Source organism: Arachis stenosperma, chromosome 5 (genome assembly GCF_014773155.1).
Source record: "Arachis stenosperma cultivar V10309 chromosome 5, arast.V10309.gnm1.PFL2, whole genome shotgun sequence".
NCBI classification, from domain to species: Eukaryota; Viridiplantae; Streptophyta; class Magnoliopsida; order Fabales; family Fabaceae; genus Arachis; species Arachis stenosperma.
The window spans coordinates 129402919-129465144 of NC_080381.1; the positions used below are offsets into that span (position 1 = coordinate 129402919).

The 62226-nt window shown below is 34.6% G+C and overlaps 2 protein-coding genes, 2 non-coding genes and 1 pseudogene across 6 annotated transcripts; 2 read left to right on the plus strand and 3 right to left on the minus strand.

Annotated features, from left to right (window-relative positions):
* The first annotated feature begins 5770 nt into the window (after positions 1-5770).
* On the plus strand, positions 5771-9767 carry LOC130979740 (phosphoribosylglycinamide formyltransferase, chloroplastic-like). Of its 2 annotated transcripts, none has more exons than XM_057903265.1 (7): positions 5771-6123; positions 6427-7051; positions 7373-7484; positions 8472-8648; positions 8746-8872; positions 9027-9145; positions 9479-9767. In XM_057903265.1, exons 2-6 carry the CDS (start codon positions 6703-6705, stop codon positions 9138-9140), a joined length of 879 nt encoding a protein of 292 aa, XP_057759248.1. In that variant the 5' UTR covers positions 5771-6123; positions 6427-6702; the 3' UTR covers positions 9141-9145; positions 9479-9767. The 2 variants fall into 2 exon arrangements, with proteins under 2 accessions (XP_057759248.1, XP_057759249.1); XM_057903266.1 differs by having other exon boundaries at positions 6552-7051.
* A 16023-nt stretch (positions 9768-25790) lies between these two features.
* Positions 25791-51284, minus strand: LOC130979530 (uncharacterized; annotated as a pseudogene).
* LOC130984293 (small nucleolar RNA R71) lies at positions 36246-36353 on the minus strand. The gene has a single exon (XR_009088236.1). It is a non-coding gene; the product is annotated as a small nucleolar RNA R71 (small nucleolar RNA).
* Positions 44673-44780, minus strand: LOC130984379 (small nucleolar RNA R71). The gene has a single exon (XR_009088318.1). It is a non-coding gene; the product is annotated as a small nucleolar RNA R71 (small nucleolar RNA).
* Positions 51285-59645: 8361 nt separating the features above from the next.
* LOC130982718 (uncharacterized) lies at positions 59646-60589 on the plus strand. Of its 2 annotated transcripts, none has more exons than XM_057906787.1 (3): positions 59646-59838; positions 59962-60014; positions 60309-60589. In XM_057906787.1, the coding sequence occupies exons 1-3, from the start codon at positions 59763-59765 to the stop codon at positions 60465-60467; spliced, it is 288 nt and encodes a 95-aa protein (XP_057762770.1). In that variant the 5' UTR covers positions 59646-59762; the 3' UTR covers positions 60468-60589. The 2 variants fall into 2 exon arrangements, with proteins under 2 accessions (XP_057762770.1, XP_057762771.1); XM_057906788.1 differs by having other exon boundaries at positions 60315-60589.
* Positions 60590-62226: the final 1637 nt, after the last annotated feature.

Below are 62226 nucleotides of genomic sequence, written 5' to 3' on the forward strand. Positions count from 1 at the left end.
AGTCCATCGCCGTCTCGTTTCTGCCGCCGCCAGAACCACCGCCAAACTTTCTGCAGTTTGGTTCAGTCATTATTCCTTCATTACGGTAAGAGTTTACATTTCAGAACCTTTTCAAAATCTGTTCTGCTCCTAGTTTGTGCCACTATTCTGATTATTGTTGGTGTCTCCATTGCCTTAATCACATGGAGTGAGGCTAATGTTGCTAGGACGGGTGTCTAGGTCTGATTTCTGTTCTTCTGCCGCTGAGAGCCAACACCAGAGCTATTCTTAATGATTCTGGTTGGATATCTTTTTCGATTCTAGGCCATTTACATGCTTTACTATCTTTGTCATGCTTGTTCTGATTCGATTTTTTGATACATGTCCTTTGTCTTGCGTTTCTTGAAACTGTTTCAGTCACTGTAATTGCAATTTATATTAACACGACTGTTGTAAGAGGCGTCGGGGCTGTTGCTGTTCCCGTGGGGGTTATTGTTATCACTGTCGCCATGAATTGAAAGAAAAGGAAATTATCACGATTAGTTACATGGACTCAACTAACTGAGGTAGGGGTTTTTCTTAAAATCTAATTTATATTACAGAGTTGTGATAACTAGATATTAATGTGAGAGAACATATGTTTGTGATTATGATTGTCTTCTAAATGTGGTTGTCTGCGGGACTGAATGGCTGATTGCTTGATTGCTTGAGTAGTTTGTGATTGTTGAAAAGAAATTAGTTTGAAAGGTTATTTAGTTGATTATTATGAAAAATGGCTTTTCTTGGTTTTAAAGCTATTCTCGATAATGTAAAGGAATTGGCTTTGGAAATGATTTGGAATATGAAACTGGATTAACTTTGGAAATGGTTTAATTTTGAGTTAGTGACTTTATAAATGATTTAGTATTTGAGCTGGTTTGATTTTAAAAAGAGGTTTATTATGGGCACTGATTCGCCTTGAAAATAATTTGATATTGGAACAGCTGAATCTTGGAAAATGATTGAGGTTGGAAAGGTTGAGAAATGTTGGATGGGACCCGAAGAGGGTGGCAAAGTCCGAGTTTTAGAGGAGGTGTTGCCGAATTTTATAAAATTGGAAGTTTATTTGAAGTAATTAACTAAAAGATTTGTTTTTAAACATTATATGTTTTAGAATAATCTATTTATCAAAGAAAATGATGTTTGGAATTGAGATTGTTAATGAAAGGAATGAAAAGAGGATTGATGAGGATTTTCTTTGAAATATGGTTTTTAAATGAATTTGGAAATGAGGTTTGGATTGATGAATGATTATGATGCTGAGAATGTTGAGATATGTGGCTTATGAATTTGAAATATCTGAGATACGAGGTTCCCTGGATTAAGTACCGTGGCTTACCACCACGTGTACCAGGTTGAAAACTCGATACTTTGTTGACCCTACGACGTAAGTGTGACCGGACACTATATAAATTCCCGGGAATGTTACCCCTATTGAGCAATATTGATTATTTGAGAAAAAAAGCTATGCATAGACTCTTGGGGATGTACATCGGGGGACAGTCTAAGGACAATTCAGACTTGTCGGGTTGGCTGGATAACCGACAGATGAGCCTCATCAGCCATAGGACAGGTATGCATCATATGCATTTGTATGCTTTGCTTGGGTTTGAACTTGTTTTGGTTTGCCTAATTGCTAAACTGTTCCTAACTGCTACTTGAACTATTTGGTGTAACTGCTTCCTAATTGTGTTTTACTTGTCTGTCTTGTCTGTGTTTGTTCTGGCATGTTACATTTGAGAATGGACTTTGGTGCTGAATTAATGATTGTGTGGTTTGATTGCGTGATTGGTTTCTTGGTTTCTGATTGAGATTTGCTTGTGTAAAAAGAAAGACCTTGGATTTCTAAAAATCTTGAACATTGTTTCTTTGAAAAGGTTTTGAACGATTAGCTATTGGATTTTAAAAGGATTTATAAGGCAATGATAATCACTGAATTTGAAAGCAGTTTTTTTATTGAAATATCTTCTTATGACAACTTTGAAACTCCGTGGTGAGACCGTGTGGTTAGGTTCTCACCCCCTACAGCTTTACCTTTTCAGGAAACGGATGAAGAAGCATTAAGAAGAGTTATACTGCGTTTGGTTTATATGCTGTTGCATTAATTAGATTATTTTCTTTTCTCGTCTTTGTTATTACAAGTTTGTAAGAGGGATAGGAATTGTATGTTTTATATGTATAATATATTGAATTATTATGTAAAGAGTCTTATATATGAATGTATGCCTGTTTTGTATTTTTCTTAAGATAAAGTATTTATTTCTGATTTTCAAAGAAATCAGCGATATAGTGTCGAATCACAGGCTCCTATTTTATTATTTAGTATGTAAAGTAGTCGTAATACTTCTTGCTATCAGAGTAGCGCAGACTTTTGATAGTGAGGGTGTTACACAGTTTCATTCGAATTAATTGATGTTGTTATTTTTTAGTTCGGGCCAGGGTATAACATTTGGTTCATTTTTGTGTCTGATTTTTTATTGTCTCCCATTTTGTAGAGCTATACGAAGGTCGTCATTTATAGATTCCAGTTTATCTCGATCGTCACTTTTGGAGTAGAATGAGAAGCACACAAAAGTGCAAGAGCATGCATGCTTTTTTTAACAAGTTTATCACACGCAATAGTTCCTTGATTCAATTTTTGAAGCAATATGATAATTGCCTAGGAAGCAGAGAGCAAAGAGAGAGAGAGAGTTTGATGTTGTAGATTTTCATACTGTGTGCAACAAAATCACCAATAAATGCTCAATTTCAGCACGTGTATACTCACGAAAAATTTAGAAAAGTTCAAGCACAATTCAAAAGAAAGATAAATTGCCTCACAAGATCAGCGCATTCCACTCTAAGTTTTACAGCATATGAAGTTGTAGAACAGGTTTCTAACTCAATATTAAACAAATTTGTTGTTACATACGACGCAATATCATGCGAGGTAAAGTGTCAGTGCTTGTTGTTTGGGTCAAGGGGGTATAATGTACCGTCATTCTCTGAGTGCGTTAAGCTTTGAGCAAGTAGATAAAGTGGCACCGAAATATATATTGGAACGCTGGAGTAAGAATGTAAAGAGGAAGCACACACATATCAAGAGCAGTCAAGGCGAGCCTCTATTGGAATCAAGAAGCAAAAGATTTGACGATTTAGTGTTTTGCTCGCACAATATTTGTGAATTTGCATTAGAATTTGAAGAGCTGACTGAAATTCTACACCAGACTTTCGATAATATCATGGCAGAGATGCAAGAATATCAAGCGAAAAGTAAGGATAAATGTTTATTATCTCACAAGACGCTATGTTGAATGATGTTAACGATCTTCGAAGTCTCCTAATGTTAGAACAAGAGGATGTCCTTTGATTTTTTTTTTTTGTAGATCATATTACATTCTTGTAATTTTGATACTTGTCTAAATTTAGTTGTATCATATTAATATAGCTCTAGAAAATTTAAAAATAATTCATCAATTCATTTGTAGAAGTTAAGAACATCTTTTTACTGGATTATCTTGCAAGTCTTCAAACTTCACACCTTTGATCATTTTTGTGATCCCTAATCATGAGAAGGTTTAAGAAAAAAATATGTAATATTCTTAAATCAGGTAATGGTTTAATTTGAGTCTTACCTAAAATTGTCAGGAAAATATCTAAGGTTTTTGTTTGGTAGGATATCCAATTGAATCATTTTTTAACTTAAAAAAACTTGAGTATAATGTTTTCAGGGTGGAATATCCAATCCAAATCTTACCTGAAAAGGTTAATTGAATATCTAAAGTTATTGGTCGGTACCATATCCAATCAAATCAATTATAATCCTTAAAAAATTTGAAAAAATAATATATAAAAGTTCATAGATTGTGATGCTGTATGATTTATGTTACAACCATAATCTGAAAAGACTCTATGTAAATAATATTTTTGTATATTTATTCTAATAATAAAACTTTTAAGTTACTTGTAGATTGAATATAAAATGTTTAAACTGAACTAGTATATATCACTTATATACTATAATTTCTTTCTAAGCTCTTTTCTATTGTATTTATGATTGTTTTATTATTAAGACAAATTACACGAATCATACTCACTAATCGAATATTATCTTTTATGTATTACAATATAACATCTTATAATTGAATAAATTTTTTATGTAGTATTTTTGTATGAATAAGTTCAATGTTTATTCTAAATTCTTTACTAAATTTTATTTATCATTCTCAATCATGTATGTGTATATATACTAACCAAATAAAAAATAAATAATAATTTGAATTTTTAAAATTTTATCTCTTGTCTTACCATATTAAAAACTTTTAACGGTAATTATCTGGCCTAGACCGACTAAATAGAAATCATAGTTGTATAAATTGGATCGATATGTTTAGACGGATTGAAAAATCGGTCATTCAATCACTAAACTGGGCTAAATGGTTCACATTACCGGACTTGGATAGAATAGGTGAGAAGTCGTTTGAACAGTGCAAGTTTCATAAAAACGGTGACTCGACCAATTTTAAAAAATTGGATTGGATTTAAATTTTTATTTTTTTAAAACTAGTCTAATAAGACACCGTTTTGGTTTACAAAAGAGTAAAATGTTATTTTAGTTCCTAACGTTTACACTAAGTTTTAATTTCGACCCTAATTTTAAAATGTTATATTTTTATCTCAAACATTTATTTTTTTTATTTTAATCCTTTAGTTAAAATTAAATTTTTTTCTAAAAATACCTTTTTTACTTTATTATTATTATCTTTTTTTCCTTAATTATTCTATCACTTTTAATCTTAGATAAGTACAATCATGGATATGATTCTTACAATGACTAATTTTATCACTAACTAAAAAAAAGAATATTTTTAGAAAAAAAATTTAATTTTGACCAAAAGAATAAAATAGGACGAAATAAAATATCTAGGATAAAAATTGAACATTTCATACGTTAAAAATAAAATTAGTATTTAATCTAAACGTTAGAAACTAAAATAATACTTCACCTATTAAAAAAACGTGATAATTAAATTTTCAAAAAATTTGAGTTCGAACTATAATACTAATTAAGTCTTTTATGATAACAAATGGTAGGTATATTATATTCTTTCATCAATAGATAATATGAAACGAAATAAAATTGTCTATAAATTTCATTATACATAATAATATATTCCATTACAATCACGTAAATATAAAAACAATGCTAATGAAATATTCATTATCTTTTAAGTTTTCATATAATCTTTACCAACTATTTTCTATTTATAAAAAATCCTAATGAAATAAGTAGAATTTTGTTCAAAAAATTATTTATATAATAATTTTTCATAAACAAATAAATCGTTGTATTTACAACATATAAATATCATCGTTAAATTTTATATTATGAATTGACAAAAAAACATAATATATTTACCATTTATCATAGTAAAAGATCTAATTATCTTTTTGTTCGAAAAAAAATTTTAAGACAATATTTGTTTTTAAAAATAAAATAAAATAAAATATTGTGAATAAGACATAAAAAAATAAAAATAAAAAACTTAATATTTTTATATTTTATTTAATAATAAAATAAAATAATTATAAAATTTTAATTTAATTTATTTTTTATTTAAAAAATTTAAAAAATATATAATATAATTATTAAAAAAATAAAAAATAAATTGTGTTTTTCGTTAGTAATAGTAATAGTATATCTGTATTTTTTTTATCAAAATATATAAAATATGTTAATTCAGCAACAGTAACACAGCTTTACTCAAACGCTCGCCCTCACCTCTCTACCTTACTCACCGCACGGTAACTGCCGAACACAACGGCAGCCAACAACGGAGGTCGTCACTCGTCACTCGTCACTCGTCACTCTCCTCCCCAGCTCCTCTGTTTTGTCCCCGCGCCGTCAGTGTTTGGTGCCTCTGCTTCCTCCGCTCCTGTGCTCGCCTCTGACTCCTCTGTCTGTGTTGTCCCGGCCGCCTTGGCTTCGCAGTGCCTCGCCTGTCTCTGCTTTCCCGTCGTCATTGTGTTGGCTCCTCTTCGAAGCTCTGCTCTCTCTCGCAGGCGGCTTGCTCTGCAACGGTGCAACACTGCAACGACCCCAAGTTCTTTCTGCTTCTGCTGTAGGTGAGATTTTTTTTAGTTATTAATTTTTTATACTGATTTTTTTTTGCTGTTTTAATGTATTGATGCTAATTGTATTTGTATGTACAACTGATTGATTTAATTTGTAATAGGCTAGATGAATTGTATTTGTAATTTTGTATGTAATATTGATGCTAATAGATTGTGAATCAAGAGATTGGAAATGGAAGAATTTTTTATTGATATTTGATAGTTTTATACTTTTATTAGATAATAGGTGCTGTTCTTGTGGTTTTTTTATTTACTTTTTATTTTTTTATACGTTTTTCTTCCCTCTGTGTTAAGGCTTCGGAGGCTTTTGGTGAAAAGCCTGAAAAGGTTTTCCGGTTTAGGGTTTTGTGCTGTTGGAATAAGATAGGTGTTGTAGGAGAAAACCCAATTAAAACAAAATTGCCATACATGTAATGCAGTCTTGTGCGATGTGTGTCATCTGATCATCTCCTCAAACGCTAAACGCCACCGTTTTTGCCTTCCCACCTGACTCCAACAAAAGCTCCTCCTCACACAAAGAATTGAACATTTTCCTATTTTTTCCTTTCCTTTTTGGAAGATACAATTCCCATGGAAGCTCAAAAAATCCTCTCTAGGTTTTGCCCCAAAACCCCGTCACTCCTGCTACCCTCTCATAAAAAGCTTCATACTTTACCTTATGTTGGGCCCAAGAACCTTGGGATTCTGAGATTGGGGTGCAGTTACACTGAGGGAAAGAAGAAGAGGGTCTTTTGTGTGAGGAGGACGGTAGAAGAAGAAGAAGCAAAGGAGGTGAAAGTTGGGGCCACTGTGCCGGTGAGGAGGAAGAAGCTGGCAGTTTTCGTGTCTGGTGGAGGGTCCAACTTCAAGTCCATTCATGAGGCTTCGTTGAAGGGTTCACTCCATGGTGATGTTCTTGTTTTGGTCACAAATAAACCTGGTATGCCTTAAATCCTTGACTTTTTCCATTGCTTCTTTTATTTTAACTTTTATGTTTCTGGTATTCTCCAATGATAGTTGATTAAATGAGATTACTTGGATAAGGGTTTGAATGTTTCAACTTATTTTGGTAAAAGTAAATTACTTTTTGTTAACTAAATAAAATTCTTTTTCACATATTTATATGAACTTTTAAAAGAATTAGAGTTTAGTACTTTATTTTATATATTACAGATGAATGAGCTGAACTCAATATTTCTGTTAGATGCCTTTTGTGTCTTGGTGTACTGAAAGTTTCTTTCGTTCATTTGTTTTATTCCAGATTGTGGAGGTGCTGAGTATGCAAGAAATAATGGTATCCCAGTTGTTGTGTTCCCTAAAGTAAAGGATGGATCCGATGGGCTATCTCCAAGTGAGCTTGTTGACACACTAAGGTGTGGTGCAGTGCAGTGCTTCTTTATTTCATTTGCTGCAATTGCTTTTTTGGTTTACTCTTCAGTGTGTTAATCTGTCTCTTTATTACAATTTATGAAATACTTTCACATTCTTTACATGCAAGATCAACCATGTTGTAAAAAAATGTCTTTTTCTATAAAAATAGAGATAAATATACCAGACTTTCTCAGAAACAACAAAATTTAACTCAAATAGCCACTTTGGACCTCTTGGAGGGAGCCACCAAATCTTCCAAGTGAATATGCACTTGCAGAAAATATGATTACTGCTTTGATTGCTTTCCACCTTCTCAATCTGAAATTCTTCAGTGCAAAATAATAGCTTTATCAACAGAGATAAGAACATCTTTTTAGCTAATTTTTCATCCTCATATTTGCATGTGTATATCTCAATCATCATTTGCATCTTTTGTGGATATCACCATATGAAGAAACTCGAATTGTGATTTATGGGGAAATTTCTACATGTGTCCAAGAACATATATAATAAATTATAAATGTCCTTAACTTATTATTTTGTTATCTTTTATGATTGTTGTGTATCTGTGGTATTGGCTTGTAACCTTGTATCTACAAGTAAAAATCTAGTAGACTGGTTGGTTTTCATGAACACAAGGAAGTCTGTCACAGGATGTGGAACACTGTCTTCCTAATCAGTATATCGGAAGTGCCTAAGTAACCTAAGTAACAAAGCGCATGGTATACTTCCTGAAATTCTTTACCAATATGAAACCTATTAAACAATATTGAGTGTAAATTCTTTTTCCTCTGTTTTTTTGTTCGTTTCTTGTACTGTAAGTTGTGTCGGAAGGTGGATGTGTTACTTTTAGATTGAAGGACATCTGCATTATTAGTATAGAAGAGATGCCAAAGAAGCTGCAACTTTGCAAAAGCAATAATTTTGATATTCCACGTAGATGTGGTTATACTATTGAGTATTAATGTAGTACTTTTTCTCTTTACCAGGAGTTTCCAACTTGATTTTATTCTTTTAGCTGGATTCCTCAAACTTATACCAGTTGAATTGATTCGGGCTTATGAAAAGTCCATATTAAATATTCATCCATCACTTCTTCCAGCTTTTGGAGGCAAAGGATACTATGGTATGAAGGTGCACAAAGCAGTAATTGCTTCGGGCGCAAGGTATACTTCTCGCCAAACTTCTCATCCTGTTTCACTTGAATTGTCACACTTCGTATGGGAGACATGTATTTGTGCTTCATTTTTCTGGGTTGGTTAGATATTCAGGTCCTACAATTCATTTCGTTGACGAACATTATGACACGGGGTGTATCCTTGCTCAATGTGCCATCCCTGTACTGGCTAATGACACTGCAGAGGAGTTGGCTTCCAGGGTTCTCAAGGAGGTAATAGCATTTTATATATCTTTAAACAAGCTCAATCCTAAACGAAAGTTCAGCAAATTTATTTGCCACAAGAAGCATGCATGAACCTTTACAGTGATGTAAATCAAAAGCCTAGCGATTCATTGTTGTCTTATGTTTTCATTTCTGAACTTAGGAACACCGGTTATACGTGGAGGTGGTCGAAGCTTTGTGCGAAGAGCGTATAGTTTGGAGGGAAGACGGTGTCCCTCTCATCCGAAGCAAAGATAACCCCAATGAGTTCTGCTAATTATGGTGTAAATTTAATTTGCCTTTCAATTCCTTTTCAATTACACTTTTGTTTCATAACATCAGAGATAAATTACATTGATCTCCCATGAGGTTAAGTGATATTACATATGACATTTCTTAATATCGTAGCTATCAAGGGTGTTTGTGTATTGAGAGCCATATGATCTAAATCCTAAGGAGACTAGTTTATACTTTTGCCAATAGTGAGGTGCTGTGTGTAATATCACTTAATCTCAATTCTCAAAGGTGGTTGATATCATTTACTTTAATATTAAGAGTAAGGATTGAATAACATAAGTGTAACCTTAAGTAACTAGACTTTTGTTTCTTCTGCAGGGGATTTCGCTATCTATGGAACTTCAGAAATACATAAATAATTAGCTAATCAAAGAATTAATAAATGAGCAATTAGGGGGGCGATCCTTCAAGGGGTCCACAAACCCTTGAAGAATAATCTAATAATCTAATTAGGAACTCACAAACATCTCTTTTGAATTGTATATATAAACTTGTTATAATTTTTCTTTCCCAATGGATGATGAGGGCTGATGACTTCATATTTCATAATTTTGGACCCCTTTTACCCCATACTAGAAACTTGGCATCTCATATTCCCATCTTAGTAGCAATTTGCCTTCAATTATTGTTATCTCTCTCTCTCTCTCTCTCTCTCCAAAATAATAGTTATAAATTTTTAAATTTTAAATAAATAAAATTTTTATTCACTAAATCAATGAGTATTCAATAAATTTTTTATTATTTTAAAATAAATTCATATTAAGATGGCATTTTAATTAAAGAATATAAAATATAACAATTAAATTAAACTTATATTATTTGACAGATGACAGAGAACCAAACATCGATTTAGAATTTCTCAATAGAAAATAAGTATTTTGTTGCAAGTATAGTCCAAACCAATACTTATTCTCAAAGTTTATTTTTAAGATTGTCACAATCAAAACAACTATAAAGTGGGAGTTTTAAATCTCGGGTCGTCTTCCTCGGACTAGCAATTAGATGCCACACTTTTGGCTGTGAAATAAGCGAGTTTTCAATCATGGAACATAAAATTAAAAGAAGTAAAGAATAAATGTGAGAAATGAGACCAAAACTCCAAAACTAAGAAATTAAAAGTCAATCAATGCCAATTAAAAGGAAATAAGACCAAAACTCCAAAACTAGTGAAAATGTGAGAAACGCATAAAAGAACCTTGACTTCGGAATGAGAATTAAGGAATCCTATCATTGTTATAACCACAACTATGGCAATTATGATGAGTTAATCTCATTTTGTCAACCCCTAACATCAAGGAGTAAGTCAAGCAAGCATAATTGACCCTAATCCACAAGTCCTAGTTAACTTACTAATTAACTTAGTAAAAAGCTACCGTTAGTGAAAACAACAGTCAACTAACAACCCAATAATTATCACTAAATGTCGGATATTATGACTCTAGTATCCTAAGAACTAATTTTCTAAGGCAAGGTGTGAACATCTACTCAAAATTTCCAAGTGACATTTTCACAAACACTTGGTGGGTAAAATAACAAAACATAGCAAATTGCAAAAGATAATGAAAACTATAACCAAACTATGAACAAAATCCACAATAGAAACTCAATCAAGCATATATAAATCATAAAATATCAAATTCATCAACCAAAAACTCAAGAAACCAAAATTGGATATATTAACAAAGTAACTTGAATTAGAAGAAAATATAGTAAGAGTAGTGTAATTAAAGAGAAAATTAAAGATTACTTACAAAAAGATGAACAAAATCCAAGATCAAAACTGAAATTATAAAATTCTACTAGTAAACCCTAAGAGAGAATTGAAAAAACTCTACTCTACACTACTCTTACTCCTAATAATGTTGTAATCTATATTCTAATATGGTCTAATGTCTCCTCTTTGATATGAAATGATCCCCCTTTGTATAGCACTCCAATCAGCTTCAGCACTTTCGAAATTGGGCCAAGAGGTCCCAAAATAGTGAGTCATGTGCTTCATTAATCGAGTCACACGCCCAAACGTGTGCATACGCACACTTGAGTGTGTGCTTCTCATTTGTTTTCTTCATGTGTTCTCCCCTTTTACTTGCAAGTATACTAAATGCTATATATTTCTATCGATACTTTAGTTTCCTATTGAATTGGCGAACACAAACAACCAAATTTTCAAGCAAGACAATGGACATATAGGGATAAACAAAGAAATATTTCAATGCAATCATAATCCAAAGAATTGATTTGAATTTCAAAATGAAATGAAGCAACTTGCAAGAAAACATAAAATCAGAGGTGGAGACATAGAATTGAATAATCAAACCCCTCACTGGATGTGTATACACTCTAAATGCTCAGTGTTTAGGGTTTAATCACTCAAATCTCCTCTAATCATGCTTTAAAGGATTTGCTCTTTATCTAACAATCAACACGTATGTAATTTTTGAATGCAAATATCATGAGGTTTTCTTAAGGTTGTAATGAGATTAGGGTTAAGGTGAGATAAATATGATTAGGTGGACTAAGAAATTGAATCTTTGATTAGTTCAAGTATCTCATCCAACCTATATCAATCCAATCGCAAAAAAATGCAACCTAACTTCCCATGTCTCTCTTTTTACACACATTCATACATGTTTTTTCATCCAAATCCACATATGCATTCCTTATTTATTTTTTTTCTTTTCTCTAGGGTGACCTTTTGTCCTCTTTTTGTTATTATTATTATTATTATATAATTTTTTTTATGACAAATGCATATAGTTAACGGATACATGAATGTGCACCAAATTTTTTAATGAATAATCCAAAATAAACTTTTATTTCATTTATCAATATTTTTCAAAGATTTTTTCCATACTTACATGACACACACTTCAATCTAAGCTAATTAAAAATGCAGATCAAGGTAATTCATAATTTTTTTGCTTTAAAGTAGGTGATGTGGTAACATTAAAATTCAAGGCCCATGTCTTGTTTAAAGTGCTTTTGGTATAAAACATATAGTAATGCTCCACAAGTAGACACATAAAATAATAAACACAATTCATACAATTCGTTGGTATAATATATATGATCAATACAAACTAAAATAAAATACAGGAAGTGTCATGTCAACAACTATGAGGATGTTACATATGGCTGTATTGAATTATTTGAATTTCTCAATTTTCTGTATATGTAAATTACCCTTTGTATTTAGTTTGTTTATTTCTAAGTATTATGCTCTTAATATTAAGAGTTCCTTTACTTATGATCCAATCACTAATCTGAAGAGTATTAAAAGGAAAAGAAAGATGCTCAGGAATATCATTTATGAAATTGAACTAGGAGCAAATGAAATTTTACAACACATAGCAAAGATAATAATCACTGATAAAAGTAATAGACAATGATTACGATAAATAGAAAATAAAAGTTCAATAGTGAGCAAGGGAAACAAATGTTTCGCAATAAGCTAATCTATTAATTATATATTTCATTTTTTCTTTTATCATTGAAACATATATATATTTGCAAGATTGTGTCAAAATCATGCTGCTTATATGCATCTAGCTAGTAATTAACAAATATGCACAGCATCAACATCAAACTTGGTAAGCAAAAGACATATGTTTATAAAGGATAAATTATCATCTGATGTGCATAATTGCATGATAAATTTAATTGTGCAATTAATAATTTCTCACATCATTTTTATCAATCTTCTGAGAATGATTAGTGGTGCAAAAGACATATGTTTTAATGCAAATAGATAACTATAGATGAAAGTAAGTAAACTGCAGCATTAGATAGTATTCCATAATTGCAATTTGCTTAGATTTTGTCTTGTTACATACCAACTTTTTGATAGTTTGTCTCACAAAAATTATTTCATAAATCTCTTACACACACAAACACAAATACACTATTTGGGCATAATCAAAAGCCAAATAAAACTCAAAAATAGTAATCAATTAAGCTACCAAGCTTGGCCTTCATCCTTTTTCACACTGCACAATAATCCAGATATTCTTATCTGCATAGATTAAAGTATATCCTCTCTCTCTTTCTAAACTTTCAAGTAGCCTGTATTATTCTATTATCCATCTATTTTATGAGCCTCAGGCTCTTGTATATATATATATATAGCATGCTGCCATGTCCAGCTTGTGTGGCACTTGAATTTTGTGGTTTTGATATGGTTTGCTTTGTTTTTTTCTATTATCACCACTCCTTTTGGCCATTCAATACTTTTCTGATAGAATGCATAATCAAGATATATTTTTGTAACACACTAACCATAATTTTTGTATTATTTGCAAATTGAAGAATATTTTCTCTTAAATATACATTAAGGCTTGATATTTTGCAGGCCACCCTGGGTTTCAGGGAGGAGGTCTTTCTCTTTATTAATTTTATTCAATGATGACTCCAAGAAATAAACACAACTGATCCAAATATTAAGACTCAGGACGGAGGTTTAGAAATTGGAACAAAATTAAATCAAAATGTTGTTCAAACCAAAATTTAGAAAACACAGGGATAAAATTGGAGCAAAATTAATCGATCAACAATCAAACAAATTAAATTGGGACAAGGGAGAAGAATAAACTAGAGAGAGGGGAGAGGGAGCGATCAAGCAGGACGAATGGATGGAAAGGATACCGACAACGACATGGACGTGCACGGTAGGGTGAGAAGATTTGGACGATCCCTTCCACTTTCCTTTCGTACGTGGGAGCTACACGGCGGAGGGAGCCGATCAGTGACAGGGAAGGAGGATGACATAGACGTAGCGACTGGTGGAATTGATGGAGGAGAAAGTCACAGTGGCAAGGTATCTCAGAGCTGGTGATTGGCGCCTTTGTTCCCCTAGAATTCATGTGAAAACTTGAAAAATTGTGATAGATTCTTTTTTCCACCAAATTTCAATAAACTGATCAAATTGTGATTTGCGGTTGTTTGGACACCAAACCGTCGCAATTCTCATCAGTTATAAACGAAACATGAAAACACTACCAAAACCGCCATTATTCTATCAATTCGTAGCGGTTTAAGAAATCGTCGACAATTTTCCGCTGCAATTTACTGTTTATCTTGTAGTGCTTATTGACATAAAACATAAAATTTTGCACATATTACACAAAAATTTTTGCACATCACACAAGCTTATTGATATATTATATAAATTTTTACACATAACATATAAATATTTGCATACAATATAGAAATTTTCGCACATAGCACAAATTTTTACTGCGAATATATTTTGTTGATTAGATGAGTCAATATTTTGAACACGTGATTTTTTAAAAATTTCTATATTGTACACCAAAATTTATGTATTATGTATCAAAATTTCTATACTATGCATTAAAATTTCTGTGATGTGCATCGAAATTTCTATACTACGGGTATTTTGTTGATTGGGTGTCAATGTTCTTGGTATGTAGTCTTTCAAAAATTTGTGCCGTATATTAAAATTTCTGTATTGTGCATTAAAATTTATGTGTTATACACCAAAATTTCTATACTCTAGCTTTCTGAACATATAATAAGAGTAGAAGATGAAGACGACGAGCGGATGATGATGATGATGATGATTATGTTAATGATGAGGACGATGATGATAAAGGAAGATGAGGAGGAGACAACAGTTGCGGTATTATGATGACGACAGTAACGGTAATGACAATGATAATGATATTGAAGAAAGAAATACGTAAAAAAAAAAAAATACAATGATGAAGATAATTAAAGCGGAGATTAATGAAGAGGAGAAAGAAGAGAAGGTAGAAGAAGAAGCAATAATAAGAAGAAGCATTCGTGAATTTACGAAAGAGAAAAAACGCACATAACTTAATTAAAAATATGATAAAAATCACGCTTGGATGCCTAACTTTATTGTTTAGTTAATATAATTGATGTTACATTTATTTTTGCTTTTCAAATCATATTATTAGTAGAGATAAATTTGTGAAAAAAATAATATACTACCTAGATATTTGCCGGAATTATATAGTGACAAGACTAGTATTTTAAAATCTCGAGAAGTGCAAATATAACAAACAATACGAAACAGAAAAACTACACTAGTAATACCTTCAATTTGCAATTAGTTTTATGCTGAATGTGCCGACCAAACTTGGTAAAATTGGCAAGAAACAAACTCATATACTATAAGAATTAATGTGATTTCTGTTAAAAGTTTTTCGGTGAATCTTTTTTTTCATTAAAAAAATAAATTAAGTCAACCAGGGACGAAACTTGAAATTTTTTTTAAGGTCCAAAAGTTTTAACATAAAAAAATATTTAATAGTATCATATATATAAAAGAATAGAATTGTTACATATCTAAGTATTTTTTTTCTAAGTTTATCTAAGTAGATTCGATACCAACAAAAATCTCCCTCCTCCTCCTCCTCCTTCTTCTCCTCCTCCTCCTTTTTCTCCTCCTCTTTTTATTGATTTTGATTTTTTTTGGTGCCATCATTAAATGATTTCAGTTCATTTTTTAGTTTATTTTGATTCATTTATAAATTAATTTCGATTCATTTGTGTGTTAATTTTGGTTCACTTGTGAATAAAAAAATTTGATCAATACTTATCAACAGCATCAAGTGAACTGACAATTAACACACAAATAAACCGAAATAAATTAAAAAATGAACCGAAATTATTTAATGATGGCAGCAAAAAAAATCAAAACTAATAAAGACGTTTACAAAATATTAGTGTTATTGGTGATGACGATAAAGAAGAAGAAGAAGAAACGACAGTAGTGTAGTAGTAGTCTACGTGTGCTTCGTTGAAAGAAAAGAAAAAAAGAGGAGGAGAAGAAGAAGGGAAGAAGAAGAACCTGAAAAAAAAAAAGAAACAGAAAAAAAAAAAGAAAAAAAAAGAATAATAAATTTGAAAAGCTGTTATAAGAACTTAGATAGAGCTGGATAAATATTTTATTTAAATATAAAATTTTATTTATAAAAAATTATAAATATCATAATTTTTTAATATTTTGTCAGTACCATATGATATGACTACATATAATAAATGAGTTATTTTAAAGATAAATATTATAAAATATCTTAAAATAATATTCTTCAAATTTTAACTTAAAATTTTTAATAAATAAATTAGGACAAAATTTTTTAATATTTTTTAATATAAATAACTAAATTATCTGCGAAAAAGTATATTTTCATATTGTTTTTTTGAAAAACTAATAAAACATCAAATAACATTAAAAAATAAGTCAATTATTATAATAATTATGATGATAATGATCCTTTCGAGTTAGCCTAATAACTCATCATGTTGAATTTAAAAAATAAGAATTGATTGAATAGATGAAGGGTCGAAGAGATACACTTAAATTGTTATATAAGATTTTGATTAGATGAGCTTGTTAGGATAAATAATTAAATTAGCCATCGAAAGATTATTTATCTTTTAAATTAGTTTTTAATTAAATTTGTTATCTAAATATTTTAAATTAGTTATTTTAATTCTTTCAATACTTTTATTGTTGATGGTATTAAAGTTTGTTGATGTGACATATTAAGTAGTATCTAATATAATAAATTTATAAAATTAGATCAAATCAAAATCTAATTAAAAAAAATTTAAGGCATTGAAATATTTCAATTTAAAAAAAAATGAATGAACTTTTAAGAACAAAGTTTATCATTTACCTGAACTTATTATGTAATCTGCAGTACCATTACTAAATATTTTACAAAACATTTGGGACCATAGTCTCCCATTATCCAAAAAAAACTTCATCACTTAAGTCAACTATTCATACAATTCAAATATAAGGCAATGATGGAAAGTTATGTCTACACACAAGTTTAACAAAATAAATAAATAAATAATATATTAAAAAAAAAGAAAAAAAAAAACATGGAGAGAAAAGCGCATGCATGCGCTGAAGCTGAAACATGAACACTAAAATGGGACAAAAAAGTAATGTCACATCTCCAATGTAAGTCCACCGCCCAAGACTGACCATTATTGTGTTACTTCTCTTGTTTCCTCTCTGTGATTCTTGTTTGGTCCAATATATTAATCATCAATCATAACTTCTCTACGTTTTAGTGCTTTTCTTATTCATTCATTCATTCAATTATTGTACCGTCAATTTAACAATCAAACATATCCATATATATCATGCGTTTCCATTATATTATATTCTCAAATGAGATTACTTTATTACGATTTCTTTTTTCTTACATAGTTACGAATATACATAGTTCTGCACTAACATTTTTGTTTAAATTATATATAAAAATTGTATGAAAAAATGTTTTTTTTTAGGGAAGATTATTAAAAAATATATAAAAATAACCTATTTATATATATAAATCTCATCTTAATGGCTTCGGTAAAGAGGTAGTTTTTTTTTTTAAATGTAATTGACATAATTAAGATAGTAAAAAAGGGGTGATATTGGAAGTTAAACAAGCTAAGTAGATTACATAGAGACGGATTCAGATAGGGATAACGAGGAGTAGCAATAGTCTTTTAAAAAATAATTATCTAAATTAGTCTTTAAAAATTAAAAAAAATATTTTAATTTTAAAAAAATTTAATATATAGATTAATTTTCATCATTTTTTTAACGTAACGCACTAACAAAAAATATTAAATTGGCAAATAAACTCCCACACGTAGCAATTAACCTAGCTAATCCAAGAATTTTCGTCACTTAATTCAATACAAAATCCGGTCCAATTTTTTCAACAATAATTGTGCCGATATTAAGCACATTTCTGGTAGTGTGAACAGTGGGGTTATGTTAAAAATTGAGAAACAAAAAATAGCATAAAAAAAATTGTAATTTGTTAAAATAAAGTGTAGCAGGATATATTGTCTACTAGTGCCCCTCTCTTAAGAAGGGTTCCCAAATTCTTGTGTGTGCACGTGCGTACGTGCTTGCATGTGTGTGTATATTACAAGAAAAACGTTGAGCATTATCGGATTTATCGATAAAAAAATGAAATTAAATCACCGATAATAAGATTATTGTCGAATTAAATTCCATAGTATAAACTTCGCCGATAAATATTTACTGTCGAATTATTCATACGCCAATAACTTGTGGTGGATTTAGCAGCAAAATTTTATGATTCAGTGACATGCATCATTTGTCTTTCTTATTGAAGAAGCAAGAAAAATATTGTAGTCACATGAGAGAGGGGCTTAACCAGCATTATTTGGGAATAAACATTTACCTATTAGTCATTTAGACCTCAAAAAAGCGAATTAATATGACTAATGTCTATCCTACCTCATTATCTCTAAGTCGCAACCACAATTATGAATGCACATACATAGGTATTGGTCTAATTAAATTCATCAAGTTCTTCCATATATTCTTGAATTTCGTGTAATATGAAGTGATCGATAATTCACCTTATTTATAATTAAATTGTTCTTCTTCTAATTCGACAGTTCTAAACAAGTCTTTCTCGTAAAATTTATGCTTCAAATCCTTCCATAATTTGTAGGCATTATTGCACCAAAGAACACTTTGCAAAATCTCTAGACTCAATGAGCCATGTAGTCACAAGAAAACAAATATATTGCATCGATCCCAAAATGTGACATCATTCTTCTTTAGTTTAAAGTGTGTGTCATCTATGAATCTAAGTTTGTTCCTTGATTATAGGGAGATCCACACTGACTTAGACCTATAAAGATCATTCCGTGTTGTCAACAATGTTTCTATGAGAGAAATTCTAAGTATTTAATCAAGATGAAGAAAAAAATAACACGGCTTAAGCTGTATTCCGAGAATAAGATAAGACAAGCCAGTGAGAATAAGACAAAAATGACAGAGACACAAAAATTAGTGTTCTTAAATTTTGATTGGTGATAAAATAAAACAAATTATGAAAAATCAATTTATTCTCATTTTTATTCAAAAATTTGGGAAAAATGTAATAATAAAAAATTAACAAGAATAATAAAAAGAAAAATAAAACATAAGTAATGTCTTTTATTAGTGTCTCTATGTCTTTTCAATTAAAATTGATACAAAATATGCTAATTCAGTATCTCTAAACATAATATTTCTATTCAAATTTTACCTGTCAAATATAATTTTGTATCTTTATATCTCTATCTCAATATCTCATACTTATAAACAAATGTAACTAAGTTACAACCAAATTGATTTAGTCATTGATTGGCCTAATAAAAGCTACTCACACAAAATCCATGTGAATGACACATTTCTCATGAAAGAGCTTACATGTTTTATTGTCAGAGGTAAATAAAACAAAAATTTGTAGAATTTTGTAAAAAAATATAACACAAATTTATAAAGGTGAACACAGAAATTTGTAAAGTTGAACACATAATAATTACATACATAAAATAAAAAGTACATAAACTTTTAATAGTCACACACAGTATTTTTGCTACACAAAGACGGGAAAAAGAGGAAAAAATATAGAATTTTTGTGTTATTGCCTATATATTTCTCTTTTTTCTTTCAAAAGTTTTTGTGTTATTATTTTATTTATTTTTTTATTTTGTTTTCTTGTTTTTTTTTAGAGGAAAAAACAAAAAAGAGAAATAGAAAAAAATGATGACATAAAAGAAGAGGAAGAAAAAAAAAAGAGGAGAAGAATGAAAAAAAAAAAACAACGCAAATAAAAAAAGAAAAGACGTAGAAAAAAGATCTGAATCGATATGTGTGCATAAAATAAAATTTGGTGAAATAAACGTAGAAGAACGATACATAATAAAAAAAAGAAGAAAAAGAATGTGGGCGTAAAATAGAATTTGATTGAAATTAATTATAAAAAACCTTTGATTGTCTAATATTTATATATATTAAATTCAAAAAATGTTAAGAGATTAATATTTTTTTATTAATATTAATTAATATTTTGGATTAAAATCTTATTTTTATATTATTAATATTTAAGATTTAAAATTTAAAATTTAAAATTGATAAAAAATAATAAATTTTATTAGTCCTATAGTATTATTGGTTAAATTCACTTCAAATATAATTATTAATGATTTTAATTCGATAAGTATCGTCGGACACTTTTCAAAGTAAAAATCTTTGAAATATATTATGGGAAATATTTTAAGTGCTCCAAAGAGCATCGGTGTACCAGTTGTTTTAACCGTTGATTTTAATTAATATATATTATATATATTTTTTATAATTCAGATTAACGTTTAAAATAACTGGTGTATCGATATTTCCGGTGTACTTAAAATGCTTCCTATATTATGAAGTCTTGACTTTTATAAAAATAAAACATAGTTAATAACTTAAAAAAAAAAAGTATAGGAAATCAATGGTCTAAGCATACAATGTGTACAATAGAGATTTAGTAAGTGTTAGAGATATGACCATTAGTGTTACATTGTTCTGTCACATTACGCTTTTGAGATGAGTGGATTCATAACTTGGTATTAAAATTCTAGATCCAAAAGGTCAAGGGTTTGATCCTTGATGAACTCCAAAATTAACTTAAGTTTTTGGGATGAGTGATTTTATAACATGAGATGTTTATTATTCCTGGTATCCGGATGATTATTCTGGATAGTATGAGTGATGTTTATTTTATTCATAGACAAAGATTTAGCCCATTGTACGCTTAGACCATTGATTCCCTAGTACTACCCCTTAAAAAAATATTTATAGATTATATTATTTCTTTAGCCCTACATTTCGTTCCGCCACCGCCACCGCAACCGCAATAATCATGTTTCTTTTCCAAGCCAATGCCTACCACTTACATGATCTTTGCTAAGTTATTGGAAGATCTTTGACGATTCAGTTATGGAAAGCGCCAGATTCATGCCCTCGCCGGAAAAAAATTAGTGGGCTTGCCATCAATCAACAAAAGAAGGTCAACATCTAACTAATTAATTGCCTTAATTTCATAGTCAGCACCCCTAACCATTGGAACCAGAGCTTATCCATACATAATATTTTGGTGAATTATATGGTAAAGATGTAAGTTTACAGATTTTTCCTTTAATAGGATGAGAGAGAGATTGATAAAGATAGGACCCATATTTTAAATAATAATAAAATAATAAAAAATATTTATAAAAGGAATTTAAATTCTCTCTATACCACTTTAATCTTTACACTAGAGTGCACCTAATATTTTTGGTAACTATCCATACATCAATTGTCAATTGAAATTTCTCTGATCTTTGTCTTAGTTTTTTTTTTTTTAAGGTTCTAAATATTCCAACAATGAATGCTACTTATGCAAGAAAGTTGTGTTACGCAAGTACAAGAGTAGAAATTTTGTTGTTTTTATAGGGAGTGGATAGTTGATAATGGTTTGACGATATTAAATAATTTAACATATATGAATTATTAATTTTATATAAAAGATAATTGTATTGAAACTTTCGCCAAATACAAAAGTTGTAGATTGCATTTTTTTAAGGAAATATTAAGTTTTATTTTAATATATCTTGTCTATAAGATAATGTTTGTTTTGAGGTATTAAAACTGAGATTCAGTATTATATTTAATAATGCTTTACATCCATATAAAAAACTTAACCAAATCATTTAAGCATTTTTTTGTTAACGCGTCTCTTCTTTCCCCCCAAGTTACGTGAAATACACGCGCGCCCCCTCTTCCTCCTATATTAACGTAACAGAATTACATAAACCTCTTCTTCAACATTAACGATTTGGATCTGTAATCTCTGCTGCTCATCGTTTTTCTCCTTTTTTCTTCTCTTCTGCTCGTTGTTCTCCTTTGTTGCTCGTTCTTCTTCTTCTTCCTATTTTTCTTCATTTTCTTCTTCGATTTGTGGATTTATCTTCTTCGTTTTCAGATTTTAATATTCTATCAAAACAATGAATGATTCAACTTCAAATCAGTTGAATGAGAGCGATTTGGATTATTCTTCTGAAACGAATCAAGCGGACGAGGTTTGGATTATTTTTTTAATCGAATTGAATGGAATACAATTGCTAAATTGAATTGAATATACGCAGGTGTTCTGAATTGAATTGAATTGGATTGAATTGATAATATCTAAATTGTAGACATAGGTGTTTTGAATTTGAATTTATATAATGGATAATATTCCATTCAGTTAGCACTATACAGTTGATTCACCTTAATAACGTCTTGGGTTCATTCTGCAGAAAGCTGTTTGAATTTGATTTTATATAATGGATAATATTCCGTTCATTTAGTACTATACAATTGTTTCACCATAATGCGTGTTCAGTTCATTATGCAGAAAGCTATTTTGAATTTGATTTTATATAATGGATAATTTCACCCTAATAACATGTTCGGTTCATTCTGCAGACCAGGTGTGTTGTGGATGAACAATTTGTCCCAAAATGGTTTTATTGGTAAAAGAAAACAAAATAAAATAATAAAAACCCGAGAAATGTAGTTTTATTGGTAACACAACAATAAGGCGTTAAGCAGTAAATACAGTGAAAGCTTAATATAAACTAATTACAACAGAAATAAAATTACAAAGTAGAGACATAAAACAAACATATGCATGTTAAAGTCGCTAAAAATAAAATCCTCAAACTTATGCAGTTGTTGCTAATATTAATAAAATGCAAATATTGTACAATTTCTTCTGAATTTTATTAGCTCAGCAACACATCTCGCAGGTCCAGTAATAGCAGACAGGAAAGAAGCTGCATCAATCATAACAGTTGCATAAGAAATTAACTATTTTTTATTTTTTATTTTTTTATTTTTTACAATTTCATTACAACATAGACTTTATTCGAATGAAAGGCGATAAATATATTTAATGTGTACATATGTTTACGTTATAGCGCGGCTTCTCCTTCTTTGTCACCATTGTCTTATTCATTTTTGTTGTAAGGACAAAAAAACTTGGTCAATAATTCACTCAATACATTGACAAGCACAAGCATGCACAATTTAATCAAGTGAATCAAAACGAGTAACTCCACTGAATCAAACAACATTCATGTGCTAAATAAAACGTGATAAATATTTAATCATCAATAAAAACATTTCTGCATGCACAATGACTCAACTGAACACACTAAACAATCAAGTGAATCAAAATGAGCAACTCCACTAAACCGAACAACATTCATGTGTTGAATAAAACGTGATAAATATTCAATCATCAAAAAAAATATTTCTGCATCCAAAAGAACTCAATTGAACACACTAACAATCAAGTGAATCAAAATGACCAACTCCACTGTATCGAACTCCATTCATGTTTTGAATAAAATGTGATAAACATTCAATCAGCAAAAAAATATTTCTGCATCCAAAAGAACTCTACTGAATACACTAACAATCAAGTGAATCAAAATGACCAACACCAATGAACCGATCAATATATCACAGAAAGAAAATAACAACACATTTTCTATTTGTATGCCCTAGTTACGCAATAAAAATGGATTCAAAATAAGCCGATCTACTAAACGAAGCAACTCAATCCACTAAACCTTAAATCGAACTAGGAGAAACGCGAGTCTTGAGAGAAATTAAATGAATATAATAACGACAGTTTTTCTCATACCTTGCGGAGTCTCTGTTCTTGTTTTTGTTTGTTTTTTCTTCTTCCTTTCGAAAGCTTGACGCAATTCTGGAGTAAGAGCAATTTTTGCAGAGAAGACGATGGAGGTTTGAGAGATTTTGAGAGAGATTTAAACTTCTCCAGTGGGAGTTTAGAGGTTGAAGAAGGAACGTTGTTTTATAATGAATGGAGCGAATGAATGTTAAATGTTTCGGGGATTTGGGCGCGTGAATACACGCTCATTTTATGGGATTGGATTTTTTTCGTGTTACACCAGTTTGGATGGACTTGGATGAAAAATTATATAAATTTATAACCCAAATGTATATATATTAGCCTAAGATTTTTTTAGAAACAGAAAATAAAATTTAACTAATAATTTTTTCCCTTATTCCAAATTTAGAATTTCAAGTTTACCTTTTGTGTCTAATTAAGTAATGAGGGACTCTATAGTTCTTTTCATCTGCTTCTCTTCTCCAATGCAAGGCCACCATTGAAGAGAACTTGCTATCACTCTGTCCTATTGCCACCGCAAGGACCACCACCTCCTTGTCATCGTTATTGCCACTGTGACCAAGGTTAATCGTGGTCGCATCTTCATTTGTCTTCTAGCTACTGTGTTTGCATTTGTTGATAAGTTGTTTTTTCAATTCACTTTCTCCTCTTCCATTTTGCTTTTCTTCTCTTCTCTTTTCGGCTCGCTTTTGTTGTCGTTAATGGAATATCTTATCTTCGGGTTTATGGGTGCTTTTTTTCTCATACTCTATATTTGTATGAAGCTTGTATTCTCTGGATTTTTTTGTTTTTGTTGCTGAATTTTTTGTACATGAAGTTGTATGGATTTGTATTTACAGAATTTGTCTTCTCTATTGGCGTTTTTGTTGTCGTTAATTCTTACTATCAGTGTGGTTAATTTCTTGCATGAAGATTGTCTTCTTTGTATTCAATTTCTTATGATTAATTCTATATACCAGTGTGTTATTCATTATAAATTTGTTATAACTTTAATTTGTTATCAATTTGTTACAACCAAGTAAGATGTAGTGAGGAACACTAGTCATGGACAGGGAGAGAGACATGGAGAGAGAGAGAGAGAATGATAGAGGCCAACGGTGACAGAAAGCAAGAGAGATTGGGAGAGAGCAATGGAGAACTCGAGAGACAGGATGAGAGTACCGTATTTGCATAAACGAATAAATAGTGGAAAGACTTCCTCGTCAGAGACAAACTTGACGCCGAGAAGGGGAGTGATGCCAGCGAAATGGGGATATCCGACTTTGGAGCTCTGGAATTGACAAATGAGAAAGGAAATGGGGATGGCAACAGGGTTAGGGTTTTCTTTGTGTTTTTTCATTTCAAATAGTTAGGATAATTTAGTTATTTTATTTATTTAAGTCTCTGTTTTTGTTTTGAACTACATAAAATATTGAGACATAACCTATGAAGCACGAACACTTTACTGAGTTGCCGTGTCTGCGTGTTAGATACATTTCAGATACGACACTCACTGACACTCGTCTAACACGCGTGTCTGCTGTGTCCAAACCGTGTTTCAATAAAAATAAAAAATTCTTTTCCGCACACACTTAGACACACCTAAATACCATCACGTGTCAGCGTGTCCGGTCTTATTCTTAATATATATTTTTAAAATAAATTTAGATATAGTATATATTATTATTTATTAAAACAAAAAATATTTTAAATACTTGATATAATTAAAATAAGACATTAAAAATAATTTAAAAAATTAATTTATATTTTAATATCAATAAAATATTAAAATATCATTACGATTTATCTAAAAAATACTTTATATTTTATATATATGCTTGTCCCCATGTCATGTAAGATTTTAAAATTCGCGTGTCGGCGTGTCCCGTATCGTGTCGTGTCCCGTGTCCGTGTCAGTGTCCGTGCATCATAGGACATAACTCAATTTTGTATATTATACACCAAACACAATACAATGACTTAATTAAGTCTTAATCTCTCCAATTTCTATTTTTTAGTCTAAATCTCTCTTTTAAATATAGCCTAATTGACTAGTTCTTTTTTTTGTGACTGAAATAAATTAAACAAAGAAAAACAAAACAAACAAAACAAGGAACTGCTTAAATAGAGGGGCAGTCCTGTTTAAGACTATTCTTAAACTCTTCCCAAGGTGAAAGAAGCTCCACATGCGAAAGTTGTAACTTCATCGCCATCTTTGCCATAGTATCTGCCACCGTGTTTGCATCTCTCATAATCAAACGAAAGTCAACACGCCAATTCCAGTGCATGATATCTCTTATTTTGAGCACCAATGGATCAATAAACCCAAAACCATCTTGAGTAGCAAGATTAAATGCTTCCACACAATCCGTCTCACAAATAACATCTCGTTGACCCACATCCCAAGCTAAGAGATATCCTCTCCAAATAGCAAACAATTCTCCTTGAAGAATACTATTACTCTCAATCATTCCCAAACACCCCCTTTGCCAACTCCCATTACAATCTCTAATAACACAAGCAAAACCAACACTATCACCCGAACCAAAATAACTAGCATCACAATTAATCTTAAAAGTACCAATGGATGGGGGATTCCAAAAACCATTTAGAGTAGAGGGAAGGGACATACGTTGTAATTCAAAAATATTCCTAAGCTCCTTTTCTAAAGTTAATGCCAGACAAATCACTTTTTCTGGAGGCCAAGTTTCATGGGGATTAAATATGTCATTATTCCTTGCTCGCCATATCCACCAAAGTCCCGAAAAGAACTTGAACGGATGCTCTCTGCTATGATACAAGAACCAGTTCTTCAAATCCAAAGGATGACAAAAAATATCCAACCTATGCCAGACAAGCTGAGCTTTTGGACAATCCCGAATACAATGTAAAACCGATTCCTGGCTAGAAAGACATCTTGGACACCTATCCGATGATGACATCCCTCTTTTAAAGCGAAAACTTGCAGTAGGAAGAGCCTCCTTAAGACACAACCAAGCCAAAAACTTATGCTTTTCCGGAACAAGCTGACGCCAAAGCCAAAGCCAATTCTCCCGCTCCTCCCAACCAAACAGTTGCTTACACAACCACAAGTAACCATTGCGTGAGTTATAGACTTTGGCAGCAGACCCACTCCAATACCAACCCACTTCCGGACCTGCTTGTTCATCTGGATTGTAAGAGAGAATATTACCTTTCAGATTTTGAGATAAAGGAGAATAAAGAGTATCCAAATGCCACCTACCAACCGACCAAATATCTTGTTTTCGGAGATTCGAATTAGAAATGTGAACATAATCCATCTCATTAGATAATCGTCCTTCTCTCCTCCAGCTAGAAAACCAAAAATTCTGGTTCAAATCTCCAATACACCAAACAAACCCATCCTTCAACACTTCCCAAGCCTTGCAAAGACACCTCCAAATGGGAGAGTCCTTGTTCTTAGGATAACTAAAACAGTCATATAGAGATGATCGGTACTTGGCATCCAACAATTGGACCCATAGCTTGTTTGGCTGCTGGAAAAAAGTCCAAACTAGCTTCCCAAGAAGAGCAATATTTACACAATAAGGATCTCTAATCCCCAAACCTCCATAATTTTTTTGGAGTAACTAGTACCTTCCAACTAACAAGATTCAATCCTCTTCCATCAACTTGTCCTTTCCAAAGAAAATTTCTCATCATAGACTCCAATTTACTAATGATTCCTTTGGAAAAAATAGAGACCTGCATCTGGTACGTGGGAATAGCGGCGGCAACAGAATTAACCAAGCAGAGTCTACCAGCCCGATTGAGTAAACTCCCTTTCCAGCTTGCTAGCCTACTCCGAACCTTATCCAGGACACCATTGAAAGCTGAACGAGTCACCCTAGAATGGCTAAGGGTAACTCCAAGATACTTGCCCAAGTCCTAGACAAATCTGATAGAAGATACCCCAGTGAAAATTTCTTTCCTTGTTGCAGAGACATTCTTAGAGCAAAGCACTTTAGACTTCTCCACATTAATCTTCATCCCAGATGCTTTGCAAAAAGTCTCTAAAACCAACATCACATTTTGCACTTGTCTCTTTGTAGTTTTACAGAATAGAAGCAAGTCATCCGCAAACATTAAGTGGGATATTCTTGGTCCCCCTCTAGAAATAGCAACCGGCTCTCACAAGCCCAAATCAACCTGATAACTAATAAAGCATGCCAATCGCTCCATACACAACACAAAAAGATAGGGTGACATAGGGTCTCCTTGTCTAAGACCTCGACTAGGAGTAAAGCCATTTAGACGACTCCCATTCTAAAGAATAGATAAAGAAGAAGCAGTGACACAATTCATAATCAAATTAAGTGTAGGAATAGGAAAACCAAAACTCTTAAGGGTATGAGCTAAAAACCTCCAGTCAACTCTGTCATAAGCCTTCTCCAGATCAATCTTAAAGGCCAGTGTGCCTTTTTTTGATTTAGTCTTCTTCATAAAGTGGAGGACTTCTTGAGCAATAATGATGTTGTCAGGAGTTCCTCATCCCGGAATAAATCCTCCTTGAAGCGGGCCAACAATATCCGCAAGATGAGGACGAAGCCTATTAACAAGGACCTTCGTGATGATCTTGTAAACTACATTGCAGAGACTAATCGGCCTGAAATCTTTCATAGATACCGGTGATTCAACCTTTGGAATGAGAACCAGTAAAGTCTCCAACATTCTCGGATCAAGAGTAACACCGAAGAATGCCTGCTTAACCATCTTCCAAACATCAAGACCAATGATCTCCCAATATTCTTTGAAGAAGAAAGCTTGAAATCCATCAGGACCCGGAGCTTTAAAAGAGTTCATGTGAAAAACAGATGTTCTGACTTCCTCCATAGTAACTGGTGCCGTAAGATTATTGCAAGCTTCCTCATTTAGAGAAGGAAGAGGCACATCACCAAGGCAACCCAAATCAACATCATCCAAATGACAGAATAAGCTTTTATAGAAAGACTCTGCTTCTTGACTCAGAACCTCTGGATCAGTTTCCCACATTCCATCCTTGAGAAAAAGGCCATGAATCTTATTATGCTTCCTTCGCGCAAGAGTTTGAATATGAAAGAATCTTGTATTCCTATCCCCGAACCTAACCCACTGCTCTCTGGACTTTTGGAACCATAGGAGCTCTTCTTGCACTAGAGTATTATTATAATCATCAAGCAACTGTTGCTCTTTCTGACGCAAATAAATACTATCCACCACTTCCAAACGCTTTTGTAAATAATTAATCTGCTACTCTAATTCACATTTCTTAACAAAAATGTTACCAAATACCTTCGAGTTAAACTCTAGTGAATTCTTCTGTACTTCCGAAAGCTTGCCATGAATCCCTCTATTACCAGACCACCATGACTGGTTCACAATATCCCTATACCCAGGATGAGTAGCCCAAGCAGCAACAAATCGGAAAGGTCGATTCCCTTTAGGCTGAGGACGACCTTTACAACGCACCAGAATAGGACAATGATCAGATTGAAGCCTATTTAAAACTTCTGCATAAGCCTCTGGAAAGATAGATAACCAACTACTATTTATACAGACTCGATCAAGCTTTTTTGCCACGTCAACATAATTTTTCACCCTCATGTACCAAGAAAATTGCCTCCCAATAGTCTTCAGATCAAACAAACCACTACCCCCTAATGAAGTAGCAAATATGTCTGCTCTTTGATGAGAAAATTGACAGCCTTTAGATTCATGAGAAAATTTGACTTCATTAAAATCATCAAGAACAATCCAAGGTCCTTGAAAAACCATGGATTGTGCAACAAGATAATCCCAAAGGAGAACCCTTTTCTTAAATTGAGGACTGCCATAAATACCACTACACCTCCAAATTAAATTATCAAAGTGAACCTCAACAGTAACACCCTGATCAAAAGCATCAATGAACTTACAACAAACACCCTTCATAGAGGATAGAAACCAAATACCTCCCTTATGCCCCTCTGCTTCTACTATACCAACAAAGTGATACCTCAACCTTTCCCAAAATAATTTTAAATGCTGAAAAGGGGAGTGAGTTTCAACCACAATAAAGAAAACAGGTCTAAATTTCCTAACAAGTTCCTTACAATGCACCCGGGATAACTTATTAGAAGCACCCCTAATATTCCAAACAATCATATTTAAACTATCCATAAATAATAGGGACAGAATAAATAAGAATATAAACTCTAAACAGAATCACCAACCTCAATAGGTGGTTTGTCTTGCGGTACTAGCACACTCTGATCCTTAATAATTGCCACCTTCGGACCTCCTGATACTGCACCTGCCATGCTTCCATCTACTAAAGTTTTCTCCGTTGTGCCACCATTTTTATCAACTGGCGAGTTCTGCAAGGAGGAAGGCCGAGGACGCTTCCGTAGAGAAATTTCACGACGTGCAGGAGTTCTGCGCGATGGAGATGGCGCAATTTCATGTTTTTCTCGCTTCCCCATCCTAATGCCAATTGATTTGCCTCCATCACCATGCAAATTGGGCCTTGGAACGCTTCTCGAATCAAACTTGTGCTGCTTTCCATCTTGGTCCTTCAAACCTGATGACTGGCTCATTGTGAATTTTCCCTTACGCAGCACTTGTTGCCAGCCCTCTTCATCATCCATGCATGCCTCATTAACATGACCATCAGGCACGTGAGGAGCCAATGATTCCATAACCACATCCTTCCCTTTAACAACTCCTAATTTCTCACACAAATTACGAGGATTCTCACCTAAATCACGAGCTTCTGATTCAGTCTCTTTTTGAATCTCATGATTGTTGTGTGGCACTAGTGTCGGGGATTCATTATTTTTTCCATCACCAAAGGAATTTCCGTTTCCTTCCAAGGACTCCTTCTCCATTGATGAGCGGATAATTTGTACCCTTTTTGGCATTGTTTTTAGTATGTTTGTAGTAGTTTTAGTTGAGTTCTTAGTATATTTTTATTAGTTTTTAGTTAAAATTCACTTTTCTGGACTTTACTATGAGTTTGTGTGTTTTTCTGTGATTTCAGGTATTTTCTGGCTGAAATTGAGGGATCTGAGCAAAAATCTGATCCAGAGACTCAAAAGGACTGCAGATGCTGTTGGATTCTGACCTCCCTGCACTCGAAGTGGATTTTCTGGAGCTACAGAAGCCCAATTGGCGCGCTCTCAACGGCGTTGGAAAGTAGACATCCTGGGCTTTCCAGCAATATATGATAGTCCATACTTTTCCCAAGATTTGATGGCCCAAACCGGCATTCAAAGTCACCCTCAGAATTTCCAGCGTTAAACGCCGGAACTGGCACCTAAATGGGAGTTAAACGCCCAAACTGGCATAAAAGCTGGCGTTTAACTCCAAGAAGAGTCTCTACACGAAATTGCTTCATTGCTCAGCCCAAGCACACACCAAGTGGGCCCGGAAGTGGATTTTTATGTCATTTACTCATCTCTGTACACCCTAGGCTACTAGTTCTCTATATATAGGACCTTTTACTATTGTATTTTCATCTTGGTTCCTCTGGTTCCCTCTCTGGGGCCGAAGCCAATGATCACTTTTGTTCTTATGTATTTTCAACGGTGGAGTTTCTACACACCATAGATTAAGGTGTGGAGCTCTGCTGTACCTCGAGTATTAATGCAATTACTATTGTTCTTCTATTCAATTCCGCTTGTTCTTTGTCCAAGATATCACTTGTTCTTCAACTTGATGAATGTGATGACCCGTGACACTCATCATCATTCTCACCTATGAACAAGGTGACTGACAACCACTTTTGTTCTACAAGCAATCAAGGCTCTAGTGAATATCTCTTGGATTCCTGATACACGATGCATGGTTGATCGCCTGACAACCGAGTGCTCGCCTGACAAACGAGCCAGCCATTCCGTGAGATCAGAGTCTTCGTGGTATAGGCAAGAACTGATGGCGGCATTCAAGAGAATCCGGAAGGTCTAACCTTGTCTGTGGTATTCTGAGTAGGATTCAATGATTGAATGACTGTGACGTGCTTCAAACTCCTAGCAGGCGGGGCGTTAGTGACAGACGCAAAAGAATCAATGGATTCTATTCCGGCCTGACCAAGAACCGACAGCTGATTAGCCATATGCTGTGACAGAGCATAGGAACATTTTCACTAAGAGGATGGGAGGTAGCCACTGACAACGGTGAAACCCTACATAAGCTTGCCATGGAAAGGAGTAAGAAGGATTGGATGAAGACAGTAGGAAAGCAGAGAGACGGAAGGGAAAGCATCTTCATACGCTTATCTGAAGTTCCTACCAATGAATTACATAAGTACCTCTATCTTTATCTTTATGCTTTATTCGTATATCACTATACCCATTTGAGTCTGCCTGACTAAGATTTACAAGGTGACCATAGCTTGCTTCATACCGACAATCTCCGTGGGATCGACCCTTACTCACGTAAGGTATTACTTGGACGACCCAGTGCACTTGCTGGTTAGTTGTGCAAAGTTGTGTAGTAATCACAATTTCGCGGACCAAGTTTTTGGCGCCGTTGCCGGGGATTGTTTGTGTATGGACAACTGACGGTTCATCTTGTTGCTTAGTGATGAGCGGATAATTTGTATGCTTTTTTGCATTGTTTTTAGTATGTTTTCAGTATCTTTTAGTTAGTTTTTAGTATATTTTTATTAGTTTTTAGTTAAAATTCACTTTTCTGGACTTTACTATGAGTTTGTGTGTATTTCTATGATTTCAGGTATTTTCTGGCTGAAATTGAGGGACCTGAGCAAAAATCTGATCCAGAGACTCAAAAGGACTGCAGATGCTGTTGGATTCTGACCTCCCTGCACTCGAAGTGGATTTTCTGGAGCTACAGAAGCCCAATTGGCGCGCTCTCAACGGCGTTGGAAAGTAGACATCCTGGGCTTTCCAGCAATATATAATAGTCCATACTTTGTTCAAGATTTGATGGCCCAAACCGGCGTTCAAAGTCACCTCAAGAAATTCCAGCGTTAAACGCCGGAACTGGCACCTAATTGGGAGTTAAACGCCCAAACTGGCACTAAAGCTGGCGTTTAACTCCAAGGAGAGTCTCTACACGAAATTGCTTCATTGCTCAGCCCAAGCACACACCAAGTGGGCCCGAAAGTGGATTTTTCTGTCATTTACTCATCTATGTACTAGTTTTCTATAAGTAGGACCTTTTACTATTGTATTAGAGAGCTTTTGATCATGTTTTGATGATTGAACCCTCTTTTGGGAGGCTGGCCATTCGGCCATGCCTAGACCTTGTTCTTATGTATTTTCAACGGTGGAGTTTCTACACACCATAGATTAAGGTGTGGAGCTCTGCTGTACCTCGAGTATTAATGCAATTACTATTGTTCTTCCATTCAATTCCGCTTGTTCTTTGTCCAAGATATCACTTGTTCTTCAACATGATGAAGGTGATGATTGACGCCCATCACCATTCTCACCCATGAACAAGGTGACTGACAACCATTCTTGTTCTACAAGCATCTGAGGCTTAGTGAATATCTCTTGGATTCCCGATTGCACGATGCATGGTTGATCGCCTGACAACCGAGTGCTCGCCTGACAAACGAGCCAACCATTCCGTGAGATCAGAGTCTTCGTGGTATAGGCAAGAACTGATGGCAGCATTCAAGAGAATCCGGAAGGTCTAACCTTGTCTGTGGTATTCTGAGTAGGATTCAATGACTGAATGACTGTGACGTGCTTCAAACTCCTAGCAGGCTAGGGCGTTAGTGACAGACGCAAAAGCATCAATGGATATTATTCCGGCCTGACCGAGAACCGACAGCTGAATTCCGCTATGCCGTGACAGGACATATGCAATCGCTTTCACTGAGAGGATGGGAGGTAGCTGCTGACAACAGTGAAACCCTACACGAGCTTGCCATGGAAAGGAGTAAGAAGGATTGGATGAAGGCAGTAGGAAAGCAGAGAGACGGAAGGGAAGGCATCTTCATACACTTGTCTGAAGCTCTTACACCAATGATATACATAAGTATCACTATCTTTATATTCTATATTATTTTCATTCATCATCATATACATTTGAGTCTGCCTGACTAAGATTTACAAGATGACCATAGCTTGCTTCAATACTAACAATCTCCGTGGGATCGACCCTTACTCACGTAAGGTATTACTTGGACGACCCAGTGCACTTGCTGGTTAGTTGTGCGAAGTTGTGTAATGCCATGGTATTGAGCTACCACGTTTTTGGAGCCATTACCGGGGATTATGAGAGTTGTGAAAAAGTATTGTTCACAATTTCGCGCACCAAGTTTTTGGCGCCGTTGCCGGAGATTGTTCAAGTTTTGAGCAAGCTCTTTGTCCGGTAACATCAGTGCCAAAATCCGGCAACAGCACCAAGTTTTTGGCGCCGTTGCCGGGGATTGTTCAAGTTTTGAGCAAGCTTTTGGTAACAATGCCTGGGATTGTTCTAGTTTGGACAACTGACGGTTCATCTTGTTGCTTAGATTAGGTATTTTTTTTCGAAATTCTTGAAGGTGAATTCTAGAGTTTCATGATGATTTGTTGAAATCTGGCTGGCTGAGAAGCCATGTCTAATCTGATTGGACCGAGGTTTCAACTTATCACCACAAGAGCGTGTTGATTCTCATCAATTTTGCTCTTGGAGCAGTGATCTGCTAAGATTTGGCTGACCTTTGGTCATGTCTAGTGTTTTGGACCGAAGCTTTCCTTGAAAGCTTGGCTGGCTGTGAAGCCATGTCTAATTCCTGGACCGGAGTCTTAGACTAACATTGCACTGATTCCTAGAATTCTCATTAAGAATTTTGATATCTTTTCCCACTTAATTTTCGAAAAATACAAAAAAAAATTACAAAATAAAAAAAACCAAAAATATTTGATGTTTCTTGTTTAAGTCTAGTGTCTCATCTTAAGTTTGGTGTCAAATGCATGTTTTTGTTATATTTTTCGAATTCATGCATATAGTTCTTTGTTTTGATCTTTGAATTCTTTTGGCTTGAGTGTTTCTGTGTCTCATATAGTGTCAGTAGTACACAAACTGCTAAGTTTGGTGTCTTGCATACATTGTTATTTGATTCTTGTTGCATTTTGATTATTAAAAATCCAAAAATATTTTTAATTTGTGTCTTTTCAAGTCAATGATACAAAGAATTGAAGATTCAGAACATACTGCAGAGGAAGTATACAGAAAAAGCTGAGCATTCAAAAATGCCCAGTGAAGAAGGCAGACTGGCGTTTAAACGCCAGCCAGGGTACCTGGTTGGGCGTTTAACGCCCAAAAAGGGTGCATTTTGGGCGTTAAACGCCAGAATGTATACCATTCTGGGCGTTTAACGCCAGGATGGTGCTAGGGGGAAGATTTTGTTTTCAAAATCAATTTTTTTCAAGTTTTCAAAGTTTTTCAAAATCAAATCTTTTTCAAATCATATCTTTTCAATCAAATGTTTTCAAAATCAATTTCTTTCCTTTTTCAAAGATACTTACTAACAATCAATGATTTGATTGAACATTTTTTGCCTTTTCTGTTGAGGAAGGTTTTATGTTTGAATCATATCTTTTCTTGTTAGGCAAGTCATTAATTTTTAAAATCATATCTTTTCAAATTGTTTTCAAATCATATCTTTTCAAATTGTTTTCAAATCATAACTTCTCAATCACATCTTTTTAAAACCATAACTTTTCAATCAAATCTTTTTAACCTCATCTTTTTCAAAATAGTTTTCAATCAAATCTTTTTAATTTCTAATTTCAAAATCTTTTTCAAAAATCACTTGATTTCTTTTTCACTTTTAATTTTCGAAAATTATCAATCAAATTTTCAAAATGTTTTCAAAATCTTTTAAATGAATTTTCGAAAATTCTCTTCCCTCCTTCTCACATCCTACTATTTATGGAGTACCACTCCTTCTAAATGCACAATTCGAACCTTATCTAATTAAAGTTCGAATTCTTCTTCTCCTTCTTCTTTCTATTTCTTTGTTCCTCTGACACTTCAAGGAATCTCTATACTGTGACATAGAGGATTCCACATTTTCTTTTTCTCTTCTCTTTCATATGAGCAGGAGCAGAGACAAAGGCATTCTTGTTGAAGCTGATCCTGAACCTGAGAGGACCCTGAAGAGAAAGCTAAGAGAAGCCAAAGCACAACTCTCTTTAGAGGACCTGACCGAACTCTTCAAGGAAGAAGAACACATGGCAGCCGAAAACAACAACAATGCCAACAATGCAAGGAAGGTGCTGGGTGACTTCACTGCACCTACTCCTGATTTCTATGGGAGAAGCATCTCTATCCCTGCCATTGGAGCAAACAACTTTGAGCTTAAGCCTCAATTAGTTTCTCTAATGCAACAGAATTGCAAGTTCCATGGACTTCCAATGGAAGATCCTCATCAGTTTTTAGCTGAATTCTTGCAAATCTGTGACACAGTCAAGACTAATGGGGTTAACCCTGAGGTCTATAGACTGATGCTATTCCCTTTTGCCGTAAGAGACAGAGCTAGAATATGGTTGGATTCTCAACCCAAAGAAAGCCTGGACTCTTGGGAAAAGCTAGTCAATGCCTTCTTAGCAAAGTTCTTTCCACCACAAAGATGGAGTAAGCTTAGAGTGGAAGTCCAAACCTTCAGACAGAAGGATGGAGAATCCCTCTATGAAGCTTGGGAAAGATACAAACAATTAATCAGAAGATGTCCCTCAGACATGCTTTCTGAATGGAGCATCATAGGTATTTTCTATGATGGTCTCTCTGAACTATCCAAGATGTCTTTGGATAGCTCTGCTGGAGGATCTCTTCATCTGAAGAAGACGCCTGCAGAGGCTCAAGAGCTAATTGAAATGGTTGCAAATAACCAATTCATGTATACTTCTGAAAGAAATCCTGTGAACAATGGGACTAGTCAGAAGAAAGGAGTTCTTGAGATTGACACTCTGAATGCCATATTGGCTCAGAACAAGATATTGACTCAACAAGTCAATTTAATTTCTCAGAGTCTGTCTGGAATGCAAAATGCACATGGCAGTACTAAGGAAGCTTCATCTGAGGAAGAAGCTTATGATCCTGAGAACCCTTCAATGGAAGAGGTGAATTACCTAGGAGAACCCTATGGAAACACCTATAATTCTTCATGGAGAAATCACCCAAATTTCTCATGGAAGAATCAAGAGAGACCTCAACAAGGTTTCAATAATAATAATGGTGGAAGAAACAGGTTTAGCAATGGCAAGCCTTTTCCATCATCTTCTCAGCAACAGACAGAGAGTTCTAAGCAGAATACTTCTGACTTAGCAACAATGGTCTCTGATCTAATAAAGACCACTCAAAGTTTCATGAATGAAACAAGGTCCTCCATCAGAAATTTGGAAGGACAAGTGGGTCAGCTGAGCAAGAAAATTACTGAACTCCCTCCTAGTACTCTCCCAAGTAATACAGAAGAAAATCCAAAAGGAGAGTGCAAAGCCATAACCATGGCCGAATGTGGAGAGGAAAGAGAGGAGGAAGACGCCACTGAGGAAGACCTCAGTGGGCGTGTACCAATCTCCTCTGAGTTCCAATGGGAATCTGAGGCTCAAAATGAGACCATAGAGATTCCATTGGACTTACTTCTGCCATTCATGAGCTCTGATGAGTATTCTTCCTCTGAAGAGGATGAGTATGTCACTGAAGAGCAAGTTGCTAAATACCTTGGAGCAATCATGAAGCTAAATGACAAGTTATTTGGAAATGAGACTTGGGAGGCTGAACCTCCCTTGCTCACCAAAGAACTGGATGACTTGTCTAGGCAGAAACTGCCTCAAAAGAGGCAAGATCCTGGGAAGTTTTCTATACCTTGTACCATAGGCACCATGACCTTCAAGAAGGCCTTGTGTGACTTAGGGTCAAGTGTAAACCTCATGCCCCTCTCTATAATGGAGAAATTAGGGATCTTTGAGGTGCAAGCTGCAAGAATCTCATTAGAGATGGCAGACAACTCAAGAAAACAAGCTCATGGACTTGTAGAGAATGTTTTGGTGAAGATTGAAGACCATTACATCCCTACTGATTTCATAGTCCTAGAGACTGGGAAGTGCATGGATGAATCCATCATCCTTGGCAGACCCTTCCTAGCCACAGCAAAGGCTGTGATTGATGTTGATAGAGGAGAGTTGATCATTCAAGTGAATGGAGAATCCTTGGTGTTTAAGGCCCAAGGATATCCCTCTATCATCATGGAGAGGAAGCATGAAGAGCTTCTCTCAAAACAGAGCCAAACAGAGCCCCCACAGTCAAACTCTAAGTTTGGTGTTGGGAGGCCACAACCAAACTCTAAGTTTGGTGTTGAACCCCCACATTCAAACTCTAAGTTTGGTGTTGGGAGGTTCCAACACGGTTCTGAGCATTTCTGAGGCTCCATGAGAGTCCTCTGTCAAGCTAATGACATTAAAGAAGCGCTTGTTGGGAGGCAACCCAATGTTTTATAGTTAACTATTTTCTTTTGTTATTTATCTTTTTTGTAGGTTGATGATCATAAGAAGTCACAAAAACAATGAAAAAAGCAAAAACAGAATGAAAAACAGGAAGAAAAACAGCACACCCTGGAGGAAGAAGCTGCTGGCGTTTAAACGCCAGTAAGCCTAGCAGTTGGGCGTTTAACGCCCAGTCTGGCACCATTCTGGGCGTTTAACGCCAGAAAGGGGCACCAGACTGGCGTTAAACGCCAGAAAAGGGCAACAACCTGGCGTTAAACGCCAGGAATGGGCACCAGCCCGGCGTTTAACGCCAGAAATAGCTCAAAACGTGGATTTTGATGCTATTTGGTGCAGGGATGACTTTTCCTTGACACCACAGGATCTGTGGACCCCACAGGACCCCACCATCACTCTCTCTCTTCTTCCCCCACTCACCAATCACCTCAATACCTCTTCCCCAAAAACCCTTCACCTATCAAATCCCATCTTTCTCTTCACCACTCACATCCATCCTTCATAAATCCCCACCAACCTCACCCTTCAAATTCAAACCACTTTCCCTCCCAAACCCACCCTCCATGGCCGAACCATTACCCCCCTCTCTCCTATATATACCCTTCTTCAACCCTTCATTTTCACACAACCTAAACACCCCTTCTTTCCCTTCTTGGCCGAACACACTACCTTCCCCCTCTTCCTCATTTCTTCTTCTTCTACTCTCTTCTTTCTTCTTTTGCTCGAGGACGAGCAAACATTTTAAGTTTGGTGTGGTAAAAGCGTTGCTTTTTCATAACCATTTATGGCATCCAAGGCCGGAGAAACCTCTAAAAAGAGGAAAGGGAAGGCAAAAGCTTCCACCTCCGAGTCATGGGAGATGGATAGATTCCTCTCAAGGGTGCATCAAGACCACTTCTATGAAGTTGTGGCCTTGAAGAAGGTGATCCCCGAAGTCCCCTTTTCACTCAAAAAGGGTGAATATCCGGAGATCCGCCATGAGATCCGAAGAAGAGGGTGGGAAGTACTTACCAACCCCATTCAACAAGTCGGAATCTTGATGGTTCAAGAGTTCTATGCCAATGCATGGATCACAAAGAACCATGACCAAAGTGTGAACCCGAATCCAAAGAATTATCTCACTATGGTTCGGGGGAAATACTTGGATTTTAGTCCGGAGAGTGTGAGGGTGGCGTTCAACTTGCCTATGATGCAAGGAGATGAGCATCCTTACACTAGAAGGGTCAACTTTGATCAAAGGTTGGACCAAGTCCTCACAACCATATGTGAAGAGGGCGCACAATGGAGGCAAGATTCAAGAGGAAAGCCGGTTCAATTGAGAAGGCATGACCTCAAGCCCGTGGCTAGAGGATGGTTAGAGTTCATACAACGCTCAATCATTCCCACTAGCAACCGGTCCGAAGTTACCGTAGACCGGGCCATCATGATTCATAGCATCATGATTGGAGAAGAAATAGAAGTTCATGAGGTTATAGCCCAAGAACTCTACAAGGTGGCGGACAAGACCTCCACTTTGGCAAGGTTAGCCTTTCCTCATCTCATCTGTCACCTCTGTTATTCAGTTGGAGTTGACATAGAGGGAGATACTCCCATTGATGAGGACAAGCCCATCACCAAGAAAAGGATGGAGTATACAAGAGACCCCTCTCACCATGAGATTCCTGAGATTCCTCAAGGGATGCACTTTCCTCCACAAAATTATTGGGAGCAACTAAACACCTCCCTAGGAGAATTGAGTTCCAACATGGGACAACTAAGGGTGAAGCATCAAGAACACTCCATTCTCCTCCATGAAATTAGAGAAGATCAAAGAATCATGAGGGAGGAGCAACAAAGACAAGGAAGAGACATTGAGGAGCTCAAGCACTCCATAGGATCTTCAAGAGCAAGAAAGAGCCGCCATCACTAAGGTGGACCCGTTCCTTGATCTCCTTTTTCTTTATTCTTCTATTTTTCGATTTTTATGCTTTATGTTTATCCATGTTTGTGTCTTGTGATCATTAGTGTCTTAGTGTCTATGCCTTAAAGTTATGAATGTCCTATGAATCCATCACCTCTCTTAATAAAAACGTGCTTAATTGAAAAGGAGAAGAATTGCATGAATTCTGAATTTTATAGTAGTTTAATTATTTTTGATGTGGTGGCATTACTTTTGTTCTCTGAATGTATGCTTGAACAGTGCATATGTCTTTTGAACTTGTGGTTCATGAATGTTGGCTCTTGAAAGAATGATGAAAAAGGAGACATGTTACTGAGGATCTGAAAAATCATAAAAATGATTCTTGAAGCAAGAAAAAGCAGTGAATACAAAAAAAAAAAAGAGAAAGAAGGAAGCAAACGAAAAAAAAAACGAGAAAAAAAAAAGAGAGAAGAAAGAAAAAAAGAAAGAAAAAGAAAGAAATAAAGTTGTGATCCAAGGCAAATAAGAGTGTGCTTAAGAACCCTGGACACCTCTAATTGGGGACTTTAGCAAAGCTGAGTCACAATCTGAAAAGGTTCACCCAATTATGTGTCTGTGGCATGTATGTATCCGGTGGTAATACTGGAAGACAGAGTGCTTTGGGCCACAGCCAAGACTCAATAAGTAACTGTGTTCAAGAATCATCATACTTAACTAGGAGAATCAATAACACTATCTGGATTCTAAGTTCCTAAAGAAGCCAATCATTCTGAATTACAAGGGATAGAGTGAGATGCCAAAACTATTCAGAGGCAAAAAGATAAAAGCCCCGCTCATCTAATTAATACTGATCTTCATAGATGTTTTTGGAGTTCATTGCATATTCTCTTCTTTTTATCTTATTTGATTTTCAGTTGCTTGGGGACAAGCAACAATTTAAGTTTGGTGTTGTGATGAGCGGATAATTTGTATGCTTTTTTGCATTGTTTTTAGTATGTTTTCAGTATCTTTTAGTTAGTTTTTAGTATATTTTTATTAGTTTTTAGTTAAAATTCACTTTTCTAGACTTTACTATGAGTTTGTGTGTTTTTCTGTGATTTCAGGTATTTTCTGGCTGAAATTGAGGGACCTGAGCAAAAATCTGATCCAGAGACTCAAAAGGACTGCAGATGCTGTTGGATTCTGACCTCCCTGCACTCGAAGTGGATTTTCTGGAGCTACAGAAGCCCAATTGGCGCGCTCTCAACGGCGTTGGAAAGTAGACATCCTGGGCTTTCCAGCAATATATAATAGTCCATACTTTGCCCAAGATTTGATGGCCCAAACCGGCGTTCAAAGTCACCTCAAGAAATTCCAGCGTTAAACGCCGGAACTGGCACCTAATTGGGAGTTAAACGCCCAAACTGGCACTAAAGCTGGCGTTTAACTCCAAGGAGAGTCTCTACACGAAATTGCTTCATTGCTCAGCCCAAGCACACACCAAGTGGGCCCGGAAGTGGATTTTTCTGTCATTTACTCATCTATGTACTAGTTTTCTATAAGTAGGACCTTTTACTATTGTATTAGAGAGCTTTTGATCATGTTTTGATGATTGAACCCTCTTTTGGGAGGCTGGCCATTCGGCCATGCCTAGACCTTGTTCTTATGTATTTTCAACGGTGGAGTTTCTACACACCATAGATTAAGGTGTGGAGCTCTGCTGTACCTCGAGTATTAATGCAATTACTATTGTTCTTCCATTCAATTCCGCTTGTTCTTTGTCCAAGATATCACTTGTTCTTCAACATGATGAAGGTGATGATTGACGCCCATCACCATTCTCACCCATGAACAAGGTGACTGACAACCATTCTTGTTCTACAAGCATCTGAGGCTTAGTGAATATCTCTTGGATTCCCGATTGCACGATGCATGGTTGATCGCCTGACAACCGAGTGCTCGCCTGACAAACGAGCCAACCATTCCGTGAGATCAGAGTCTTCGTGGTATAGGCAAGAACTGATGGCAGCATTCAAGAGAATCCGGAAGGTCTAACCTTGTCTGTGGTATTCTGAGTAGGATTCAATGACTGAATGACTGTGACGTGCTTCAAACTCCTAGCAGGCTAGGGCGTTAGTGACAGACGCAAAAGTATCAATGGATATTATTCCGGCCTGACCGAGAACCGACAGCTGAATTTCGCTATGCCGTGACAGGACATATGCAATCGCTTTCACTGAGAGGATGGGAGGTAGCTGCTGACAACAGTGAAACCCTACACGAGCTTGCCATGGAAAGGAGTAAGAAGGATTGGATGAAGGCAGTAGGAAAGCAGAGAGACGGAAGGGAAGGCATCTTCATACACTTGTCTGAAGCTCTTACACCAATGATATACATAAGTATCACTATCTTTATATTCTATATTATTTTCATTCATCATCATATACATTTGAGTCTGCCTGACTAAGATTTACAAGATGACCATAGCTTGCTTCAATGCTAACAATCTCCGTGGGATCGACCCTTACTCACGTAAGGTATTACTTGGACGACCCAGTGCACTTGCTGGTTAGTTGTGCGAAGTTGTGTAATGCCATGGTATTGAGCTACCACGTTTTTGGAGCCATTACCGGGGATTATGAGAGTTGTGAAAAAGTATTGTTCACAATTTCGCGCACCACTTAGATTAGGTATTTTTCTTCAGAGTTCTTAAGAATGAATTCTAGTGTTTCAAGGTGATGTTCTTATCATCACCAAAGCTGATTGATCTTCATCAATTTAGCTCTTGAATGCAATGTCCTGCTGAAGCTTGGCTAGCCATGTCTAATTCCTTTAGACTGAAGCTTTAGACTAACATTGCATGATTCCTGGAATTCTCATTAAGAATTTTGATACCTTTATTTTCTTTTCCATATAATTTTCGAAAAAAAAAAGCACAAAAAAATTACAAAATCATAAAAACCAAAAATATTTTATGTTTCTTGTTTGAGTCTAGTGTCTCATCTTAAGTTTGGTGTCAATTGCATGCATTCATTCATGTGTCTTAAGGATCTTCAAGTAATTCTTGATTATTTCTTACTCTGATCTTTGAATTCTCTTGACTTGAGTGTTTTGTGTGTCTCATATGCATTCTCATTAGTGTCAGTAGTATACAAACTGCTAAGTTTGGTGTCTTGCATGCATTGTTATTTGATTTTAGTTGCATTTTGATTATAAAAAAAATCCAAAAATATTTTTAATTTGTGTCTTTTCAAGTCAATAATACAGAGAATTGAAGATTCAGAACATGCAGCAGAGGAATTACACAGAAAAAGCTGGGCGTTCAAAACGCCCAGTGAAGAAGGACAGACTGGCGTTTAAACGTCAGCCAGGATACCTGGTTGGGCGTTTAACGCCCAAAAGGGTATAGTTTTGGGCGTTAAACGCCAGAATGTGCACCATTCTGGGCGTTTAACGCCAGGATGGCACAAGGGGGAAGATTTTGTTTTCAAATCAATTTTTTTTCAAGTTTTCAAAGTTTTTCAAAATCAAATCTTTTTCAAATCATATCTTTTCAATCAAATGTTTTCAAAATCAATTTCTTTCCTTTTTCAAAGATACTTGCTAACAATTAATGATTTGATTGAACATTTCAAGTATGTTTCCTTTTCTGTTGAGGAAGGTTTAATTTTTGAATCATATCTTTTCTTGTTAGGCAAGTCATTAATTTTAAAATCAAATCTTTTTAAAATGTTTTTCAAATCATATCTTCTCAATCACATCTTTTTAAAACCAATCATATCTTTTTAATCACATCTTTTTCAAAATAGTTTTCAATTAAATCTTTTTAACTTCTAATTTAAAAATCTTTTTCAAAAATCACTTGATTTCTTTCCCACTCTTATTTTCGAAAATCAATTAGTGTTTTTCAAAAATGTTTTCAAAATCTTTTACTTAATTTTCGAAAATTGCTTCCCTTCTTCCCACATCCTTCTATTTATGGACTAACACTATTCCTTAATGCAAAATTCGAACTCCATCTTCTTTGATAAGTTCGAATTTTCTACTTCTGTCTTCTATCTTTCTTCTTCCTCTGACACCTCAAGGAATCTCTATACTGTGACATAGAGGATTCCATATTTTCTTGTTCTCTTCTCTTTCATATGAGCAGGAGCAGAGACAAAGGCATTCTTGTTGAAGCTGACCCTGAACCTGAAAGGACCTTGAAGCGAAAGCTAAGAGAAGCTAAGGCACAACTCTCTGTTGAGGACCTGACCGAATTCTTCAAAGAAGAAGAACCCATGGCAGCCGAAAACAACAACAATGCCAACAATGCAAGGAAGGTGCTGGGTGACTTTACTGCACCTACTCCCGACTTCTATGGGAGAAGCATCTCTATCCTTGCCATTGGAGCAAACAACTTTGAGCTTAAGCCTCAATTAGTTTCTCTAATGCAACAGAATTCCAAGTTTCATGGACTTCCATTGGAAGATCCTCATCAGTTTTTAGCTGAATTCTTGCAAATCTGTGACACTGTCAAGACTAATGGGGTAGACCCTGAGGTCTACAGACTTATGCTATTCCCTTTTGCTGTAAGAGACAGAGCTAGGACATGGTTGGACTCACAACCTAAAGAAAGCCTGGACTCATGGGAAAAGCTAGTCAATGCCTTCTTGGCAAAGTTCTTTCCACCTCAAAAATTGAGTAAGCTTAGAGTGGAAGTCCAAATCTTCAGACAAAAGGATGGTGAATCCCTCTATGAAGCTTGGGAAAGATACAAACAATTGATCAGAAAGTGTCCCTTAGACATGCTTTCTGAATGGAGCATCATAGGTATTTTCTATGATGGTCTCTCTGAACTGTCCAAGATGTCTTTGGATAGCTCTGCTGGAGGATCTCTTCATCTGAAGAAGACGCCTACAGAAGCTCAAGAGCTAATTGAAATGGTTGCAAATAACCAATTCATGTACACTTCTGAAAGGAATCCTGTGAACAATGGGACTAGTCAGAAGAAAGGAGTTCTTGAGATTGATACTCTGAATGCCATACTGGCTCAGAATAAAATATTGACTCAACAAGTCAATTTGATTTCTCAAAGTCTGTCTGGAATGCAAAATGCACCAAGCAGTACTAAGGATGCTTCATCTGAAGAAGAAGCTTATGATCCTGAGAACCCTTCAATGGAAGAGGTGAATTACCTAGGAGAACCCTATGGAAACACCTATAATTCTTCTTGGAGAAATCACCCAAATTTCTCATGGAAGAATCAAGAAAGACCTCAACAAGGTTTTAACAACAATAATGGTGGAAGAAACAGGTTTAGCAATGGCAAGCCTTTTCCATCATCTTCTCAGCAACAGACAGAGAATTCTAAGCAGAACCCCTCTGACTTAGCAACTATGGTCTCTGATCTAATCAAAACCACTCAAAGTTTCATGACTGAAACAAGGTCCTCCATTAGGAATTTGGAGGCACAAGTGGGACAGCTGAGCAAGAAAGTTACTGAACTCCCTCCTAGTACTCTCCCAAGCAACACAGAAGAAAATCCAAAAGGAGAGTGCAAGGCCATCAACATGGCCGAATTTGGAGAGGAAGGAGAGAAAGTGAACGCCACTGAGGAATACCTCAGTGGGCGTGCACTGACCTCCATTGAGTTCCCCAATGAGGAACCATGAGAATCTGAGGCTCAAAATGAGACCATAGAGATTCCATTGGACTTACTTCTACCTTTCATGAGCTCTGATGAGTATTCTTCCTCTGAAGAGGATGAGTATGTCACTGAAGAGCAAGTTGCTAAATACCTTGGAGCAATCATGAAGCTAAATGACAAGTTATTTGGAAATGAGACTTGGGAGAATGAACCTCCTTTGCTCACCAAAGAACTGGATGACTTGTCTAGGCAGAAATTACCTCAAAAGAGACAAGATCCTGGGAAGTTTTCAATACCTTGTACCATAGGCAACATGACCTTCAAGAAGGCTCTGTGTGACTTAGGGTCAAGTGTAAACCTCATGCCTCTCTCTGTAATGGAGAAGCTAGGGATCTTTGAGGTGCAAGCTGTAAGAATCTCATTAGAGATGGCAGACAACTCAAGAAAACAAGCTCATGGACTTGTAGAGGATGTTTTGGTGAAGATTGAAAACCATTACATCCCTGCGGATTTCATAATCCTAGAGACTGGGAAGTGCATGGATGAAACCATCATCCTTGGCAGACCCTTCCTGGCCACAGCAAAGGCTGTGATTGATGTTGATAGAGGAGAGTTAATCATTCAAGTGAATGAAGAATCCTTGGTGTTTAAGGCTCAAGGATATCCCTCTGTCATCATGGAGAGGAAGCATGAAGAGCTTCTCTCAAATCAGAGTCAAACAGAGCCCCCACAGTCAAACTCTAAGTTTGGTGTTGGGAGGCCACAACCAAACTCTAAGTTTGGTGTTGAACCCCCACATTCAAACTCTAAGTTTGGTGTTGGGAGGTTCCAACATTGCTCTGAGAAAATGTGAGGCTCCATGAGAGCCATCTGTCAAGCTACTGACATTAAAGAAGCGCTTGTTGGGAGGCAACCCAATGTTATATTTTATCTATTTTCTTTTGTTATTTTATGTTTTTTGTAGGTTGATGATCATGAGAAATCACAAAATCAATTGAAAAAGCAAAAATAGAATGAAAAACAGGAAGAAAAACAGCACACCCTGGAGGAAGAACTTACTGGCGTTTAAACGCCAGTAAGGCTAGCAGGTGGGCGTTTAACACCCAGTCTGGCACCATTCTGGGCGTTTAACGCCAGAAAGGGGCACCAGACTGGCGTTAAACGCCAGAAAAGGGCAAGAACCTGGCGTTAAACGCCAGGAATGGGCACCAGCCCGGCGTTTAATGCCAGAAATGGCTCAAAACGTGATTTTGAATGCCATTTGGTGCAGGGATGACTTTTCCTTGACACCACAGGATCTGTGGACCCCACAGGACCCCCACCAACCCCACCACCACCCTCTCTCTTCTTCACCCATTCACCAATCACCTCAATACCTCTTCCCCAAAAAAACCCCTCACCTATCAAATCCCATCTTTCTCTTCACCACTCACATCCATCCTTTATAAAACCCCACCAACCTCACCCTTCAAATTCAAACCACTTTCCCACCCAAACCCACCCTCACTTGACCGAACCATGACCCCCCTCTCCTATATATACCCTTCTTCACCCCTTCATTTTCACACAACCTAAACACCACTTCTCCCCCTCTTTGGCCGAACACAAAGCCATTCCATTCTTCCTCATTTCTTCTTCTTCTACTCTCTTCTTTCTTCTTTTGCTCGAGGACGAGCAAACCTTTTAAGTTTGGTGTGGTAAAAGCGTTGCTTTTTCGTTTTTCCATAACCATTTATGGCATCCAAGGCCGGAGAAACCTCTAAAAAGAGGAAAGGAAAGGCAAAAGCCTCCACCTCCGAGTCATGGGAGATGGAAAGATTCATCTCAAGGGTGCATCAAGACCACTTCTATGAAGTTGTGGCCATGAAGAAGGGTCAACTTTGATCAAAGGTTGGACCAAGTCCTCACAGACATTTGTGAAGAGGACGCTCAATAGAAGAGAAATTCAAGAGGGAAGCTGGTTCAACTGAGAAGGCATGACCTCAAGCCCATCACTAAGAAAAGGATGGAGCAAGCATGAGGAAATTCCTCATCATGAAATCCCTGAGATGCCTCAAGGGATGCACCTTCCTCCACAAAACTACTGGGAGCAACTAAACACCTCCCAAGGAGAATTGAGTTCCAACATAGGACAACTAAGGGTGGAGCACCAAGAACATTCCATCCTCCTCCATGAAATTAGAGAAGATCAAAGAATCATGAGAGAGGAGCAACAAAGACAAGGAAGAGACATTGAGGAGTTCAAGCACTCCATAAGACCTTCAAGAGGAAGAAAGAGCCGCCATCACTAAGGTGGACCCGTTCTTTAATCTCCTTGTTTTTTTTATTTTTCTGTTTTTCGAAAATTTATGCTTTATGTTTATCCATGTTTGTGTCTTATGATCATTAGTGTCTTAGTGTCTATGCCTTAAAGTTATGAATGTCCTATGAATCCATCACCTTTCTTAAAAGAAAACTGTTTTTATTACAAAAGAACAAGAAGTACAGGATTTCGAATTCATCTTTAAAACTAGCTTAATTAGTTTGATGTGGTGACAATACTTTTTTGTTTTCTGAATGTATGCTTGAACAGTGCATATGTCTTTTGAATTTGTTGTTCATGAATGTTAAAATTGTTGGCTCTTGAAAGAATGATGAAAAAGGAGACATGTTACTGAGGATCTGAAAAATCATAAAAAAATGATTCTTGAAGCAAGAAAAAGCAGTGAATACAAAAAAAAAAAGGGCAAGCGAAAAAAAAAACCGAAAAAAAAAAGAGAAAGGAAAAAGAAAGAAATAAAGTTGTGATCCAAGGCAAAAAGAGTGTGCTTAAGAACCCAGGACACCTCTAATTGGGGACTTTAGCAAAGCTGAGTCACAATCTGAAAAGGTTCACCCAATTATGTGTCTGTGGCATGTATGTATCCGGTGGTAATACTGGAAGACAGAGTGCTTTGGGCCACGGCCAAGACTCAATAAGTAGCTGTGTTCAAGAATCATCATACTTAACTAGGTGAATCAATAACATTATCTGGATTCTGAGTTCCTAAAGAAGCCAATCATTCTGAATTTCAAAGGATAAAGTGAGATGCCAAAACTGTTTGGAGGCAAAAAGCTACTATTCCCGCTCATCTAATTTGGAGCTAAGTTTCATTGATAATTTGGAGTCTATAGTATATTCTTTTCTTTTTATCTTATTTGATTTTCAGTTGCTTGGGGACAAGCAACAATTTAAGTTTGGTGTTGTGATGAGCGGATAATTTGTACCCTTTTTGGCATTGTTTTTAGTATGTTTTTAGTAGTTTTAGTTGAGTTCTTAGTATATTTTTATTAGTTTTTAGTTAAAATTCACTTTTCTGGACTTTACTATGAGTTTGTGTGTTTTTCTGTGATTTCAGGTATTTTCTGGCTGAAATTGAGGGATCTGAGCAAAAATCTGATCCAGAGACTCAAAAGGACTGCAGATGCTGTTGGATTCTGACCTCCCTGCACTCAAAGTGGATTTTCTGGAGCTACAGAAGCCCAATTGGCGCGCTCTCAACGGCGTTGGAAAGTAGACATCCTGGGCTTTCCAGCAATATATGATAGTCCATACTTTGCCCAAGATTTGATGGCCCAAACCGGCGTTCAAAGTCACCCTCAGAATTCCCAGCGTTAAACGCCGGAACTGGCACCTAAATGGGAGTTAAACGCCCAAACTGGCATAAAAGCTGGCGTTTAACTCCAAGAAGAGTCTCTACACGAAATTGCTTCATTGCTCAGCCCAAGCACACACCAAGTGGGCCCGGAAGTGGATTTTTATGTCATTTACTCATCTCTGTACACCCTAGGCTACTAGTTCTCTATATATAGGACCTTTTACTATTGTATTTTCATCTTGGTTCCTCTGGTTCCCTCTCTGGGGCCGAAGCCAATGATCACTTTTGTTCTTATGTATTTTCAACGGTGGAGTTTCTACACACCATAGATTAAGGTGTGGAGCTCTGCTGTACCTCGAGTATTAATGCAATTACTATTGTTCTTCTATTCAATTCCGCTTGTTCTTTGTCCAAGATATCACTTGTTCTTCAACTTGATGAATGTGATGACCCGTGACACTCATCATCATTCTCACCTATGAACAAGGTGACTGACAACCACTTTTGTTCTACAAGCAATCAAGGCTCTAGTGAATATCTCTTGGATTCCTGATACACGATGCATGGTTGATCGCCTGACAACCGAGTGCTCGCCTGACAAACGAGCCAGCCATTCCGTGAGATCAGAGTCTTCGTGGTATAGGCAAGAACTGATGGCGGCATTCAAGAGAATCCGGAAGGTCTAACCTTGTCTGTGGTATTCTGAATAGGATTCAATGATTGAATGACTGTGACGTGCTTCAAACTCCTAGCAGGCGGGGCGTTAGTGACAGACGCAAAAGAATCAATGGATTCTATTCCGGCCTGACCGAGAACCGACAGCTGATTAGCCATATGCTGTGACAGAGCATAGGAACATTTTCACTGAGAGGATGGGAGGTAGCCACTGACAACGGTGAAACCCTACATAAGCTTGCCATGGAAAGGAGTAAGAAGGATTGGATGAAGACAGTAGGAAAGCAGAGAGACGGAAGGGAAAGCATCTTCATACGCTTATCTGAAGTTCCTACCAATGAATTACATAAGTACCTCTATCTTTATCTTTATGCTTTATTCGTATATCACTATACCCATTTGAGTCTGCCTGACTAAGATTTACAAGGTGACCATAGCTTGCTTCATACCGACAATCTCCGTGGGATCGACCCTTACTCACGTAAGGTATTACTTGGACGACCCAGTGCACTTGCTGGTTAGTTGTGCAAAGTTGTGTAGTGATCACAATTTCGCGCACCATCCATGCACAACGATTTATCATGCCCATACCGTGCACAAGTAGCACAAATTAACTGTAAACTCTCATACTCCACTTCAGAAGTCACACCCTCCACTATAATATGTTTAATTACAGGCAACTCAAGATTAATTTGAACACAAGCTCGGGCATACTTTCCTCTTTCGGCAAGCTTAGTGGCCAAATCTACTTTCACCGGAATCCCTATTGCAGAAGCAATTCGCAGCATTGCTTGTTCCTGGTAGCACCAAATTGGAAGTCCCGAGACTCAAATCCATACCAGCGTTGATCCAGAGGATTTTTCGCATGGCCTAAAATCCACATCCCATGGCTTTACTGCAATATAGTGACCGTCTATCAACCACGGGCCACCAAGAATGACATTCTCACGATCTGCAGTAATATCAAATTTAACCAAAAAATATCCAAACCCCACATCCAACAAATCAAACCCTCCTTTGATGCGCCATACTATCCGAAGCTTATGCATAAGAGCCGTGTAGCCATAATGCTTATCCAGTACCTTGATCACGATGGCTTCCTTATAAGGTTCAGCCAGACAGCTCTTTGCCTCCTTGGTAAAATTGACACTTGGTGGACGAGAATCACCCTGCTTACCTGTGACTGTCGCGATACCATCCCCAGATAAAGACCCTACTAATGCAAAGACCTTAGACTTTTCTGCACCAATAACTTTATCTCAAAAAGAGACATTGGATGGATTTTCTAACCCATCTCGAGAAGAACCCTCCTTAACACCGGATACACACCCACCCACCCACACTCTCCCCCTTATCTCTTCCGATGGCATGACCATCTTCCTCACCGTGTTTCACCCTCAACTGCTTGCCCCCGTTCTCTCCTTCTCTCATTCTCCTTGAGTACGGAGTACGTACTCTTTCTTTGCTAGGATTTTTTTTTTTCTAAAATAATCAAAGAGTAAATCTATTCATTTCCTCTCTCTTTCCTTTGTTTACAAACACTAGTCTTTTTTTACTAGTTCTTTTAATACTTGTAACATAGTCTTTAAAAAAATTTAAAAAATAAGTAATGATCTAATTCAATTTGTCATTTTTACAAAGAATAACGTGACCTCTTATAAAAAAAAGGAACACTTTAGCTTTTCAATATTATTATTTTGAGATAATATGAACTTCCGTTAAAAAATTCGTTAAATAGTAATGAAAACTAATTTTTTGAGGGAGGTAGTTTTTATAATTTGTGAATTTTTTAAATTTTCACAAACTAAACTATTAATTAACTTATTTTTAAAAAATTTCTTTATCGATGGTGTTCAAGTAGAGAAGAACAATTATTAAAAATGATGTCGGATTTAAAGAAAAAAAATAATATCAGTACGAATATCTTTCCAAAAAAAATATTATCACACAAGAAATGTGAGAAAGAAATAACAATATTATTGATGGTGTTAGTATTAATGATAGTAGAAAAGATAATGATAATAATAAAATATAATTATATAATAAAAATAATAAAAATAGAAATTATAATGATGAAAATGAGTAATGTAATGATAATAATGGTAACAGTTGGTCATGTGTTTAAACCCTTTTTTATATATTATAAATAAAATCTTTACAAAATCAATTTTTGTTATTAATTATTTAATAAATCTTTAACGAAAGATTTATATTGTCTCAAAATAATGTGTAGAATAAAAAAAAATTTATTAGTAAATGATCATGTTCTCTATCATAAAAATGAACATAATACCACTCTCATATTGGGTTTTTATTTTTATCCTTTAAAACTCATTAGCGAAAAATACTCGATGTCTCTCTCAAGTTTAATTTGACATTTTTCTATCATAATATCCAAGGTTCTGAAAATTGAACCGGTCATCGAACCGCTCTAACTATTGATTTACTAGTTCATAGGTTTAATCGGTTCAACTGTGGTTGAATTGAAAAAACCGTTTTATAATAAAATAATAAATAAAATATAAATAAATACATGAAAATATAATTATAGTTTAATGTAAACTTTAAAATATCATTCAAATTAAAAGTACTATATAAACCAAAATGTTATAATCTCATTCAAATACAAATTCAAAAGTCAAAAAACAAAAACAACCAATCAAACATAACATAGCAGCATCAAAATGATCCAAGTTTGTCATCAATCATCAAAATCCTCCATAACTTGTTGCAGATTTGCATCATTGATATCATCACCTTCATTTCCACTACTTGGATCAGAAAAAGCAAGTGATGCAGCATAAAATGTACTACTACTACCACCACCACCACTTTGATCTAAATCAGCATCAATCTCATCTAACAAAATATAACACATTATCAATAAATTAAAGATCAAAGCTATTGTAATTTATTGTCTGATCAATAAACTATAATACTCACCAAGCAAGTCTTCAATATTACTTGGAAGATCAGGCTCTTTTTCAACAACCTCTTTCGTCACCCAAAAATCAACCATATCAATACTTTCAATATCGATTGGATCATATTGCAACTTTTGCTTTCTTTTTTTTCTTTCCTTCATAACAAATTAAATACAATATATGATAAGCCTAGTATATTAATTAACTATACAAAATCTAATGATATGAAATGAAAGGATGAAATATATATTACCTGAATTTAAGACGCAAATTATATGTAACATACACAATATCACTTAGCCTATCATGCTCCAATCTATTCCTTCTTGTTGTATGAATTTGATCAAAAAGACTCCAATTCCTTTCACACCCTGAAAAAGCAGATGCTTGGCTAAGAATGCGAACTGCCATGTTTTGTAAACATGGAGCAGAACTACCAAACAACCTCCACCATTCATCTACAAGTTACAATCCCATATCTCAAGTATTAGTTATCAAATTAAGGAAACCAAAACATAAAATAAGTAAATAACGAAATCTTATTATCAAACAGATATTATTACCAGGTTGAAATTTTTTTGCAGCTGGAACAGCTTTTAGGCCTATCAAAGCTTTTCTTTCGATCTCTATATAAGAGTATTTCTTTCATTGGCTCAACTGAATCTAAATTATTAACCTTGCAATGCAATGTAATAAGATCAAGTAAAGCTCGCATGACATCAGGTGCTTCTCTATAATTTTCAGAAAAAAAGCAAGCAGGATTCAAGAAATAAGCTGCTGCGTGAAGATTTTTTTTCAAATGTTTGTCCCATCTTAAGTTGATAATCTCTGTTTAAGGTTGATATTCAGTCTTTCTATGCTTGAAAATTTCTTTGATTCCATTTTTTGACCTCAGCATACCTTCATAAACAATTCCCAATGATGGTTTATCATCGGCATCTACCAACATCAGCAAACATAGGAGTTTCTTGGTGCAAACATAGGAGGAATAATGGTTTTTACTTTTTTTTTTGGATCGCCTCCAATAACCTCCTTAGTTGGTAATTGACTCGGAGTTTGTTATTCTTCTTGCGCTATTACTTCATCAATTGCATCCTCACACTCATCAGTACCCTTTTTGTTGAAACTTACTTTCCTTTTATTAGTTTTACTTTTCTGAATCTCTTTCAATAAACCTTCCATTTGTTTTTCTACATCATACGGGACCTTAGAACACTTCTTAATGTCTCCACCTATCTTCGCCAAATGCTTTTTCATTCTATTAATTTCCCCGCCCCCAAAAGTACTCAGACAAAATAAACATTGGTAATGCGGTTTTCCATTTATATTTTGTAAAGCAACATATCTCCAAGTAGGATCAGTTTTTCCCCGAACATTAGAAGTTTGTGACTGACTTTCGTTAGTCGCGGGAGGAAGAGAACGTTCATTTGAAGCAGAATTAGTTTCAGCATTATTATTCCTAAGTAGTTCTTGGTTGATACTTTCACCCATACCTAAACATAGTAGTAATCCAACCCAATAATCTCAACTCTAAAGTTCACAACAAACAACATCCAAAATTATTTACAATTATTCACAATTATTCAACAAACAACAAAATTCAGTTCAGTAAACAAAGAAAAATCAATTCAGTTTCAGTAATCACTAATTAGTAAACAACAATTATTAACCAAAGTTTACAGTTCAGTTTAGCAGGATCAGTTGAATCTTGAATCAGTTCACAGTTTCACACTACACAGTTCAAAGAAAAATAAAATAGGGAGACAGAGTTTCAAAGTTTACAATTTCGGTGTTCATCATGTGACTGTCACAGAGCTTCACAAAATCAAAGATTCAAAGAAATACTCAATCAAACTCATCAGGAATCAAACAACCATAACTAAAAAAAAATATTACCTGGAACTTTGAAAGCTCGAAGGCACCTTCAAGGCTTTAACAAAACATGCAATAGGGAGAGTGGGAGATAGCAAAGGCACGACGGTGAGAGTGAGGCGTTCTCAGTTCTCGACGGCTGCTGTGGTGGCTCGACGGCGACGGCTCAACCCGTGTTAGAGTGAGGCACTGAGGCGTTCTCAGTTCTCAGTTCACTTCACCTCTGAAGCAGCTTCAGTGAAGCTCGATGAATGAGAAGGCAATTAGGGATTTGGTAATTGATTTAGCCATTTAGGTTTCAGAACCTTGGAAAACGACAGCATTTTGTTGCCAACCAAAAAACCGGCCAGGTCACGGTTCGGTTCGACTGACTGGTTACTGGCCAGTTCACCAATTCAATTCCGGTTTTTAAATTTTGCGATTTTACTGATTGATCGAATCATTTTTGAATTTGGTTTCACAGTTTGACCAGCCGATCTGAATCAGTTTTCAAAACATTGATAATACCATTTTTTTCAAAAGATTAAGTTTATAGGAAAAGGTAATATAATGATTATATCATTATACAAAAATACTATTTATAAAAATTAATTATTAATATATTTGTGTATAAATATATGTATGTGTAATTTAATTTATTTTAAATATATATTTATATTTTAATATATATATTTTATACTGATAACTGATTTTAATAATTAATTTTAGTATATCCATAATATAATTAATCTTTATATTCCCTGTTCAAGCTTTAACTAATTGATATGGTGTGATACGTAGAGAGACGGCCTTTCATATTTATGGAGAAGGCCAAGAGTGGCTTTATCTAACCATGAGTTCTATATCAGGAAAATAGATTTGAGAAGGAGGGAGCACCTTTTTTTTTTTCCGATCATTACATTCATAGACTACAAAAAGAAATGAGGTGAGCCCATAAGAACACAACAGCGCTTTTAAGTGCAGATTTTTTTTGGTGACTGCTTTAAGTGCAAATTTAATTTAGCAACTAAATTCACAAAACATAAAAATCTTAAGCTAAAATACCTAACCAACCTGAGATAGTTAATACCTCTTTATCTATAATTATTATCTACGGCTATAAATTCTTTTTCTTTTACTTGTATTTTTGTCATACTGCTGTTAACCTTAACAACTCTTACTCCATCATAAATAAGTAAGTATCTTTGTTGTTAAATATTTTATTATTTTTAGAGTTTTAGAAATTAGAGATATACATGAGTTGAGTGAAGTAAGATTTGTTTTAATTCATACCTGATCTTAAATAATGACTGGATATATTTTTGAGATCTTGCTCAACTCTAAACTCAGTAAAATATTATTACTTTTAGGTTATACTAAAATCGAGTCTAAATCCGTAAAATGCGAATCTTGATAAACTTTATGTCAAAAAATTATGATGTACTTATTTATAAAGAAAAAAACATATACTTATTACCAAGAAGTTGATATCCATATTTGAACTTGAGTTTGTTCATAAATTCTAATTTCATTCTTCTTTGAGTCTTTTTTAATTCAACAAGTATGATTAAAAATAAAACAATAAGCTTATAATTAATATAAGGTTTAATTACTCTATTGGTCCCTATAGTTTTGCGAGATTTTCAATTAGGTCCCTATACTTTTTTTCCTTTTAATTGGGTCCTTACACCAAATTTTTTTTTCAATTGAATCCCTATACTTTTTTCTTTTTATTTGAGTCCCTGCACCAAATTTTTTATTTTAGTTGGGTCCCTATACAATTAAGCCAATTACTATTAAGAGAGACCTAATTGAAAAAAAAAATTGGTGCAAGGACCCAATTAAAAGGTAAAAAACTATAAAAACCTAATTGAAAATTTTGCGAAACTATAGGGACCAATAGAGTAATTAAACCTTAATATAACACAATATTGGAATTAACTTAAAACATATATACCTTTTTTAGTCTCCTCAGAGTGCACATGAATCGGATGAAAGCCGGATTCGCCTTGACCTAGACTGAACCCTAAATAGTTACCAGGTCTATTTTTGAGACCTTTACTTGACCATAAACCCAATGAAATCACACCAAATTAACTTCCAAACTGTTTGGGCCGGAACGGGTCTTTGGGTCGGAGCGGGTCATGTACACCCCTACCAGAGATGCCACACAATGGCATAAAATGAAGGGCACCATAGGTCTTTATAAGAATTCGGACACCATATATTCATCCAAGATTGGAAGCATAGTCGGGCTCGCTTTGATCCAAATCCAACTCTAAATAATGATCGGATCTATTTTTAGAATGTTTACTCGATTCTAGACCCAAAAAATCATATCAAATTAGTCTCTAAAGTATTTGGAATCGGAACATCAGCCCAGAACAAATTATATACACTTCTACCAGAAACGTCACACAATGACATAAAATGAAGGACACCATACTTCTTTATAAGATTTGAGATATCATATATTCATCCAAAATTAAAAACATTAGATTACATTTTCAGGTCAGGACCATGAAAACTTTTTTCTTTATAGTACTGCTCTCCACAAACTTCACGCTATAAAACAAGAAAAGAACAGGTGATAAACGATTTCCGAGGCAGTTCCAAAAATAGTATACACAAGTTTCCATCTCCTTCGAAAATAGGCCACACTTGCTAAGTTTTTTCCGTGTTTAATTTTTTCTGTAAAACAAACTAAACTAGTATTTTTATTTGCGGTAAAACTAAGTTTTTCCCCACCTAATTTATAATATTGGGCATGTGTTACTCTTTGGCTCTCACAATACTCCTTTGTATTTTTACGAGGGACATTAGTGAAAACTTTCCAAACCCTTCATATATTCACTTTATTTCATCTTCATGTTGGTACAAATTCTAACTCTTTTTAAGATGGACAACATCTCCTCTAAGCTCTCCTCTTCCCACACTTTTAGGTATCGGCTCCAATTTAGACTCTATCTCTACTCAAACTTATTCCATATCCCACAATTACTAATAGTATAATCTTTTTGTGTGGATGAAGCATAAAGTTTTAAAAACATATCCTTTAATTTACTTTTTTTAACCTATGTCCTATGCTAGAAATTGTGCTCTCATTTTATTATCTATTATGATTTCTTTTCTTTGTTGAAATTGGGATAGCATTGCCTCCTGACTTTTGTCTATGTTGGAGGTGTTATACTAATTTGTAGGACAATTTTTTACTCAGATTTAGTGTTAAAAAATTGAATTTTTTGAGTTCTTTGTTTTTAAGTTTTTGGAAGCAAATTAGAGGATCCGTTTTGTATGAAGGAAAAATCTGAAATTCATATAAAGTAAATCGGACTCTATGATTTTTTCATGATCAAAAATTTTTTTTTGACGATTTACATGAAATCAAATTGGATGATCCGTTTTCTTTGTTAATTTGCTTTTTGAATTAAGTTCAAAAAGTCGTTGAGTTCGAGTTGTACTTAACACTACACTAATGTTAAGCACCACTCCTCCTTATATCCAAGTCTAACACCAATTTTACCTCCATGATCAAATTAAAAAAGCGCGCTGAAAGGAGGGAGTACCATTTTATAACCTTTATGAATCATATGATTTGTATATTTTTTTCCACCTCTCTGTGAATAGAAGAGGCCAGGACAATGAGCTTAATTAAAGTGTCCACATTTTGTTTTCAAAAAATAGAAATAGACCTTTATGTGACACCTGATGACAACGCACGTGAATTCTAGTGGCTTCTTCTTCGTGTCGCAAAGTAATAATGAGGTGTCTTTCTTCTTTCTCTTTCTCTTTTATTTTTTTTTTAACTTATTATATATAAAGTAAGGCGATGTTTTAATTTGTGATAACTCTTCTGCATGCATCCAAAAATCACCATAGGTTATATAGATATATACATAATTAATTTTAAATATTTGCAGCGATATTTCAGGACCAAAAGAAATCTGAATTAGATCAATCATCATGTGGCAAAGGCAAAGCCACAAGGTGAAATGATGTGAGGCAAGCTCTAAACAACATCACAAAGATCTTTAAAACGTTTTTTTTTTAAATAGCAGAAATTTAAATAAAAATATTTAAAATACCTTTAAATAAAAATGTTTAATTTCATCTATTAGATATATTATCATATATTAAATTTTTAATACGTAACATAAATTAAAAATATTATCTTTATTAAAAAATATTAGTATATTCTTAAAATTCTTATTTGTTTTTGAATTTTTAAATAAAATTTATTGAAAAATTAAAATTTTAAAAAATATTATTTTATATAAATTTAATAAATTTAATGTATTTGAATTAATATAATTATTTCTTTTCTTAAATATTTAAATTTTATTTATAATTTATACTTTTATTATTAATCTATGTTTTTTAGAATACGTTTTTTATACAACTTAAAAAAAGGTTGTTTTTACTATTTTTATATGAGTGTTGCCGTTATAAAATACCTGAAGTCTTTATCTTTTGTGTCAATTTTATTTAATAAATATAAACTTTATTTAAAAATATTTCATCATATTTTTATGGTTTTAAAAATTCGATCTAATTGGCCAAAAATCGATTATAAGATCCGTTCAATTTAAAATAAAAATTAGTTGACAACGAATCAGTCAAAAACAAAAAAAAATCGATAAAAAATATATTTTTTTAACAATAAACTAATTTAAAATAATAAATAACCATAAATTAACTTTTTAAAATAATATATTTTATATATAAATAATTATTTTATTATATTTGATTCAAATTGAATTAAACCTAACTTAAATCTTTAAATATGTAACTCCATGAATTTAATGGCTTGTTCGAATTTCATAACCTTGATTATTTTACATTTTATATGCAAGTATAACATTTTTCAAATGAGAAATAGATTGAAAAGTTGAGGTTGACTTGGAGCAATATAATTATGATATATACAAGTACGAACGGCTTGTGATGTAAAATAATAAAATATTCAAATTAAAATTATTATGCTTCTTTTTGGAGATTTCTATATAAACCAGCATCATCACATGGGTGATACTAAGTATCACCTTCGCTCTCATTTCATTTTCATCTCTCTCTCCAAAAATGATTCACAAAGAATTGTTCATCACCCTTCTGCTTTTCTCATATGTTCTTTCATCTTCGGCTGTACCAACCACTAGTAAGAACACACACCTTAATTATTCTAAACTCTTCTATCTCTATCCTTGTCATGTTTTTATTCAATTCCTTTTCTTTTCAAATTATTATTTTGTTAATGGAATATTGCTTTAAAATTTTGCAGGAAGTCTTTCTCCAACGAGTGAAAAATCCTCAATCCAAACTTCACTTGAAGAGGTAATTAATTATAAATCTTGGACCCATATGAACAAAAATTAATTTCATTCTAAATTTTCAACAATTATATATAGTCTAACTCAGAATTTCCTCTATTTAAAAGATGCACTATATAAATGTAAAGAAATGTTTTTATATACATGGAAATTTTACATTAGTATAATATTTTTTAGTGTAAAATTCTGAAAATGTAAAAATATTCTGTTAACCACATCACATGTTCGCTCTGATGAGTAATTATTTCTAGCTTTATTATCTTTAAATCTAACATAGTTAATCTGTTTCTATGCATAGTTTCAGGGTACTCCAAAATCAAGAAATAGTGAATCAGAGATGTTTGATTTGGCACAAGAGTTCATGACAGTTGAAGGAAGAATGGATTTGGAAAGCAATGACTACCCTGGAACAGGAGCAAACAGAAACCATGACCCAAAGACACCAGGAAGAGGTTAATTAATTATTAACGCTACCTGATAAAAAAAATTGTACAGCTATTAAATAAAAGTAAAATACTTGGTATGGTAATTTTGTATACTATTTTCTGTTGAATTAGAATATTCCTATTTCTTCTCCAATTAAATGTTTTGTACTCGGATATATGTGCTTGTCTGTAGTGGTGGAGTTGCTAAGAATTTTGAGATAAGCTACTTTTCTTATGTTAAATAAGTTGTCGCGGTTAAGCTTTATTTTATTTTATTTTATTTTATTTTCCTTTGGTTAAATCCTTAAAATTGGGTTCAAGCATAATTATCACCATGAATTGCTATTTTGGAGCTTGTTAGATTTTTTTTTAAGGGGCCTGCTACACATACAAGTAAAAAGGCCGTACAAGTTTTACAAGTTATCAGCCCAAACTTCATTAACACGCGCATTAACTCATTTTAAATGGAGCGTAACTACACGCGCCCCACTCAAACGGTTCTCTTCGTCTTCTTCTTCTTCTTCTCTTCTTCTTCTTCTTCTTCCTCTTCCTCTTCCTCTTCCTCTTCTTCTTCTTCGTTTTTTTTTTCGATTTTCATGGTTTCTGAAATTTTTCTTATTCTTCTTGCAGCACGTTCTTCTTCCTCTTACTCTTCTTCTTCTCCTTTTCTTTCGTTTCTGCACGTTCTTCTTCCTCGTTTTCCTCTTTTTCTTCTTCTTCTTCATTTACGTCTTTTCTCTCTGTTTTCTCGTTTTTTTCGATTTTTCATGGTAAAATCGTTTTTGAAGAAGAAGAAGAAGCAGAAGATGAGGAGGAGAAAGAGAAAGAGTTCTGAATTATGCATGATTTACAGGTACTATAATATGAAGTGGTGATCCAGATAGATTGGAACCCATATATGACGGTCTGCATAGAGATCTGCATAATACACCCAAACACAGACTATAAATACACCCGATAACAAATTAAATTTACACCCCTGCTGCAGATTTTAACCCAACACTACCTGAAAGCCACTTGTTGTCCACAAGACCAAAATTAATTAAACTCTCTCTGGTGTATTCAAAATGTCTGATTTACAGGTACTATAATATGAAGTGGTGATCCAGATAGATTGGAACCCATATATGACGGTCTGCATAGACATCTGCATAATACACCCAAACACAGACTATAAATACACCCGATAACAAATTAAATTTACACCCCTGCTGCAGATTTTAACCCAACACTACCTGAAAGCCACTTGTTGTCCACAAGACCAAAATTAATTAAACTCTCTCTGGTGTATTCAAAATGTCTGATTTACAGGTACTATAATATGAAGTGGTGATCCAGATAGATTGGAACCCATATATGACGGTCTGCATAGACATCTGCATAATACACCCAAACACAGACTATAAATACACCCGATAACAAATTAAATTTACACCCCTGCTGCAGATTTTAACCCAACACTACCTGAAAGCCACTTGTTGTCCACAAGACCAAAATTAATTAAACTCTCTCTGGTGTATTCAAAATGTCTGATCTACAGGCACTATAATATGAAGTGGTGATCCAGATAGATTGGAACCCATATATGACGGTCTGCATAGAGATCTGCATAATACACCCAAACACAGACTATAAATACACCCGATAACAAATTAAATTTACACCCCTGCTGCAGATTTTAACCCAACACTACCTGAAAGCCACTTGTTGTCCACAAGACCAAAATTAATTAAACTCTCTCTGGTGTATTCAAAATGTCTGATTTACAGGCACTATAATATGAAGTGGTGA

What these genes read in the sequence shown, in the direction of transcription:
- LOC130979740 (XM_057903265.1), top strand. Translation starts at nt 6,703, where the DNA reads ATGGAAGCTCAAAAAATCCTCTCTAGGTTTTGCCCCAAAACCCCGTCA. An exon ending in TTTGGTCACAAATAAACCTG is followed by an intron (nt 7,052 to 7,372) that starts GTATGCCTTAAA and finishes GTTTTATTCCAG; the next exon opens with ATTGTGGAGGTGCTGAGTAT. An exon ending in CTTCCAGGGTTCTCAAGGAG is followed by an intron (nt 8,873 to 9,026) that starts GTAATAGCATTT and finishes TTCTGAACTTAG; the next exon opens with GAACACCGGTTATACGTGGA.
- LOC130982718 (XM_057906787.1), top strand. Translation starts at nt 59,763, where the DNA reads ATGATTCACAAAGAATTGTTCATCACCCTTCTGCTTTTCTCATATGTT. An exon ending in TTCGGCTGTACCAACCACTA is followed by an intron (nt 59,839 to 59,961) that starts GTAAGAACACAC and finishes AAAATTTTGCAG; the next exon opens with GAAGTCTTTCTCCAACGAGT. An exon ending in TCCAAACTTCACTTGAAGAG is followed by an intron (nt 60,015 to 60,308) that starts GTAATTAATTAT and finishes TTCTATGCATAG; the next exon opens with TTTCAGGGTACTCCAAAATC.